At 41.7% G+C, this 71,922-nt stretch overlaps 2 protein-coding genes across 24 annotated transcripts; one reads left to right on the forward strand and one right to left on the reverse strand.

Moving 5' to 3' along the window:
- The first annotated feature begins 17,649 nt into the window (after nt 1–17,649).
- Nucleotides 17,650–46,782, forward strand: LOC307099223 (F-box/LRR-repeat protein 21). 23 transcript variants are annotated; one of them, XM_079770465.1, is made up of 10 exons: nt 17,650–17,749; nt 18,152–18,207; nt 20,267–20,372; nt 21,671–21,766; nt 24,826–24,870; nt 26,147–26,513; nt 26,962–27,084; nt 31,686–31,857; nt 33,100–33,233; nt 45,396–46,782. In XM_079770465.1, exons 4-10 carry the CDS (start codon nt 21,684–21,686, stop codon nt 45,420–45,422), a joined length of 951 nt encoding a protein of 316 aa, XP_079626591.1. In that variant the 5' UTR covers nt 17,650–17,749; nt 18,152–18,207; nt 20,267–20,372; nt 21,671–21,683; the 3' UTR covers nt 45,423–46,782. The 23 variants fall into 23 exon arrangements, with proteins under 23 accessions (XP_079626591.1, XP_079626580.1, XP_079626577.1 ...); XM_079770454.1 differs by lacking the exon at nt 45,396–46,782 and adding an exon at nt 25,588–25,638 and having other exon boundaries at nt 33,100–34,209; XM_079770451.1 differs by lacking the exon at nt 45,396–46,782 and having other exon boundaries at nt 33,100–34,209.
- Nucleotides 42,209–51,677, reverse strand: LECT2 (leukocyte cell derived chemotaxin 2). The gene is made up of 4 exons (XM_079770478.1): nt 51,439–51,677; nt 49,805–49,901; nt 47,797–47,942; nt 42,209–42,660 (listed from the first exon to the last, which is right to left on the reverse strand). The coding sequence occupies exons 1-4, from the start codon at nt 51,482–51,484 to the stop codon at nt 42,494–42,496; spliced, it is 456 nt and encodes a 151-aa protein (XP_079626604.1). The 5' UTR covers nt 51,485–51,677; the 3' UTR covers nt 42,209–42,493.
- Between the last annotated feature and the right edge of the window lie 20,245 nt (nt 51,678–71,922).

Below are 71,922 nucleotides of genomic sequence, written 5' to 3' on the forward strand. Positions count from 1 at the left end.
AGTCAGAAACATCGATGAGAGAGAAACATCGATCAGCTGCCTACTGCACGCCCCCTACTGGGGATGTGCCCGCAACCAAGGTACATGCCCTTGACCGGGAATCGAACCCGGGACCCTTGAGTCCGCAGGCCGACGCTCTATCCACTGAGCCACACCGGTTAGGGCAATGTTTCTGTTTTTTGATACTGCATTACTTTCTGGCATTACAAGATGCTCCAGGCTCATCTTGTCTATTTCCTGTGCTGGTCCTTTCATTGGAGAATGGCATTAGAAGGAAAGATTAAACCTACCATGCTTATTGCTACTGGGGTTCTAGTCTTTTCAGTTGTGCAATTATATTTTTTATCTTCAAGAATTATTAAATATTGCTTCCTTTCCATAACAGCCTGCTCTTATTTCCTCAATGCAATGTAAAATTAAAGCTATAAGTATAGATACACACAGGAAACAAGTGAGGGAGAAGCTCTTTTATTAAGTGCTTTTTCACTCAGGGTTATTTGCCCTGAATGTTCCACTTAAACTGCTGAGTATTTTTATATATCTGCTAATTTTTTGCTCTGCTGATGCATATGAATAGCTGTTCAGAAAGATAATCAGGGCTGGTAGCAGAGATGGGTCCCAACAGAGTCTGTATAAGCCAATATAATTTCTTTTCATTCTTAACAAAAATAAAGGACAAATTAAGATGTATACTTTTTTTTTATCAGCTTAGAGATCCAATAGTTTGTTAAGCACGGGGATGCTGAGAGCTACTTAGGTGGAACTTCACCTTAGCTCAAATAAAGTCTGTCTCAAAGGGGGACAGGGTTGTATGTATCAGCAATTTAGGATTGTAGTAGAATCCACTTCTATGCACCCTTTCAGATCTGTTAACATGATTTTGTCAGCCCCAAATGCAAACTATTGGCCTCTGTCTCAGTGTCCACCTTTCTACCCTGTTCCCTTGGATGGAATGTATCAAAATGACTCTCCTTGGTTCCTGGCTCAGTCTTCTCACAATCATGACAAACCCCACTCTTCCTCAATGGCTAGTGACAGGTCCTAGAAACCAGCCCAACTTAGAGGACAGATTTCTCACTACCTGCTCTCCAGCCTACCAGGTTACTTAGACTTCCAAGGTCACTCAGTTAGTGAGAGGCAGAACCAGGATTCAACCGATTTTCTTTGTATCATCACATTCTGCCTCCCAGGCTGACCATTAAATAATGATCTTAACCATACTATTCACAGACTATTATTTCCATAGTCTAGGTAGGTTCAATTTTATTAAATAGGTAAAATGGAATAGAGAAAATGAATACTGTGAATAGTGGGAAGGCAGAACAGGGCTGGTAGGCACCTGGAGCTCAGAGCAATGGTGGGAAGAGGCAGCAGGACACCGGCACCATACATGTCCCAAGGATTTGTTTCACTGTTCCTTTTGGTGGAAAAGACCCGCCCCCTTCTGGTTACATTTCTACCACCTCCAGAACAGCTGGGATGCCAAGCATCGGTTCCCAGCAGAGGCCTCACCCACAAAACCATGTGCTTTAGTGTCTGCCTGAAAGAATGAAAGACTGATGTGTTTCCCAAGTTGATTTCAGAAAAAGATAAGCAAAGAAAAGAAAGAAACAGTCACGATGCTTCATAAGAGCAGACTGGAGGGTCCTGTGGAGAACCTCTAAAAGTTCTCAGTAACAGCGGGGGATCCCCAGTGGCCAATGCTCATTGCTTCAGTCATCCCGGTGGGGTTTCAGTTTGGCTCAAAGAGCACAGCATTCACTGAATAGAGGCATCACCTTAATTAAGAACGGTGACATGATTTTATGAAGTTTTGTTACCAACGGTCCTTTTAGATAAGGAATTGTTTTATTCATTTCAACTTGTCCTCATTATCCTTCTAAGGAATAATTGAGGATCTGGGTCAGGATCAGGGTCAGGTGGGTCAGGATCACAGGCTTGACCTCTTGGGAACGTTTGATCCCATCGAGTGCTCCCTTCCTCTGGTAACTGGCTCCTCTCATGGCCCTAGAGACACCACATTTGCTCTTAACTGTGTTCCTCTTCCATGCACTACCTCTCAGTGACCCTCGCTGGCTCCTTCCCCCATCCAGCCTCTCCTGACTGGATTGTCCCAGTACTATCTTCCAGGCTCTCAGATTGCTCTATCATAAATTTGATGTTCTTGTTCAGTCCTTTTCCCCATCCATGTGCTGATGACTCTCAAATTGAATCTTGAGCAGTGACAGCTTCATTGAGCTACAAACTCACGTTACAAGTATAATATGTTTAACCATGTCCAGATTTTGTTTCTCTTATGAATAATTATATCAACATTCCCCACACCCCCTCAGCCATCAAGGTATAGCAGTGAGATTGAAAAGAAGTTTTATATCTTTCAATGCACTAAGATTCAATATGTACAGAGAAGATCACCCTCCTGACTTGGCTGGCTGTGCTGTGATGGTTGCTGCCCCAGGCCAGGAGAAGACTGGACCAGGAGGAATGAAAGTAGGAAGCGCATCTTTTCTGGTACCAAGGAGTTGTGGGGAAAAGAAGGTGGGACAGAGGGAGACATGTGATTCTGATCTTCCTTCTCTGAACTTCTTCCCAGCAGGGTTAGTGTATTACAGCTCTTAAGTGCAATACCATGAGTTTTTGCCAATTTACTTTGAAGCCTTTGACAAGAGAGCATCTCCTAGCTTGCCCTTCTGCCAACCTGGGCAGCAGGGAGTAGACAGTGCACCTATCAGAGTAACAGCAGTGGTACAACATGGTCAGGTAGACACAGGGCTGGATGGTAGTTCTCTAAAGCTATCGCCAGTTCCCATGTGGTAAGGATGGGACTTAGAAACTCCCACATGCTCCCAAAGTGTCCACGGACCAAAGTTGGGTATAGAGCAGATAAACATCCACAGGGCCAAGATGGGTCTTTGGGCAAGGAGCTGGGTGGAGAATATGGCAGACACTCGCAGGGTACAGGGCCAGCTGACATGAGGCTGAGTCAGCCAGGGAGTCCCAGAGCCTTCACCGAACTTCCACCAAGCCTTACTGGCTGCCAGCGTTAGCAGTGGACACCAGCAGGGCAAGAAGTGACCAGAGACAGGTGAATAAGATGCATTACTGTAGAGTGCAGAGGAGGTATCAGAGACCAAAAGGTATAAGGATGCCTCCTGGCACTGCTGGGAGGGCACCTGGGCGCCTACCTTGTTGGGGGAGAGATGAGGCATGGGGTGGAAATCTAAAAGAATGTGAACATGTCTGAATTCTTCCTTCAGATTAAGAATAACAGACTGGACTAATTTTAGTTCCTTTCTCTGCCTGCCCCTTATCCCCAACCCTGGTGGATCAGGAATCATGAGGAAAACCTAAGAGAGGTTATAATTGCTTTGCACTTCTGAGCTATACTAATAGCATCATAAGTTTCCCCAACACATAAATCTGAGTATTGGATCTTTAACATATATCTTAGAATAAACCTAGCCAAAGTAAATTCTTGACCCCTCTCTTAAAAAAATCTATAACAATAAAAGAGTAATATGCTAATTAGACCGGACAGCCAAATGACCTTCCGGACATCATTCCAGACGTCCTTCCAGATGAAGCCGTGGCAGTGGGGGTCAAGGAAGAGGCAGTTAGGGGTGATCAGGCAGGCAGGCAAGTGGTTAGGGGTGATCAGGCAGGCAGGCAAGTGGTTAGGGGAGATCAGGCAGACAAGCAAAGGTGGTTAGGGGAGATCAGGCAGGCAGGTGAGCAGTTAGGGGCATCAGGCAGGCAGAGTGGTTAGGGGTGATCAGGCAGGCAGGCAGGCAGAGGGGTTAAGGGTGATCAGGAAGGCAGGCAAGTAGTTAGAGGCAATGAGGCAAGCAGGCAGAGTGGTTAGGAGCAATCAGGCAGGCAGGCAGGTAAGCGGTTAGGAGCCAGTGGTCCCGGATTGCAAGAGGGATGTCTGATTGCCAGTTTAGGCCCAATCCCACGATTGGGCCTAAACTGGCAGTTGGACATCCCTGAGGGGTCCCAGATTGTAAGAGAGTTCAGGCCAGGCTGAGGGACCCCCCAACCCCCACCCTATGCACGAATTTTGTGTACCGGGCCTCTAGTAAATAAATAAACCTAGTCCACTCCCAACTTTCCCTACCTCAGTCAGTGACAGCACCATATCCAATAGGTTTAAGGCTCATGGTTGATTTCTCCTTTTCCCTCACCTCTCACTCACATCTAATAGATCAGCACACCCTGTTCGCTCTACCTCTAGACATATCCAAACTCACTTCTCTTCTTCTCCATCATGACTATTATCCTTGCTAAGATTATTGTGATATCCTCCCTCTTGTTCTCACTCCTGAGGATGCTTCCTGCCCCTATGGCACATGTGTTTGATGAAAAATACCCCTTTCTACCGGTGAATGCAGATCCGTGCTTGACACAGGGTTTGGTGAATAGCACAAAGGCTGGATTTCAACCCCCACGCATCTGTTCTGCCTGGTACCCTGAGTGGCACCCAACCTACAAAAACACAGCCAGCAGCCCTCCTCACTCTGTGCTTGTCCCTCTGATCCGTTATCCACCAGATACCAGAGTGGCCTTTTAAAAAACATGAATCATATGCCACTGCTCTGCTTGAAGACCCTTGGTGTCTTGCCTAAACCCTTAGAACAAAGTTTCAGCCTCCCCATGGCCCACGGTGCTCTGCATGCTGGGACCCTGCTTCCATCTCCAGCCTCACTCACCACGCTCCCTCCCAGTCAGCTTCTCTCTTCACCTCCTACATGATGTCAGTCTGCTCTTTGTGCTCTTGCTGTTCTCTTGCACTGGGAAATGCACGTTGGCTCCTTCTTGTCATTTGGGTTTGGGGTCAGGTGTCACCTCCTCAGTAAGGATTGTCCTAAATGTCCCTATTTATATTGCCCTCCTCCCATACACCCTGTCATATTACCTGTTTTGTTTTCTTGATAACATTTATCAACCTCTAAAATAATATTCTTCATTTATTCATTTGCTTGTCTCCTTTGTCTCACACAAAAATAACAATTTCAAAAACAGGGACCATTTCTGTCTGGCCCACCTCTGTTTTCAGAGTCTTAAACAGTGAATGGCACATATTTGTAGAATGAACACTTGTATTAAAGAATCAATGGTGAAAATTGCATATGGTGCTATTGTGTTTCATAAAAAGACTGCAGATTGCTGTCCAGAAAAGCCAAGACTTGGGTATTTCTCCTAGAGACAGTGACGTGAGCTCAAAGACATACACATGGAAGAATAAGCACAATAAGCCAATGAACAATATAAAGTTTTTTTTAATGTTTCAGAAGTTCAAAAATAGTTGCTATAAAGTATTCTGCTTGAAATATAAAACTATTGATGGGAACCATCTATAATTGAGGCTATTTGTCTAGATCAGCGGTTGCCAACTGGTGGTCTGTGAGGTCCGAAAGGTTGGTGACCGCTGGTGTAGATTACCATATGAATTAGTCTAAAGATTTCTTACCTACAGAAAACCTTATTTAATAAGTAACTCACATAGTATACTACATGTTTCTAATTCATGAGGATGATAGTGAAATATCTCCCCCTTTCCTTTTTATAATGTATAAATTTTAACTAAATATCACATGGTAAACCATGCCCTTCATTTGTGTGATTATGATACTAAGAAATCTTTTGGGGTGTCTTTCATGACTGAATTTAAAACTAGAAAAGAGCAAGTTTTAAAGAAGTGAGTACTTTTAGAAACCAATGCAAAACAAATTATCTTGATACCCATCTTATTTTCTGACTCTGAAACTTTTTTATTCACCATTTGTCTACATCCTGTTTGTGGTTCAAAAATTCTGATCACAAAGAATGATATAACATATACTAAACAATAATTCAAACAGAATAATCTTAACATCTATTCATCATCAAGTGTTCAGGTTTTCGAAAACATCATTATTCACTGCATTACTAAGTCCAGGAACTGCCGACTTTCACACAATTTACTCTAATAGTCAGCCATTATAAAGGAATATTACTGATCATGACTGAGCCCTGTTGTAAACAGTTCATGGAACTACAACAATTAAGACATTTATCAAGTGTCATCATCTTCTGTTACCTCATTTGCTCCTAATATCCAGTCCTATGAAGACAGGCTTGTGGTCTGAGGCTCTGACTTGAAGTTTCTTTTCTTATAGTTTCTTCTGTTCAATTTAGGAAAAACAGTAGTTTCATAGTAGACTAGATTTCATGGACATATTTTCAGATCACTACTAGTATAAGATACTAGTTATTAATATAAACTCTATTGAACAGTAAAAAAAGAATTAATTTTTACTTGAAGCCCACTCTACTTTTCTTCTTAATAGTCTTTCCTCCCTCCCTCCCTCCCTCCCTCCCTCCCTCCCTCCCTCCCTCCCACCCTCCCTCCCTCCCTCCTTTCCTCCCTCTCCTTCTTCATCTACACCTACTGATTTTCAACTATGCATGAAGCCCAGTGTGAGGCAACTTCATATGATCACGTTTATGAAAGACCCTATTGCTGTGCCTAGAACACATTAAACACCATCTTCTGCTTAAATGAATGGATTTTTCCCTGATGTAACATGGTAGGGGAAAAGACCTGTATTATCATTCAGAAAATATTGAATAATTTATAAGATATAGTATATAAAGCTCAGTGTGGAAGCAAATTCATTGGAATGAAAATCAGTAGCTCTGATTTCAAGTCCAAATTTTGTCCCCAATGTGCTGTGTGACCTTGAGTCAGTCACACTCCCTCCGTTGAGCCTCACTTTCCTCATTTGAAAAATTAGAGGATGATTATCAGGGTTCTTTTAATCAAAAATGGAAAGTCTAGCTAAAGCTAGTTAAGAAAGAAAGAAAGAGAGAGAGAGAGAGAGAGAGAGAGAGAGAGAGAGAGAGAGAACGAAAGAAGGAAGGAAGGAAGGAAGGAAGGAAGGAAGGAAGGAAGGAAGGAAGGAAAGAAAGAAAGAAAGAAAGAAAGAAAGAAAGAAAGAAAGAAAGAAAGAAAGAAAGAAAGAAAGAAAGAAGGAAGGAAAGAAAAGAAAAGAAAAAAGAAAAGAAAAGAAAAGAAAAGAAAAGAGAAAGAGAGAGGGGGGAGAGGGAGGGAGGGAGGAAGGAAGGGAGGGAGGGAGGGAGGGAGGGAGGAAGGAAGGAAAGAAAAGGAAGAGTCTCAACTCAAATATTTTCAGGCATGGCTGGATCCAGGAATCAGACAGCGTCACCAGAACATGTCTTTCTCTCAGCTCTGATGATCTCTGTGTTGGCCTCTATTGGCCCAAGGGAAGTAGCCTCTGTAACTTCACGCTTGCATCATCTCAGCTTATTCACTTTACCGAGAAGGACCTCTATTTCCCAAGATCTGTAAACCAACCTGAAGGAAGAACTTGGATTGGGTCTGCGTTGGTCACATGCCTATCCTTTGGACCTATTTATGTTGCTTGGGAGTAGGTACTATCATTGGCCAAGTATGGGTCACATGTCTTCCCCTGAAATTGGTTTGGAGGAGCGATCTTCTAGGTTCCTGCCCTGGTGTCCATTGTTCTGGCTACAGAAGGAAGCTAGAAAGATTTGGGATAACACATGTGTGCTCTCAGCCTTTCCAGACAATCTGTTTCTCTAAGCCTTTGACAGATGAGGAGACACTGAACCCAAGAGGCATTTTACCTTAAAGCAATTCTATTGTCCATTTGCTTTGTTCATCTAGCTGCTCTGTCCTGCACATGATAGTAAGCTTGGTTACTTACTAGGAGGGTTTCTATGGCTAGATTGTGATGAAGGCTGGGCTAAAACTCACACCTACCCTCTCCCAACCAGTGTCCTCTCCACACCACCTTGATTTTTTCTTTGGTCAAGCAGGTAACACTGATTTGCCATTTGGTGCATATGGTCATGGCATTACTTCAGTTTAAAAGCAGGTCTAGGAACAAGTTAGTTTCTTCCTGGGCCCAACTCAAAAATCTCCTTAATAGTTAAAAACATTATTTCGCAAATGTTTCATCCTCAGGAGCAGCAAATGTTTCATCCTCGGCATGCGGCCGCCTTAGCGGCCGTGTGCCATCAGAAATGGCTATGCGTGTCAGTGCTGACACGCGTGTCATAGGTTCGCCATCACTGGACTAGGAGGATATGCAGAAGGACTATGCTGAATTACAAGACCTTTTGCAAGAAATGCACTCAGTCATTTCCAAGCACACACAAAAGCAATGTACACTACGGAGATCACAGGACAGCAGTTAACTTTTTGGAACCTTGATTTCCTCACCTATAAAATGAGAGAGTTAGACTAAATGACTTCTGAGATCCTCCAGAAGATAGTACATATACGACTTAAGACCTGTTGGCATTTCTTTCAGACGTTAAGACTCGTGGAGCACTTAGGTGCTGGATATACTTGTAGTCCGGGATTGTGTCTGTCCTACTCAACTTTATCTCCAAGGCATGGACAGTCAGAGCCCTGCTCCCTAAAACACAGAGGCTGGACCTGGCTTCCTGATGCCTGAAACTTCACCACTGACACCTCACTTGTTTTGCTTCTGGCTTTGTTCTCTCCAAAAGGCATATAACCACCTTAGAAGAGGCAACTTTTTAAAGCTGTAACAGAGCTTTCCTGCGTGCTAATTTTGAAAGGATGAAGGGTCCTGGGCATTTGAAGAGGGGTTTTAGGATGCGAGGAGGCATGCCATTAGGAGACCAGGGCACCAAAGCCACACTAAACATTTGGCAACTTTGTGGGAGCTCAGTCTCAGAAAGAACACTTATCTTTACCTTCTAAGTGTGGTCAACACAGAGCACATGTGTCACTCACACTCTGACCTCAGGAAAACACTTGGTTAACCGCCAAGAGTGAGCCCCACTTCCTTTTCAGAGCCTTCCTGAGTAATATGCTCAACCCTGATATGCTGAGTAGACAGGAAGAACCCAGCTAACTAAGGTAATGGCCCAAGGACACCATGACACTCTGTTGACATGGGCATTTTTAGAGCATTCTGGCTGATGAATCATTTCACTTTTTTCTTATGCGAATAAGTCAGGCAATGATAGACTTTCTAAGGTTTAAACGGCATGTTGTAAATGTCAAACTGCTACTTGGGTTTCCCTTGCATGTTCTCATCCAATACGAAGGTATCAAAAGCCAGTGAGATCTTAAATCCATGAAGCCTCTTGCTGCTAGCTGATGTATAATAGTGAAGGATAACTACATGTAATTATGGTATTCTTTTTACAAATACATTTTAAGATGTTCAAATGAAAGATACTATTTAATACTTAATTTCTGAGAAACGTGAAATGCATAAACATGATTATATGCTGTCCTCAGCTTAAAATGGGAAAATTCTATTTGTAATTCTATATCGGAACTTGTGCTGCTTTCCCTGGAGTAGGGGTGGGAGAGGTAGTGACAAGTTATACCAACCTATCTATAGGCTTGTTCTATCCATTATCTATCTATCTATCTATCTATCTATCTATCTATCTATCTATCTATCATCTATCTACTATCTATCTATCTATCTATCTATCTATCTATCTATCTATCTATCTATCATCAATCTCTATCAATCCATCCATCTTCTGGCTACTGGACCAATTTTGTGAGATGACAAGACATTCATTTACTCATTCCCTCTAAAATTATGCACTGAGTACCTACTATGTGCCACGCACTATTCTAAGTAATGAGGGTAGAGCAGTGAACATAACAGACCAACACCTCTGCCTGTCTGGAGCCTACATTCTAGTGGGAGAGAAGCAAACCATATTGCAGTATATAGTGGTTATACTAAGGAGACAAAAAGCAGGTGGCATGTGAGTAAAGCCCTTAGGAGAATAGAGAGTAAGCCTTGTAGATACCTGTGGAAAGAGCATTCTAGGTAGAGGGAAAGGTAAGTACGAAGGCCCCAGGGCAGAGTATCCGGAGGATTTGAGGAACAGGGAGGAGGAGCCCCTTATCATTCGAGTGAGGAAAGGAAGGAGGAGGCAGCAGAAGATGAAGCCAAAGAAATGGAGTGGGGGATAAAAAGATTGAGAGAACGTTTCTTAGGTCCTTAAAAAGCATGGCTTTTACTCTGAGTGAGGACACAATTGGAGGGCTTTTAGCAGAGGAGTGACATGAGCTGACATTCTAACAGGACTAATCTGGCTACTAAATGGTAGGCACGGCCATAGATGCTTAATAGACTTATCGTGGTGACCACATCGTAAGGCATACAAATGTAGACTTGCTGTATTATACACCTGAAATGAATACAATATTGTATGCCAACTATACTTTTTTTAACAAATTTATTAAATTGTTTGGGGTGACATTGGTCAACACGGACATATAGGTTTGTGAAAAGGACCTTTTGCTCAGATCCATTACCTTTTATGGGTGGATAATGTTCAAACTCCATACTGAGAATAGTTAGGAAAAGGGTTAGGGATGCTATGAATGTTGTATAAGAAACACTGTGATTTGTTAATTAATGTTTTAACACAATTTTCCAGGTAGTTAACTCAAGGAAATGCAACTAAATTGTATTTAGAAGTCAGTGAAGCAGTTGACTGCTTGTAAATGGCAACCTACGTATGTAATTCTATAAGTTTCATATTTGTGAATTTTTCTGGATTGAAAATGAAAACTCTGTTACACAGGGAAATATGTCAGCATAACGAGTTTGACTGGGTTCTCTTTTGAAGCACCTGTGCAATTATTCTGCTAAAAGTAACCACTCACTTTCAGGATATGACTCAACAGCAATTTGCTTTTAATGAAACACACTTCATTCAATAGTGGATGGTGTCGTGATTTCCTTTCAGAGATTTGAAAAGTTTCCTAAAGGTAAGAAGGTTTGATTGATGTTGAGAAAGAAAAATGAGTAACAAAGTGTTCTCTGAAAAGTAAAACTCTTTAAAATATATATATATATATATATATATATATATATATATATATATATATATATATATATATATATAAAGGCAAAAATGGTCAACAAGGATTTAGGTGTAAGGCGTGGCTATCGGGTCAAGCCTCGGACTGACCTGTGGCAGGGCCACAAACAAGTCCCAGCTTGGAAGGCAGAGTGCTCCTAGCATAATTAAGCTTGACCTTATAGTCCTCCCTTGTTCCTAGCTAGCTAATGGGCTGTGGGAGGTGCAGCAAGTGCTGCCAAAACAAGGTGAAACTCACAAGAACATTGTAAACATGTTGACCACTCCCCTTGTTTTGCTTTGTGTGCTCTGACTAGAAAATAAAGCTTCGGCTTACACGCTGTGTCACTGTGTCCTCATCCAGGCACAAGGGAACCCACCTGTATTCTCTTGTCTGTCTTCTTTAATCCTTCACCTCCCCTCTTCAGGTTCACCCCTGGCTATGCTGGACACGGTTCATTTGGGGATCTAAAATATATTCTTTTACTAGGACACAACCCAAACTGAATACATAGGCTACAAATCACGAAAGAAAATAGCTCCAACTCTCACACACATGATCTGCTCCCTTCTTCTGTAAGAAAATCACTCCTCCTAAATCTGGAGCTTTCTGTATTCTCAAAAGTCTGGACTTTTCCTCAAAGCCCATCTTAGAGCCCACATTACTCCAAGTGCTGGATATGCATGTGGTCAGGAAAGTGGTTTTATTAGACTTTTATTTGTACACTAGAGGCCCGGTATACAAAATTCCTGCATGGTAGGGTCTGTAGGCCTGGCCAACGATCAGGACCAATCTGTGGGGTGATGGGGGGGCCCCCCGCTGGCACCTGCCTTGGCCGGCCTGGCGCTGCCCGCTCGCCGGCCCTGCCACTGTGGGGTGACCAGCAGGGTGATGGGGGTGGGGGTTCCCCCTGCTGGCACCCGCCTTGGCTGGCCTGGGGCCTGCAGGCTGGGGGCAGCTCCTGTGTTGAACATCTGCCCCCTGGTGGTCAGTGTGTGTCATAGTGACGGGTCTTTCCACCGGTTGTTCCACTGTTTGGTCAACTTGCATATTAGGCTTTTATTATATAGGATGTTTTGCATACCTCACCCCATTTTTTTCATAAGGCTCAAATAAGACTCACAGGAAAGATTTGAAGATGGAACTCTTCAAATGTTGAGCTTTATAATTTTACTCAATACATGGAGTCCATACAGGAAATGTAAAAACCAGACCTGCTGTGCTCTGTGTTAATTTTTGCTGTTGTAATAACTGTAATTAACACTACCATCCAGGAACCTCGCTGCAGGTGTGTGTATGTTCAGCGGTGATGTGAGCTGTAGTGAACATTATTGACCCGAGTACCTAGCTGTGTTGCACAGATGTTTGTATTTTTGCACTGTTCTTTGTCCTGGATTGGTTATCATTGTCATAGACTGACAAGCCTTGCTCATGTCTTTGAGCTTGTTTTTTTAATGTCTCCTTAATAATTTGTAACAAAGAGATGCCCTACTTCTGTTTGGATACTTGACTGGTGTGTTTGCTGGCAGACCACTGCTATGATGTGGCATTTTAAATATTACTTCCATTAAATATTATAGTATTTTTTTCTACTCCCTCTGACAATTGTTCTACTTTATGATCTCAGTGTAATTGACTGGCAATACAGCATATTCCTTAAGTTGATGAATAATAATTATAAAAAAAACTCCCTTTGGATTTCTAAGTCCAGTAAGTTAAACTACTGCTTTCCTAATTTTCAATCTCAAGATATGTAATTTTTCAAAGATTTGGAATTAACATAGGGAAACTTTCCATAAACAAGGAAATCAAAATTTAGTAACTTGAAAGAGTTTATTGCTCTTTATAAAGAAACGATTTTAGTGTTATGTTTTTCTTTTTTGTTCAAAAGACTAAGAAATTTTCATATTTGCTAATGACTACTTTTTGAAATGCCCTTAAAAATGGTGGATCATCAGGACAGCTTTGACCTACTAACCTACTTTTATTACATGATTTCAAATGACTGATCCTGTTTTTCTCAATGATCCCAGACTTGTCCTGACAATCAACACAGGGTCTTGCCTTTCATAAATAAAACAACTGTAGAAAATTATCTCTAGATTAACAACATATGTCTATGAAATGTTTAAAAATGGCAATAAATTAATTCCTTTCTTTTAAAACAAAGTGTATTTACAGAATTGAGTTACAGCTTTTAAAAACTAGGTAATCTACGAAGTTAGAAAACACAATTCAATGTTATATTTTATTTTAATGGCATTGCACTATAAAGCTTTGACTAGAAAAGCGTAAGTCAAAAGCAACAGATTAAAAATAATTTTTCTTCTCTGTTTTAAGAAATAATATAAGTTCAGAACCACAGGGCCCCTGATCCTTGCTACAAGGCTATCTTACATCAGATAGAACAGTGTTAACAAAATCTCTACGCAATCCCCTTGACTTTATTCACTCTTCTAAATAGGGTAATGGCTTTGAATCAATGTTGTCAGTGATGACTAACCCTGACCCATTTAGAAATGCTTATTTTATAATCCCCCGTTTATGGGGGACTTCATACTGTGTTTGAATATGGTGCCAACAGCAGTAAGTTTTTCCACATTTAGAAACACACTAGTTGGCATTTGTGATTTTAAAATGCGTAGCTTTAATTTTTTAGTAAAGTCAAATAGTTCCTTTTTATTTACTTATTTTAGGTGGGTACAGTGAACTTGTCTTGATGGTACAAAACAAAGTAAGGCTTCCTAAGCCCCTCCTCTTCTTCAGGGGGCCTGGGATGAAAACTGTGGAGGTCAGGAGATCCTCAGTGTGTTTGGGGATTGACTTGGGGGGCAGGATTCCCCAGTATCTGAGGGCCTCTTTTCCTCTCGCTGGGGCTGGTGGTCCAGGGGCTCTCACTCCTTGGAGGTTATGTGGACCATAAAGTCCACCACCCTGTTACTATAGCCAAGTTCATTGTCTTACCAGGAAATGAGCTGGACAAAGTGGTTATTGAGGGCAATGCCAGCCCCAGCATCGCAGATGAAGGAGTGCGTGTCACTGTTAAAGTCGCAGGAGACAACCTAGTCCTCAGTACAGCCTACGATGCCCTTGAAGGGGCCCTCGATCCCTGCTACTTCCTTGATGTCATCATATTTGGCAACTTTCTTCAGGCGGCAGGTTAGATCCACAACCAACACATTGGGGGCGGGGATACGTAAGGCCATGCTAGTGAGCTTCGCATTCAACTCAGGGAAGACCTTGCTGACAGCCTTGGCAGCTCCAGTAGAGGCAGGGATGATTTTCTGGGCTGTCCCTTGGACATCATGCCACAGATTCCCAGAGGGACCATCTGTGGTCTTCTGGGTGTCAGTGATGGCATGGACTGTGGTCATGATGCCAAAATTGTCATGAATGACCTTGGCCAGGAGGTCCAAGCAGTTGGTGGCATTGCTGATAATCTTGAAGGGGTTGCCATACATGTCATGGTTCATACCCATCATAAACATCGGGGTGTCTGCAGAAGGGGCAGAGATAATGACCCTTTTGGCTCCACCCTCCAAGTGAGCCCCAGCCTTCTCTAAGGCAGTGAAGACACCAGCGGACTCCACAACATATTCAGCACTAGTTTCACCCCATTTGATGTTGGTGTGATATTGCTCCTGGAATGTGGAAATAGACTTCTAGTTCTCAGCCTGGACTGTGCCTTTGAACTTGCCATTAGTAGAATTACACTGGAACATGTAGGCCATGTAATTGATGTCAATGAATGGATTATTGATGGTGACAACATCCACTTTGCTGGAGTTAAAAGCAGCCCTAGTGTCCAAGCGCCCAATGTAGCCAAATCCGTTCACTCCAAACTTCACCATTGTATCTCAGGGTTGCAGCTGGAACTGCACAGGAAGACACAGTCTGTTGAGCAAAGAGCAAATAGTTCTCTTACTAATTTCATTAGGGGAAAGCTTAATCTAAAAAAAAAAAAATATGAAGTGAAGGCTGAATCTCAAAAATGTCTTGAGTAGGAAAAATAAATAAATAAATAAATAAATAAATCTTAACCTATTTAGAAAATAGATCATATACATTTTTAAATACTAAATACTGAAATTTTTAAAGGAAAGCAGGATAGATCTTCAATTAAATTCATTGCAGGGTTCTCATGGAACAGATGATAGCAAAGCAAATCTTTGAGTGTCTTTTTATGTAGGTAATGTGTTTGGTAGCATGCAAAGTATAAAAGGGGAAATGTACCAGTACCTAAATTTTTCTTTGGAAAGCAGACAGTTTATATATTAAAGCAAATATGGCATTGATTTTTCCCATCACTTGCTACCTAGTAAAAAGCCAAAAATAAATGCTTTTTATTAGGAAGTAAATATTACTGAAATATATTTTTCTTTCAAATGGGATCCATAGACAATTTAATTATAGCATTCGGAAATGATGTTAAATCAAATATGATTTAACCCCTGTGTAGTAAAGAACTAATCTTAACCAAAGAGAAGTCTGAGCTTTGCCTTCAACTCCTGCAGTGTGATGTCTAAGACATTGGACTCTTCTGCCTGATAAGACAGACTGTCTTTGTTTACTTGGGGCTTTGGGCCACACCAAACATTCTAGCAATATGACTTATGGTGGGGCTTTGGGCCACACAGTTATCAACTAGACCTGTGGAGGGACTGAAGACTAAAGGTCAATCACAAAGGCAGCCAGCCATGTCTATGTGACCCAGCCCCAGTAAAAACTCGGCACCAAGGCTCAAGTGAGCATCCCCAGTTGGTAATACTCCATGCATATTGTCATGCATTATTGCTGGGAGAATTTAGTGCTGTCCATGACTCCACGGGCAGCTGACAACTGGTAGCTCCCATGTGGACGTTTCCTGGACTCTGTCCCATGCTTCTCTTCCCGTGGCTGCCTTTAACCTGTATTCTTTCACTATAATAAAGCATAATCATCAATATAACAGCTTCCAGTGAGTTCTGTGAGTCCTTCCAGAGAGTTAGCCAACAATCTGAGGGTGGCCTTGGAGACCTCCACACATAATTGTTATTAGAAGCAGCGTAGTCTTGAGGATCCCTAATATCTGCAGTTGGTGTCAGAAGTGACTGCAGTTTTGAGGACTTCCCTCTTCGAACTTTATAAAAGTGAGTCCTTTTATATGCTTAAAAATATTTTTCTTAAAAAAACAGAAGTATAAAATAATAATTTTTGTGAAAATTTGATTGCCCAATTTTACTAATGTGACAGTCATTATGACTGTTTCCAAACATTCCAGGTTTCTCCTTCCAGGTGAGTGGTAAGATTGGATTGTTTCACCCACTTAAAGTTAGGTGTGGCCATTTTGACTAGCTTTGACCAATGAAATGAGGACAGAATTGATATATGGTTAGAAGCATAAGATGAAATGTATGTGTCCCACTGTCTCTTTCCCTCTGTCACAGACAACTTTTTATATAGTAACCATACCTATATAATAACTGAAAGAAGACAACAGGGACCAGAGCACCTAGTTGAATTGTGACAGAAATGTAGTATGACTGAGAAATAAACCTTGGTGTGTAAAATCACTGGAATTTGCAGAATGGTATTGCAGCACAACCTAGACTATCCTGATTCTAACAACCAGAATCTCTATTTGCTCAAAGCATGAAAATGACACTCCCTGTAAAAGAACTATACAGAGATGCTTTAAAAATTATTATTGGCATAATTGCATGCTCCTGAGTTTGAAATCAAATATATAGGGTGTCCCTCAAAAAACATATATCAAGCAAACAGAATAGAGAATTTAAAAATAGACCCACACATACAAGGACAACTGATTTTTCACAAAGGTGCAAAGGCAGTTCAGTGGAGAAAAAATAATAGTCTCTTCAAAAGCTGGTGATAGAATAGTTGGATATACATTTACCAAAAAAGTGACGTTTGCCCTAGCTGGTTTGGCTCAGTGGATAGAGCATCAGGCCTGCTGACCAAAGGGTGGGTGGGTGGGGGGGCGGTGTCAAGGGCTGGTACCTCCTACCTCGGTTGCAGGCTCCTCCCCCAACCCAGTCGGGGTGTGTGCAGAAGGCAACCAATCAATGTGTTTCTCTTACATCGATATTTCACTCTCTTTCCCTCTCTCTTCCACTCTCTCTAAAAATCAATGGAAAAAATATCCTCGAGTGAGGATTAAAAAAAAAAAAAAGTGAACTTTGATTCATTCCTTGAACCATACACAAAAGTTAAATGAATCTACACCTACATATAATATCTAAAATTATAAACAACATTGGAGAAAATCATTGTGAACATGTCTTAGGCAAAGATGTATTAGATTTGGCATTACAATCCATAAAAGAACAAATTGATAAACTGAATTTTGTCATGAAGAAAACGTGCTCTTCAAAAGGAGAGTGTAAAGACAAGCAACACATGAGGCACAGGAGCAGGGAAGTGATATATACATATTTAATGCTGAGCTGTTATCATCTTTGATATTTTTTAAAGTTTCTTTAAAGTATTTATTAATAAAGGGGTGCATTTTCTGGGGAGGTTAAGTTCTAGAAACCAGAACTGTTGATTCATGAACGTTAGGAGAAGTTGGCCATCTGTTTTACTTGGCAGGTTGTGGAAATTAGTTGAAGACCAACAGGCAGAAATCCTTCCACTCACCACTAGGGGCCGCCCAGGGGACTCCTGAGCGGGTAGGAGCCTGGCGCCCCATCCCTCGCGACAGATGGAGCTGTGCGCATGCGTGGCGGCATGTGGGCGGGGCGGGGAGGGGCGGGGGCCACGCCACGGAGCGGTGCCCGCCGCTTGGCAGCCGCAGCCCGGCCTTCTAACGTCGGGCAGGAGCAGAAACACGTGACTACATGTATTAAGGTAGCATTTCCTTCTGGGGTCGCGGTGGACTTGGAGGTATGCGCCCCGGCTGACCAAGGAAGCTGCGGGCCGGAACCGAGTCCTGCCTCCGGCGGCCGCTAGTGACTTGGAGACGCGGAGGTGCCCGCGGTCACCGCGCGTTTTCTGGGGGAACTAGGAGGCGTGACCTGGGATCCTTAGCTGCCCGAGGCGTGAGGTGGGGAGGAGACCCCCGAGGAGCGGACCGCCCCCCCGCCGCAGGCTGGAGACCAAGACCGCCTTGCAAACTCCCCACCCTCGTTCCCCCACCCCCTGCATTGGATTTGCCCTGAGGTCCGGTGGTCGGTGGCGCTTTATAGCCTCAGTTCTGTTCTTGTTCTGTTCTTGTTTCCTCAGGGCTGTTTTTTTTTTTTTTTTCTGCAGGGCGAGCACGGGACCCCGCGGTCCCTGGATTCAGTCATTTTGCTCATCTTTGGAGGGTAAGCTCGGAAAAGATTGTCTGCACCCTAACCCCTCTCTCAGACGTGCATTGGTTGATGTTGGGAGCCTGGGAAGTTGCTGGATGAGGGATAACGGAGACTCGCGGTGGCTTTAGCTCGACCCCTCCAAGTGCTCTGGTTTGCAGGACGATCGATGGTGTAAGAGAGTTTATACTCGCCACAGAGAAATGCATGTGTCCCTCTGTCTCTTTGCCTCTGTCACTGACTCACAGCTATACAGGAACTACACCTATACAGGAACTTGCCTGTGAGTCGGAAGAGTCTATACCCTTTAAGATGTACTGGTTTTGTCTTTGACACGTGTGTCCTTCAGAAATGTTCTCCAAAATATGAAGTAGACTAAATTAGGATTGTTTTCTTTCAGAAAAACGTTGCCAAATGCTTTCCTGAATCGTTTGTGCTAATTGTTAGTCCCTTCGTCTACCCTTCTCTAAGTGGGGACTCCCCATTTAGAAGGCTCCCTGGTCCAGAGCCTGGGCACTCACTCCCCTTTCTCTTCCAGAGTCCGCAGACGGGGCAAACAGCTGCCATTCAGGGATGTTAACACGTTGCCCAATTCACTTTCTGCATAACTCTTCTTTGCATCTCACAAGGTGTTTTGAATCAACACATATTTTCAAAACTTCAGTTTTTCATATGAAAGCAAACATACCTGTTCTAAGATTAAAGGTTTTAAAAAATAAAAATACCTTTATATTGCAGAGACTTTTGAGAGTATAGAAAATTGCTAAATCACTGATAAAAAGTGAGAACACCAAATAGCTGGCAATCACTGCTTTAGGAAAGATTTATTTGACATAAATACTTATTTTTTGTCTTGTTGAAACCTTGATGATATCATTTGACTGGGACTTTTTTCATGTAGATTTTAGATTTAGAAGGGAACTTAGAGGTGATGTGGGCTGCCAAGAAAGTAAAAATTTTGACAACATTCCTAAAAAATTGAGTTTTGCTCTCTGCTTGGGTTCTATTTGGTGGGAGGAGGTGCATTAGAAAGCTATGTATTTCAGAGCTGTATTTTGGAACAAATTTTCAGCTTTCCTGTCCAGGACGCATCTCCCTTGTCACTGTACCAATAACTGGGATTTCAGACTCCATTGCAGAGACCATCAGCCCGTGGTGACAGCAATCTGACTTCACAGTGTGCCACTTTAGAAAGTAACTTAAAGGACATTTGCTAACTCCTCTTCATTTTCATCTTGCTGCTTCTAACAGATTTGTCTAGCCTTTTAGATAATTTTGAATCTTGATTATCTGTAGTATTTATACAGCATTTCTAGTGTTGTGATAATTGAAAACTTGGAACCTAAAAGTCCTTTCTGTGTATGCATTTAACCAGTTTGGAAGAACCTGGGGAGGTGCAGAAGATAGTTGCTTCCATTGCTGCCACTAGCTTGGCTTTGGGTGTTTTTAGTCTTTCTTCTAACGTCTTTGACTATCTTTCCCTCAAGAATACTCTGGGAGTCCAGCCAACGTGGCTCAGTGGTTGAGCGTCGACCTATGAACCAGGAGGTCACGGTTCGATTCCCCATCAGGGCACATTCCTGGGTTGCAGGCTTGATCCCCAGTAAGGGTGTGCAGGAGGCAAGCAATCAGTGATTCTCTCTCATCATTGATGTTTCTCTCTCTCTCCCTCTCTCTCTCTCTCCCCCTCTCTCTCCCACCCCCTCTCTCCCTCTCCCCCTCTCCTTCCTCTTCTCCTCTCTCCTCTCTGATATCTATATATCTACATTTACATCTATATCTATCTACATACATACACATATACTGTGGGAGACTTCTTACTTTTAGAGGATCCGAGTTACGTGGCCACCTGATCCACCAAATTAGTAAACATATCAAAAAAGAAAATTGGGTTAGGGTGGTTACTGAAGCCTCTTAAGTGGCCTTTGAGTAATCATTACACTCTCCCCAATGCTAATAAACCTGTTTTGTACTCCAGAATTGTGCTAAAGACCAAGCTTGCTCCTCTCTCCCTTTTTGGAAGTATGGCTTATCACTTGATGGGACCCTGTATTCTGGTTTTGTCTTCCACCAGCCTCCCAGGTCCCAGTAGTGACTCTGAAGCAGCAGTCGAGTTCCTTCAGCAACCAGGTACATAGCTCATCTGATCCTGAAAACTCCAGTGAACTGATTTGAAATAGGTACTTGCATACCGTCTTCTTATGGGTCTTAGGTAGTGATTTCCTATTTATATACCGTTACCAGATTACTTTATTATTTTCTAGCATAAAGAATGGCCTGGAATCGCAAAAGTAGCCAGCTTGATAACTCAATAGAAAAGTTTCTGCAGTAAATAAAATTGTGTCATCTGCTTAGGGGAATACAATCGGTTTGTCTTTCTCTTACTTGTGGTGTTCCTTTACATGTGAGCCTGATAGCTCCCTTCTGCCTGTTTCTGGATTGGAATGTAAAGGAGAGAGAGCCTACCTTCCTGTTGTCTGGAAAATAATGATTTAGATAATAGTAGAACAGATGGTAGTGGGTGGGGGAAATCAAATTGTGGATACTGGTGTCTAATACGTTCTCCCTACCTGTCCTCCAAAGCTCTATTTTAGGAATGGGGTTCAGAGAGAGGCTGAGAGCTGGCAGGTAGTAGACAACAGAGATTGAAGAGAAGTTTTTAGTTGCATAATAGGTTGTTTCCTCCATCTCCTCTGTGTAGTTTAATTTGGCTCATAAAAGTAATAGGATGCATTTACTTTTTTACTTTATGACATTTATTCATGATGCCAAGGCAGTGAGTTTTATCATGATGTAGAACAGTCATTATTTTCTTCCATGTCCATAAACCGCTCCTAACTCTAACAAGTCACTGTGCCTGAAATTGGCCAAACCTCAAAGAGAATATGAATGAATTAATTAAAAATGAATCAATTATATCTATCAATATAAGTGAAAAATTTTAAAATCACAGAAGCATATGTTCTGTTAATAGCAAACTAGTCAAACTATATTTATATGGGAACAGTAAGTAATAAAAGTTATGTCTGCTTAATTATTACATTTTTAGTGGTATTATTACTGCTAAAACCAAAACTGAACAATTTATGCAGGCTATTAACAAATAAATGTAATTATGGACTACTTAAATTTTTTGTAGTATCTCTCCATACATATTTATTAAAATGTGAATTTCAAAGCCATTTTACTGTTTGATCTACTACCTTCTATTTTAGTAGAGCTTCAAGTGTAATTCCTGGCAAGTGTTGCAATATTTCCACTAACCAGGCTAGTGGCTTTTGTTTTTTGTTTTTGATTATTTTAATAGACAGGCTTCCTTCTGAGTAGAAAAAGAAAATAGTTTGTAATCAATAATTTTCTAACAAAAACTTGCAATATATACAATGATATATAGTATAAATATCCTAAGCATCAAAATTATTGGATTTCTACTTATACATTCTGATGAATGTGTTTTTGTGGTATTTTGCCAACTTAGGAAGTGAAATCAAATGGATGTTGGTGAGTACCCCATGGCAACAGTTACTTCATTTCATTCATCCCAAGTGAACTGTAATCTGCAAGCCTTCTTTAGGTAAGAAAATTGATCATTTGAAAAATAAATGATCGATTTCTAAAAATGGTCATACATGTGTAGGCTGCAATTTATATATCATTTTCAAGCTAAGAAAGATAATTTGTTTTGCATTCTAAAATGTAGTTTACTGATACTCATTGTTATAAATTATTTTATATGACTTTTATAGTTTGTGGATGAGTACACACGAAAAAAATTTAAATGTTATTTTAATAGAATTATCCTATGTAATAAAAGAGTGGTATGCAAATTGACCATCATTCCAACACACAAGATGGCCGCCCCCATGTGGACACAAGATGGCTGCCACAAGATGGCCAGCAGAGGAGGGCATTTGGAGGAGACCAGATCTGCAAGGGAGGACAGTTGTGGGGGACCCAGGCCTGCAGGGGAGGGCAGTTGTGGGGGACCCAGGCCTACAGGGGAGGGCAGTTGTGGGGGACCAGGCCTGCAGGGGAGGGCAGTTGTGGGGGACCCAGGCCTACAGGGGAGGGCAGTTGTGGGGGACCAGGCCTACAGGGGAGGGCAGTTGGGGGTTTCCAGGCCAGCAGGGGAGGGCAGTTAAGGGTGACCAGGCCTGCAGGGGAGGACAGTTAGGGGTGACCAGGCCAGCAGGGAAGGGCAGTTCGAGGCAACCAGTCTGGCAAGGGAGGGCAGTTAGGGGTTACCGGGCAAGCAGGGGAGGACAGTTGGGGGCAACCAGGCCAGCAGGGGAGGGTAGTTCGGGGCGACCAGGCTGGCAAGGGAGGGCAGTTAGGGGTTATCAGGCCAGCAGGGGAGGGTAGTTGGGAGCGACCAGGCCTGCAGGGGAGGACAGTTAGGGGTGACCAGGCTGGCAGGGGAGGGCAGTTAGGGTGACCAAGCTGGCAGGGGAGGGCAGTTAAGGACAATCGGGCTGGCAGGGGAGCAGTTAGGCGTCGATCAGGCTGTCAGGGGAGTGGTTAGGGGGTGATCAGGCTGGCAGGCAGAAGCGGTTAGGGGCAATCAGGCGGGCAGGCAGGTGAGCGGTTGGGAGCCAGCAGTCCTGGATTGTGAGAGGGATGTCCTGCTGCCCATTGGATCGGGCCTAAATGGGTAGTCGGACATCTCTCAAGGGGTCCCAGATTGGAGAGGGTTCAGGCTGGGCTGAGGGACACCTACCCCCACCCCCCGTGCACGAATTTTGTGCACTGGGCCTCTAGTTGGCATATAATATCCTTTAGTTATGGTGATTCTATCAGTGAATTGGCTATTTAATGATTTTACTAAATAAGCAATTTTAACAATCAATTCATATTATACACGGTCAGATTTAATATATAGCACTATTGCTTTTTCTAGAATTGCAAGGCAATTTTTTTAACCTGGCATTTTAAAAAAGTCTTTGTTTTATTTTTGGCTTCATTGCTTTGCTAGTGAGGAAATGTATTAAAGATGACTTTTTTGGTAATACCTTAGTGAAATTTTAACTATGTATTCTATAGGCTACAAAATAAAAGATTCACTAGCAAAATGCCAATAAATGTGCTCTACATTAGGGTTTACTAGGTGTACCAGTTAATAATGCGGATTTTTTTCAATAGATAGAGTTACACATATGTTGATATATATGCAATTTGATATGTATGCTATTTTGTTGTATTGACAGCAAGCTTCAAAACTTCATATGTCAAATTTGCTGAAGGTGTTAACATTATAGGTATTTTTACACTTAAAAATGTTGAATTTCATGCAAAAAAAGAAGAACATTTGCAGGAAGTTTTAATTCATTACTTTATTTTGAAGAAAAAGTTATCATATAATTCAGGAAGCTTATGGTGAACATGCTCCATCTCAAGATACTTGTGAACGCTGGTTTAAACGCTTTAAAAGGGATGATTTCGATGTGAAAGACAAACAACGTCCAGGTCAACCAAAAAAGTTTGAAGACCAACAATTACAAGCATTATTGGATGAAGATGTGTGTCAAACTCAAAAACAACTTGCAGAAAGATTAAACGTTGCTCAGCAAACAATTTCCGATCGTTTATAAGCAATGGGAAAGATTTTAAAGGAAGGAAAATGGGTGCCACATCAACTGAACGAAAGACAAATGGAAAACCAAAAAGTCATCAGTAACTGTTGCTTCAACGGCACGAAAGTCTTTTTTGCATCGAATTGTGACTGGCAATGCAAAGTGGATTTATTTTGAGAATCCCAAATGCACAAAATCATGGGTTAATCCAGGTCAACCATCAACATTGACTGCAAGGCCAAATCGCTTCAGAAAGAAGACAATGCTCTGTGTTGGGTGGGATCAGGAAGGTGTGGTGTATTATGAGCTGCTAAAACCAGTTGAAACCGTTAATACTGATCGATACCAACAACAAATAATCAATTTGAACCATGTTTTGATTGTGAAATGACCAGAATGTGCCAGAAGATATGGCAAAGTAATTTTGCTTCGTGATAATGCACCATCACACACTTCAAAACCAGTTCAAGACACGTTAAAAGATCTTGCCTGGGAAGTATTAACCCACCCACTGTATTCACCAGACCTTGCTCCTTCAGATTACCACTTTATTCAATCAATGGCACACAACTTTCTGAGCAGCACTTCAAAACGTACGAAGAAGTGGAAAATTGGGTCTCTGAATGGTTTGCCTCAAAACAAGAAAAGTTCTATTGGGACGTATCCACAAATTATCTGAAAGATGGGGGAAATGTGTAGCTAGTGATGGACATTACTTTGAATAAAGAACTTTTGATGATTCTCTTGAAATTAACGTATTTTCTTTGATTACAAAATCCACCATGATTAACCGGTACACCTAGTAGAATCCAGTGTCGGTTCCTTTACATTCCCTGGGCAATCATTTTATTTTAGGAAATTAGCATTAAAGAATAGCTCAGCCCTTTCAAATAGCATATGCTTTGAATTATTGATGTCAGCAGTTTCATATATTCTGCATTGTATTGTTGGACCAGTTCTCCATCATGCATGTGATTTTAGTCAGATTAAAATGTATGTGGTAGCACTTTTGCCTGATGCTTAAGACACATAGCTTTGCAACTATTTTTGCTTTCCATTTCAGTTTTCCAAACCCGAAAGATGACCTTTCATTTTGTCCAGTTACTAGGTCAGTCCTGCTTGTGGGATCCAACTCTATGTTGTGATTAAGAAATGTTTCATATCAGACAGAGTGACTCACAAGACAGAGATATTTACATATCAAATAACTATTTCATTAGATTTAAAGGTATGTTTTAATTATGACACTGAATCTTCCACATATACAATTATGGCAATCAAGGGTGAAAAGAGGATTGAATAGTCAACCAAAGTTAATGTTCAAAACTACTCTTACCATTATTTTGCCTCTCAAATAATTGTATACATAAAATACTTTGGATTTTTATGTAAGAATATGTACAAGATAACCCAATATACTTGGGTATATCTGGACCTGAAATTTGTTGCCACTTAGTTGTATTTCAAGCTGACTAATACCTGGAGGTTTATCATTTCTTTCTGTTGGAGAAGAATTCTCTTTCCTTTGCTATTTTTCATTGGCGGGAAACAGGTGTGTTGCTTACACAGACTTTGTCCCTGCCATGGCCAGTTTCTCTAGAGCTCTTGTGTCCTGGGTATCATCTGAAAATTGTAACAGATCATTTGACTTTTTATTAGAATTGTGCTTCAACTTAATGAAATTGGTTCAGAAGAATGCATTGGACAATTTAAAATAACAACAACTGCAACATTTATTGAGCACTTACTATGTGTTGGCACTTAATATGCTTTAATTCTCACAACAACCTTACAAGTTGGTACTGTTGTTCTCCCTGCTTTTCAGATGAGGAGACTGAGGCTGAAATTAATTTTCTCAGACAAGGTCACATGATTAGTAAGTGGCAGAGCTGGGACTCATTGAGACCTATGCTTTTAATTGTGTTTTACTATTCCCTAGTTCCCCCAGGAGTTCTTAGCACAATTGCGATGTGATGCATCCTTCTGTGTAGGAGATAATAAGAACACAATAACTGACCAGGAATAAACCTGGGACTTACACAGTTTTCTTGAACATTTCCTCTTTGAAGCCTCTCCAGCGACCCCCTCCCACATACAAACTCAACTATGTATCCTTGCCTTGCTACTTGCTCCAGTTTCAGTGATGACATTTGTCACAGCATTTTGCCATTTGGCCACAGCTCTCTGAGAACAGGTTCTCTCTTATTGATCTCTGTACCCCCAGCATATAGCAGTACTTATCAATGCATGAAAATGTAAGATTACTTTTAAAATAGTCTTAAACTGTTTTTCACTGTTTTAAACTGTTATTCTATACGATTAGAGCACAAACATATAATCGAAATGTGGAAAAATGACCACGTAATACTTTTTAATGTTTACAGAATGAAGAGGAACAATTTATCTGTTGTGAATAAAATTGTCCAGTCGTCACCAGCAATGAAACAGTCAAAACTTGGATTCTCCTCTTCTCTCAACCAGGCTCATATGTACACTGCTCTTTCAGACTGGGGGAGTTTGCCTCATCATGTAGTATTACACATTTTTCAGTATCTTCCTTTAATAGATCGGGCCCGGGCATCTTCTGTCTGTAGGAGATGGAATGAAGTTTTTCATATTCCTGACCTTTGGAGAAAGTTTGAATTTGAACTGACTCAGCCAGCTACTTCATATTTTAAGTCCACTCATCCTGATCTCATTCAGCAGATTATTAAAAAGCATGCTACCCATCTCCAGTATGTCAGCTTTAAGGTAAGAAAAATAAGCATTACATCGAAACCATGACATATTTTACCAATATTTTTAATACCTAGATTCTTATGTTAAGCAGTGAGTGAATTTTGCAGAATTTTATCTCAAACGTCTTCCTGTTTTTCTATAGTTATTTGCATAGATTGAGATGTAGAACTTGAGCTATAATTGAATAACTTAAACTTCAGTTTCCTTCACCTGGGTATTATTATTAAAATTCAGGTGATTGTAAAAGATTTGAAAGTATGAAGTGCTTAGAAAGTTAATTTTCCATAATCTCTATTTCTTTTTTATATGAGACATTTTGTATTAAGAAAAAATACTAATTTACTTTATAGCTTGAAGGCTAAATACAATTTTGCAAATGAGTCCTATTAAATAACTATCTGTCTGTAACTTTCTAATAAGTTTGACCTTCATGAGATTAAGATTACAGTTGTCTTTGTAGGTTGACAGTAGTACTGAATCAGCAGAAGCTGCCTGTGATATTCTGTCTCAGCTGGTAAATTGTTCTATCCAGACCTTGGGCTTGATTTCAACAGCCAAGCCAAGTTTTATGAATATGTCAAAGGTAAAGATGCTATGCTTTTTTTGTAGGATCTACTAAAATACTTGTCAAACTGGCAGAAAGGATTCTTTTCCTAAAAACAGATAATATTCTACTTGTATTCAAAGAATTATTTAAAGCCATTTCCTGTTGACTAGCACTTATTTTTTTGCTGAAATAGCTTATTCATAGTTTCATTCTTTAGGTATATTTTAGTCATTGTTTCCCCAGTAAATATTATTAATACGAAATTAATGAAACGATTTTTCCAGTGCTTGTTTACTTAGTTCTTTGAATATAGGGCATATAGGTCCAGTAAGTGGGTGTCTTCCCTGTCACTCTAGAGTCTCTCTTTGGAGGTGGAACAGTATAATATCTGACTAAATAAACTATATTTGTTAGGATGATTTTTGAGTCTGTATAGTAGACATTCCAGAACAACCGTGGCTTAAAACACATGGCTGAAGTTTATTTCTCTTACGTTAGAGAATTCCCTAGGTGAGACAGTCCATAGCTGGCATGAAGTTGTTCGGAACCCAGGCTTCCTCCAGGCACTCCTCCTCTCCAAGGCATTTCTTCATTTTCAGTGTCGAAGACGGCTTTCTGAGCCCCAGCCATCACGTCCTTATTCTAGACAGCTGATGGGGGCAAGGGGGGAAGAAGGGTATGCCCTCTCCTTTCCAGGGAGACCAGCCATAGTATCACATGATGCTTCTGCTTGTCTCCTAGGCCAGGATTTAGCCTAATGGCCGGCCACACCAGATTTCTGGGAGGCTGGGAGAGTCTTTTAGCTTGGTGGCAATGTGTCCAGCTAGATATTGGGACTAGATTACCAAAGAAGAAAGGATGAATGGTTGTTAGAAGCAATCAGCAGTCTCTGCCACAAAAACCACTGATTGTCTTCTCTTCATCCAGGCTTCAGCCTGAATGCCATCTCCTCAGAGAGGCCTTCTTCGAGACCGCTTGCTAAAACAAACCCACTCCTCCAGCTACTCTCTACTCTATTACAACATTTTAGTGTTTTTGTATCATTTGTCAGTACTTGAAAATAATCGGACTTATTTAATATATTTATTCTCTTCTCCCCAGACTAAAATCATAAACTATTGAAGGCAGAGATTCTAATTTGTTTGTTTACCATTTTAAACCCAGACTTTCAGGATAGTGCCTGATACATAATGAGCACTAAATTATGGTTGTCAGTAAAACTGGCTAATGGAAACTTCCCTATAGAAGAGGATAGAGGAATAGTAACATCTTCTCCCTCATAAACTAGGTCATGGCTCTCTTAGCAGGCATTTCTGCTAGCTTGTTTATCTTTTTAAGAGATGTGCTGGGGGAAAAAATGGGTCATTTGGGGATTAGAGTAATATAATTAATCAGATGAAAATGTACTACTTCTGAATAGTTATTTCTTGTTTATAAACTGTGGATCAGATGAGCCTAAAATCCTTAAATTCTAAGCTGTCTCTCATGTTACACATCAGCTTCAAGAGCCCGCTTCTAGGTAAGCTGATGCCGACACCGGAGAGAGGCCACGGCCATGAACAGGCTTCATGTCCAGCTCTGCCTCTACAGTAAAATGAGCTCTGTGGCTTCTAGGGGGGTTGTGGATCTCTCTAAGCCTCAGTTTTTTCATTTGTAAACTAAGGGAAAATAAAAGTACAGAATTTTGCTAGGCATAGAAGTGCTAAAAGAATATATTGTTACTATAGTAAAATTTGTACAGGTTTCCCTTGCTATCCAAAAGCAGAGCATGCTTATAAAATCTTTTTAAGCTGAAATGGCATAAAGTGAAGAAGCTATTACCTTAGGTCGCATCTTACTAACAGATGTGCAAAACACATTAAAATGACGCAGGTCAAAGCTGTGGCAGCTTGATGCTGAGATGCTGTGTGGCTCCTGGAGAAGGAGCTTGGCAGGTGCACGCTGACTCTACAACTCGCTGCCCAACAGATGCTGAGCATTACCTTTGCTTGTTGCCTTTTTCACCTAAGTGAAATACTCTGGATTTCTTTTGGTTCATGAAAACAGTACTAATGTAGGTCTTTTGTAAAAGTGAAGTGGTGTAAAGCAAACTTTTGAAAAACAGGGGAAACCTGTACTCTAATGCTTAACTGTGTCCTTCAGGACTTTAAGAGTCCACTGAGAGTTGATGAAAGGCGGGGGTGGGGGAGACCTTATGTTTCTTAACAAAAAGGAGTGATGTACTTATGTTTCTCTAACAATTTTTGGCATCATCAAATTTCACAAAGAGGTCTAGTCATCCACTGTTTAAAAATTTGTAAATCACTTAACAATTAGTGTAAGTCAATAAGTTTTCTTATAAATAAATTATGATTTGCAACCAATTTGATCATTCTAAAAGGGACAATAGAACCTTTAGTAAATCCAAATAGATTTTGCAAAAGGAAAAATGATCATGCCTGAATATGGTTTCCAGACTTTCTATCCATGTCCAAAAATACTAGATCTGAAAACTTGTGAAACTCCATGCATTTTGAGTTCAAACAGTAAATAAGCTTAAGTTTGTCAATATTCAAAACAGGAAGTTTCAAAACATACTTTTAATTTGCCAGCAAAAAGCATGTCCCTAAAGAATGGCATCATTTATTGATTTATTCATCAACAAATATTTGTTGACCGTCTACTATATGCCAGATACTACTTTAGGTGCCGGATATATAGGAGTGAATAAACCAGATAAGAATTATATTTCTTCTAAGGCAAGGGTTGAACAGGTACAGATAGTAAATATCTTAGGTTCACACAGTTTTGCTACAACTCTGCTGCAGTGCTATCAACTCTAGCACAGTGTGAAAGTCAATGTACACCATACATACTTAAAATAAGCATAGCTGTGTTACAGCAGCTAGATATGGACACTGAAAGAGTTTCATATAATTTTCACATGTCATGAAATAGCCATCAGAACATTTTTTTGCAATTATTTAAAAATGTAAAAACAATTATTAACTCATGAGCTATCCAATAATAGACTGTGGACTAGATTTGGCTGGCAGGCTATAATATACATAATTATATCCTTTTAATATTGAAAACTAAATCCTTAAGATTGAAATAATTGAAAGACATATTTATGAAATCTTTGAAACTTTTTCCTTTCTCACCATTCCATTTATATACACTAATAAAAGAGAAACATGCAAATTGACCATCACTCTGCTACACCCACCAGCCAATCACAGCGAGTATACAAATTAACACAACTAAGATGGCGGCCACCATGGAACTGGAGTGAGCAGGAGGCCTGGGTTGCCCCCGGTAATGGAGGAAGCCAAGCTTCCTGGCCAGCCCTGACCTCCACTCAAGGCTACAAAGTTTCAATTATAGAAGATAAGTAAATCCCAACAAAGATGGTGGCGGCCACGGAGCTGGAGCCAACCAGAGGCTTGAGTTGCCCCTGGCAATGGAGGAAGCTAAGCTTCCCGCCTGCCCTGGCCTGCCCTGGCCTCTGCTCAAGGCTACAAAGTTTCAATTATAGAAGATAAATAAATCCCAGATACCTGCTTTCAGCCGGCCCTGGCCTATGCTTGGGTCACTGGAGGGCATGGCCGGCCTGCAAACAACCACAGGCCCCTCGCCCAGGCTGCCCCATGCCCCAAGGGAACCCCCACCCTGATTCGGGACATCCTTCAGGTAAACCAGCTGGCCCCAACCCGTGCACCAGGCCTCTATCCTGACTAATAAAAGTAACATGAAAATTGACTGTCACTCCAACACACAAGATGGCTTCCCCCAGGTGGTCAAAGATGGCTGCCACAAGATGGCCAGCAGGGGAGGGCAGTTGGGAGGGACCAGGCCTGCAAGGGAGGGCAGTTGGGGGCACTCAAGCCTGCAGGCGCGGGCAGTTAGGGATGACCAGGCCAGCAGAGGAGGGGAGTTGGGGGCAACTGGGCCTGCATGGAAGGGCAGTTGCGGGGGGACCCAGGCCTACAAGAAAGGGAAGTTGGGGCTGACCAGGCCTGCAAGGGAGGGAAGTTGGGGGCAACCAGGCCTGCCGGGAAGGGCAGTTTGGGGGGACCAGGCCTGCAGGGGAGGGCAGTTAGGGGCGATGAGGCTGTCAGGGGAGGGCAGTTAGGGGTGATCGGGTCAGCAGGGGAGGGCAGTTAGGGGCAATTGGTCTGGCAGGGGAGTGGTTAGGGGGTGATCAGGCTGGCAGGCAGAAGCGGTTAGCAGCAATCAGGAAGGCAGGCAGACAAGCAGTTGGGAGCCAGCAGTCCTGGATTGTGAGAGGGATGTCCGACTGCCCGTTTAGGCCCAGTAGGATTGGGCCTAAACGGGCAGTCGGACATCCCTCGAGGGGTCCCAGATTGGAGAGGGTGCAGGCTGGGCTGAGGGACACACCCCACCCCCCAGACTCCATCCATGCACGAATTTCGTGCACCAGGCCTCTAGTGAATTATAAAAGTATTTTAAAAACTACGCTTTGTTATAAAAATGTCTTTTATTGGCTAATGGTGTTATGAAAAACAGTAATATGTTGATGGCCTTTACTATGCTATTATTAGCATATGTTGATGTAGTAGTTTTAATGAATTATTTTATTGAAGCTGTAGATCTTAAAGTAATGTTCTCATAATTTTTTCTTATTGCTGTGCAAGTCTCATTTTGTGTCAGCACTTACAGTTGTTTTTGTCAACTCAAAATCATTGTCATCAATCAAAATCGAAGGCACACCAGTGGATGACCCCTCACTGAAGATTCTCGTGGCCAATAATAGTGATACTCTAAGACTCCTAAAAATGAGTAGCTGTCCTCATGTTTCATCTGATGGTGGGTTACATTTTTTTAAGCTTGCATGATGTTTTTTTTTTATTATAGTAATAGTAACAATGCAACTTGTTATTGAAGACCACATGCTTCTGAAACATAATTTATTAAACTTTTTTCAAAAGAAATCTTAATCTGTAAGCTAGAGATAGCTTCAATTGCTTCTCCTAAGAGTTATAGTTATATACACTGAGTGGCCAGATGATTATGATCTCTGAAAGCATAATAATCTGGCCACTCAGTGTGTGTGTATGTGTGTGTGTGTGTGTGTGTGTGTGTGTGTGTGTGTGTATGTATTAGAGGCCCGGTGCATGAATTCGTGCATGGGTGGGATCCAGCCAGCCTTGGCCAGGGGGAGGGGACATGGGCGGTTGGCCGGCCGGCCTGCCTGCTGGTCGAACTCCTGGTCGAGGGGACAATTTGCATATTAGCCTTTTATTATATAGGACAGTGATGGCGAACCTGTGACACGCGTGTCAGCACTGACACGTGTAGCCATTTCTGATGACACGTGGCCACATGCCGAGGATGAAACATTTGCTGCTCCTGAGGATGAAACATTTGCGACTAGAGTCTTGGAGTTATTTTTTTCCTCAAAGTGACACACTACCCGAGTTATGCTCAGTTTTTTGGCGAAGTTTGACACACCAAGCTCAAAAGGTTGCCCATCACTGATATAGGATATACACTGATTGGCCAGATTATTATGCGTTCGGAGATCATAATAATCTGGCCACTCAGTGTATATTGCATATATATAATTAAGTATATCTTGGCTATTTTAGTAAGTAATCCTATATAATAAAAGGCTAATATGCAAATCGACTGAACGACTGAATGACCAGTCGCTATGATGTACACTGACCACCAGGGGGCAGATGCTCCATGCAGAACCTGCCCCTGGTGGTCAATGCACGCCCAAAGGGGAGTGCGGCTCAGCCAGAAGCCCTGAACTGGGCTTATGGCTGGCGAGTGCAACGGCGGTGGTAGGAGCCTGTCCCGCCTCTGTAGCTGCACTAAGAATGTCTGACTGCCAGCTTAGACATCCCCCGAGGGCTCCCAGACTGTTAGAAGGTGCAGGCCAGGCTGAGGGACCCCGTCCCCACTCCGAGTGCATGAATTTCGTGCACCGGGCCTCTAGTGACTAATAATAAACGTAAATTGACAAAAATGTTAGTATGATCTTTGTTCCTTTTTTTTTCTTTTTTTATCTTCGTTCTTAAGATTTTTCCCCATTTCCCACAGGAATCCTTTGTGTAGCTGATCATTGTCAAGGCCTTAAAGAACTGGCATTGAATTATTACATGCTAAGTGATGAACTTCTCCTGGCACTTTCAAGTGAGACTCATGTTAACCTTGAACATCTTCGCATTGATGTTGTGAGTGAAAATTCTGGACAGATTGAATTTTATTCTATTAAAAAACAAAGTTGGGATGCACTTATTAAACACTCCCCTGGAGTTAATATTGTTATGTACTTCTTTTTATATGAAGATGAATTTGAGACATTCTTCAAAGAAGAAACCCCTGTTACTCACCTTTATTTTGGTCATTCAGTAAGCAAAGCAGTTCTAGGACGGGTCGGTCTTAACTGTCCACGACTAATTGAGTTAGTGGTATGTGCCAATGGTCTTCAGACTCTTGATGATGAACTTATTTGTATTGCTAAACACTGTAAAAACTTAACAGCCTTGGGTCTCAGTGAATGTGAAGTTAGCTGCAGTGCATTCATTGAGTTTGTAAGACAGTGTGGGAGAAGGCTAACCCAGCTATCCATAATGGAGGAGGTTTTGATCCCTGATGGCAATTATAGCCTTGATGAAATTCACACTGAAGTCTCCAAACACCTGGGGAGAACATGGTTCCCTGAGGTCATGCCCATCTGGTAATTAACAACCAAAGATTCTTAACTACTTTTTAATCAGTAAGATGAGCTTCTTTCAGTCTATGCAAATGTAAACTTTAAGATGCGTTGCTGAAATATTTTAGGTAAAATATTTCATTGTTTGTAAATTATCTTAATAGGTTGCAGCAGAAACATTGGAAAAAATACAAGAAAATTGAGAAGCCAGAATTTGTAGTAAAAGGACAGAGACAGTGTTGTGGTTAGATAGTTGATATGCTAAAAACTACAGTTTCTAGATAAGCTTCTTAGCCTTCCTTGAAGGAATATTTTACCTTGCTAAGTAAATTTATAATACTGAGCTTAGGATCCCTTAAATTATGCCATTTACAACTTTGTATTATTTTATTTCTTTCATTTTAATTTTAATATATTTTATAAAATATTTAGTATTAAAAACTAAGTAAAATCAAAATATAGATATAGAGGCTGACTTAATTATACTTCATTTTTAGTACTATGTAAGATCATATTATGATTTAATAAATAACTTTTCATTTCCAATACACTTGGAATTCTACTTTATTACATTAACTTGGGAGAAAATTGATAATAAACTAAAGTGAAATAATATTAATTCATTTTATGAAGATACTGTGTTAATTGATTAAATACACTACTGAGTTAAAAGGTAAATTTTGCAGAGTGTCTGGGAGGGAATCAATGTTTACTGATCTATTACTATGTATCTGAAACGATGCCAAATCCTTTGCACATTGATCTTATAATCTAATCAGTAAACAGCAAAACTCCTTAATGGCTATGTATTAACTTTAGGATAAAGATATACCTTTAAAATGACCCACAAGATATTACAAGACCTGGCTTCTCCATACTTTGCTCTCATTTTCTTCCCACCAAACTGCCCCTTGCCCTTTTGCTCCCATTCCCTTTCAGGTCCTTAAGACTGCCTTGCAGCCTCTAGTCAGAAAGCATTAGTACATATAATTCTTTCTACTTTGACCACTCTCTTTGCTCCCTCAGATCTTTCCTTTAGATTTCTTTTCCTCAGGGAAGTCTTCATGACTCTCAGCACTCTGTGGCTTTCCATGTGGTGTGATCACTATTGCAATTTGCCATTTACTTGTATGATTATCTGCTTATTCTACTTCACAGTGTAAGATCACTATTGGGTTTTATTCACTGTTGTGTTCCCAACATAATAGGCACTCAGTACATTTTACTTAAGTACTTTCTTTTTCAAACTTGTTCCCCCCCAAATCTAAAATTTAATTCTAAGAAATAAAATTAAAAAGGAAATTAGAAATATGCTTATTATTTTCCAGTTTTGAATATTTTTAAATATTTAGGAAAACATATTGTTAACATTATTATAGACTAGAGGCCCAGTGCATGATTTAATCATGCACATGTAGGGTCCCCTACATGCTTTCGCTTTTCGTGGTGGAGCTGGGTGCCTGTCTGCTCCCACGCTTTTGATGGTCCGCAGCAGCTGAGGGGGGCTACCCTGCCGTTGAGAGGTGCAGGGGGCGGGACTCCCGCCCCCTGCGCCTCTCAACGGCAGGGTAGCCCCCCTCAGTGGCAGCGGATCCTTGCCTCTCAATGGCCGGATAGGCCACCCCGAGTCCGGCCCCCCAGCCTCCCGCCACCCAATCGTGGGCGTAGTGGAGTGATGGTAATTTACATGTTACTCTATTATTAGATAGGATGTCCCCCATTCACTCCCCCCCACCTAAGCCCCCGACCCAGCCCCTGCCCCACCCCAGGTCTTCACCGCATTATTGTCTGTGTCCATGGGTTATGCATATATGGGTATATGTTCTTTGGTTAATCTCTTCCAGTCCCCCTACCCCTCTCCCCTCTAAGACCTGTCAGTCTGTTCCATGTGTCCATGCCTCTGGTCCCATTTTGTTTGTCAGTTTATTTTGATCATTAGATTTGCTGCTCTGATTGACTTTTTCCCCCCTTATCTTCTAATTTGCTGATTAAAGCCTCTGCTTATTCCTTCCAGTGTATTCTTTATTTCAGATATGTTATTTTTCATTTCTGGTTGGGTTGTTGTTGTTGTTTTTTCATGATTTCTATGTCCTGTTTCATGCTGTTGAGGATTCTTAAAACCATTACTTTGTAGTCTGTTTCTGATAAATTGTTTTGCCTTCATTTTATTTAGCTCCTTTTCTGAAGAGTTCTCCTGTTCTTTTATTTGGGGCCTGTTTGTTTCCCCATTTTTGCTATTTCTTTGTGTTCATTTCTGTGTATTGGATAGAACTGCTATGACTCCCAGTCCTGGTGGGGTGGCCTTCTGTAATGTCTTGTGGGACCTAGTGGTATAGTCTTCTTGATCTTCTGAGCTGGGTGCTCTAGGAATGTCTCTTGTGTGGGTAATGTGGGCCCTCCTGTTGTAATTAGGTCTTGATTGCTGTTTGTGGGTGGGCTTAGCCCTTGGGTTAGCTGACTGTGAGGCTCAACCCCGACCATGTCACCATGTCGTGCCAACTGTTATACAGATGTGGGTTCACCCTTTGTATCTGCTGATTGTGGAGCTTGCTGGATTTTGCTCTGACGTTGTCTGAAGCTGGCCCCACACCTTGATGTGCTGGCCCCACACCACCTGGGAGTTTCTCTGGTGCAAGCCAAGTCACTGTCCCTGCCTGCCTCTCAGCAATTTGTCTGAAGCTCTGCAGGGCAGAGCCCCAAGTAGTCCAGCGGGCGGGGCCTCCAGAGACTGGGTCTTCCTTGGGTCTTGCACCTTGAATGTCCCTGCCCTGAGCTGCTCTCCCTTCCCCCATGGAACTGTACTCTGGGAATATCGAGGACTTGCACAATGGGCTCACTCTCTCTGCATCTCCTTCTGTCTTTCCTCTGTGTTCTCTGCTCTCAATATTTTAGATCAGCAACTCTTCAACTGATTTTTGAACTGATTTCTCTGCAGTTTAGCTGCAATATGCTCTGGGGTTGGGAGCAAGTGGATGGAGCTTTCAGCTACTCTGAAACAATCTTCTGTTATCAAAAAAACATTTAAAAATGTTCTCACCTATTAGGAAATCGGAATACAATGTGATAAGAAATAGCACATTTTACATTCCTTTATTTAGAGACTGCTTATGCATGCATTCTAACCACTGTACCACATTCATTGTCACTGAGTTCTGTAAGAACAGGCACCTCATTTTCTTTTGAGTTTAAATTTCTCAAAACAGTGTATTGTATATTAGTGCACACTAAATAAATGCTATTCGAGCTGATATTACTGGTTGAAAAATAAAACCAGTTTCTTAAAGATAGTTATTATTATTGCAGAATTATATTAGCCATAGCTTAAGATTTCTGCACTCTCTTAGAGTGCAGAAGCAGCAATAATAGGGAAATTTAAGTCTGATTAGAATAGCAGGACAAACAAACATAAAGGAAATGGCCTGAGAGGGAGGGGTCAAACTGGTTGGAGATCATTGTAATGGTGGACATACTGAAGACTTAAATCTGGAATTAAAAAATATATACCATGGCCTGGCCAGTGTGGCTTAGCAGTTGAGTGTCGACCCAGAAACCAAGAGATTGCTGTTTTGATTCCCAGTCAGGGCACATGCTCAGGTTGTGGACTCGATCCCCAGTAGAGGGCATGCAGAAGGCAGCCGATTGATGATGTTCCTCTCATCGATGTTTCTCTCTCTCTCTCTCTCTCCTTCTTCTCTCTCTGGTAATCAATAAAAGAATATATAAAGTATATATTCCTGAATGGTAAGGTAAGGTGATAGAGTGCCAGTGGTGTTTGGTAGAGTAGTGGTTCTCAACCTTTCTAATGCCACGACCCTTTAATACAGTTCCTCATGTTGTGGTGACCTCCAACCATAAAATTATTTTCGTTGCTACTTCATAACTAATTTTGCTACTGTTATGAATCGTAATGTAAATATCTGTGTTTTCCGATGGTCTTAGGCTCTACAGCAGCGGTTCTCAACCTGTGTGTTGCGACCCACAGGTTGAGAACCGCTATCAGGGTCGCCTAAGACAGTGATGGCGAACTTATGACACGCGTGTCAGCACTGACACGTGTAGCCATTTCTGATGACACGCGGCCGCTGAGGCGGCCGCATGCTGAGGATGAAACATTTATGTTATTTAAACTATAAATATCGCGAAATAATGTTTTTCCTCAAAGTGACACACTACCCGAGTTATGCTCAGTTTTTTGGCAAAGTTTGACACACCAGGCTCAAAAGGTTGCCCATCACTGGCCTAAGACCATCGGGAAACACAGATATTTACATTATGATTCATAACAGTAGCAAAATTAGTTATGAAATAGCAACGAAAATAATTTTATGGTTGGAGGTCACCACAACATGAGGAACTGTATTAAAGGGTCGTGGCATTAGAAAGGTTGAGAACCACTGCACTAGAGGATAATGAAGCAAACAGAGAAGGACTAGAGGAAAGGGGGGGGGGGGTTGAGAGGAAGTTTATCCCCATAGCTCACCATCATAGAGAGATAATGAGTACAAATGCCCTCTTTTATATCGAGTGAAAAGTTGCTGCTCTAAATATGAGCTTCAGTGGCCTAGTAGCTGAATCTAGAGAACTGAGTACTCTAACGACTCTTAGAGCAAAACTCAGAGTAAAACTCATCCGCTCAATTAAATTACCCTGCTTGGTCTTATTGGGTTGATAAGTTGAAGAGCAGAAACAAGGACAACCAAAAACAAGATGAGGAAATATGGAGTATTCTTGATGCTTCATTTAATGAAAATGTCTCCATTTACGGTGGAAGTCCATGAAAAGTACTGTTTGCCTAAGAGTAGAGGATTCTAGATAAATGAAAGAGTTTGATATTAGATGGATTTTGAGCTTTAGGCTTTTAAAAGTATCTTAGTTCTGTAAGCAACTTGTTCATGTTAAATTCGTGTTTTTGAGTTTGCTAAAGGGTTCTGGAAAAGTTAGGATAATTTTGTAGGCAAAGTGTAAATGGAGAGAATGGGAGAAAAGATTCTATCATAGGTTGCACTGAAGAGACACAAATAATAAGATTCTCAAAGTTTTGTTTATCCTTCCTTATGAACCTTCATGGGCTCATTTGTATTTTGCTAAATACTAGGGATTTGGGAAGATTTTAAAATTATATGTATTGCTCTTGATATGCTACTAAATGTAACAAGTGTCACAGGATATAAGAATTCTTCCCTCTATAGGTCTGGCCCTTTAAATTGACCACTTATCTTACATTTCCATTAAATTACCTTTCTGCAAAAAACTTAAAAACATTTTCAAAATAAAAGTTGATTTTGTTCACATTATTATAGTCAATGAACTTAATACCCAACACCACAATTTTTAAATATTATAATCACTTTCACTAAGGAAAAATAAGTTATTTAGTACCATTACTTCTCGGTCATATGAACCTTTGTAATACTTTACACTGAACATTTTGACACTCCAACCTGAAAGAAACAGAAATTACTAGTAAAAAAGAAAACAAACCTCTGATATAATACACCAGAGGGCGCTGTATCCTAGTTCTTCAGAAGAAAGAAGCCGTTAGTCTAAAGTCTGCATTTCCATTCAACAGATATGAGCGTGCTTGTGGAATGCTAGGCAGAAGGCACAGTTCTTGCTCTATCTTGGGGAAGCTCTCCATCCAGGTAACGAGTCTGGTTTTTAAAAGAATCATTTCAGAAGGTTGAGTATTTAGAAGGCTATATATTTCATTATTTAAACATTTTAGAGCTCTTTAAAAATTGCCTTTAAAGTCTGTGCTATGTTCTTGTTTTATGTTCTCAATAGAAGCATAGCTTTTGTCCTTTGGGGGAAAAAATGTAATTTTTAGAGACGATCTAAAGTTATTTGGCACTATGGAGATAAATAAGGTAGGTTATCAGGCAGTGATGGTTATAGTTTTCGGTTTTTTTAAAAATTAAATTCTTAATTTGCTAGCCTTGTATAACACAGTAGAGAATAGTATCTAACTGGGTATGCCTTGTGTAGACTCTAAACTATCTGAGAACCATCATTAACACTTTTTCTTGGCCACACCTCTGCAAGTCCTATTATATCTATAACATATAATTCATAATAATAAATACTCATGAAATCACCTCCCAGCTGTAGAACTACAGCATTGATAGTAACTTAAATTTGCCAGAGTTTTTCTGTACTATCAAGTCCTTAGGTAAATTGTGTTCATTATTTGTTTGATTTCTTTTATATATATATTTATCACATAATTATGTGTTCCTAAAAATTATGTTGTAGTTTTAATTGTTGTGACTTTATAAAAAGAGTATTCATGCTATATTTGATCTTTTGGACTTTTTTTTTATACTCGGTATTACAGTAAACCCTCGATTTTGCGGACCTCAGTTTAACAAACTTCGGATTTAATAAACAAAATCTCTGGCCCGTATGTCATAAGTGAAAATTAACACCCTGTTAATCTTAAAATGCTTTTAACCAAGATTTGCTTACAATTAATTTAACAGGTTGGTTTTTGTTATTAAGTCACTTATTTTTAACAAATTTTAACAAATAGGCCATATCTTGGAAAAAAACACTAGTAATTTTGCCAACATAAATAAATATTACATATCTCCAATGATAGTCTATATATTTAAATCCAACAGTCACTGCTCAAAAACAATGTTCAGTGAATGATTAGCATGTAATCTTCATGGGTGGTAATTAGTTCTGTTGTGGCATGGCGTAACTTTACACAGCAGTTTTAACGTGTGCCAGCTGATGTTCCGACATGTGCTAAGCCACGCCCCAGCCGTGTGCATTTGTTTACTCGTGCTGACTGGTGAATGCATGCATTTACTAAACCTACTCAGCATAAATTTAAAATTACTGTACTACATATAGAAAACTTTTCTGTGAAATTAAACTTTTCATGCATACTTAATTTTAATTACACAAATGTGTCTCCATAAGAAAGACGGGTAAACTAACTAATTTGTCACTTTTTTGACATATGCATTCAGCAAACCTACTTGATTATATAATGGACAGCCCCTCGCCCGAAATGGCCCGTTATAATTGAGATTTTCCTGAATATTGCTGTGATTCATCCATTTTGTCGTTAGTTGAGGATTATTATGAGTGCTATGTAATATTCCATTCTATAACCACAATTTATTTGTCCATCTCACTGTTGATGGGCACTTGAGTTGTTCTAGGTTTTGCTCTGACAAATAGTGATGTCATGAACATTCTTATACCTATGTCCTAGTATACAACTGCAGCCACTTCTCACCAGTAGTAAAGTAAGTTCAATTAATTTCATTTTCCTCTAACATATCTACACTAAGAATGGAGTCATTCTGCTGGAGTTTTCTACACTCCAAAAGGATTTAAGCAAAAATTCATGAAGGATATTTCCAGAATGATGAATTCAACTTATTCACTTCTTACTGACTAACTAAAATCTAGGGAGCCATAATTATTTCTGGTCCTTTGAACATTTGTATGGTTATTTCATGTTGGCACCTGTTGCCAATATAACCAGGAAATAATAATATAGGTATACAATGATGTGTAGAAATAAGTAGCTATCAGACGTATATGGCTAGGTGAGGCTGACTGGCTTGGTTCCCTGAGATACTTTAGGTTAGGATAGACCTCTTTCTCTTTCTAGTATGCCTTGTAATGCAATCATACTGAAATCTAGAATGAATATATATATATATATATATATATATATATATATATATATATATGCGTAAGTGACAGTCACAACTGAAGAGACGACCTAACAGGCTGCATGGGGCAACCAGGCCAGCAGGGGGGTTAGTGAGGGGCTACCAAACGACTGAACAGCAGGCTATGTGGGGTGACCAGGACAGCAGGGGTGCAGTAAGGGGTGGCCATACCAACAGCAGTGGCAGGGGCAACCAGGACGGCAGGAGGGGCAGTTGGGGGCAACCAGGCCAGCGGGGGGGGGGGGCAGTTGGGGGCAACCAGGCCAGAGGAGGGGGGCAGTTGGGGGCAACCAGGTCAGCAGGGGGGGCAGTTGGGGGTGACCAGGCCAGCGGGGCGAGGGGCAGTTAGGGGCATTCAGCCAGGCAGGCAAGTGAGCAGTTAGGAGCCAGTGGTCCTGGATTGGAGAGTGTGCAGGTTGGGCTGAGGGGATTCCCCCCCCCACACCCTGTGCACGAATTTCGTGCACCAGGACTCTAATATTACATATTTTCTTAGACTGCCATTATTCATTACTTAGAAGATCTACCACTTATATAGAATGTGGAAATATAAAGACCAATAAATTCTGTCCTATTCATGCAAGCAGCTCACGCTCCAACCAATTTGATAAACCTAAGGATACTGCTGAAATTCTCCACAACCTTAACTCAAAAGAAGCCTCCAATTTATTCAGTTAATACCCATTCAGCATTGTACAAACCTCTATTCTCTTACCATAAATACAGGTTAAAGCTTTTTTTTTTTTTTCCTAAGCAAAGTCTAGTTTTAGAATCATTAAAAATGCAGTCTGGACTAACTTGAATTTACATGTTTATTTATTCTACATATTTAGGACTAAGAAATATTAAGAAAGAAAAAGCCAGCACCCCAGATATAGGTTACCAAAAGTTTAGAGAGCCATGAGAAATTAGTTGACATAAAAAAAACATGAAAGTTGGCAGTGAGTTGAAATCAAAATACTGTTTTCTTCCTTGCACTTATCATGTTTCTATTTGAACATAAATTTCTTGGAAAGCAGGATATGCATTCAGGTTTTTAGGAAGATGGCTTTCTATCTTGATGATCTAGTCATCTGTCTTCCATTTATAGGTACTCGGTGGGGTCACTCAGGTCACACTTTTGAATGTGTACGTGGGATTGTATGCCAGGATAAACTTTCTGCATGGGCAACAGAATGCCCAGTTTTTCTCCCTTCTTGATAGAACCTTTATATTTAATTGGCTTAATGTAGAACATTTTAACACATAAACCTAAAAGAAAAAAGAAATAAAATTATTCATTATCTGGGTTTTAATAGCCTAGAATCAGAAATTTTAAAAAATAAGAACAGAAATAACACACACACACACACACACACACACACACACACACACACACACAAAACCACAAAAAGAAAAGAGTTGATTGAACTCAATGGGAGAGTAGAAGGGAATGACAAAATCATATCAGAAATAAAGACAAAAATTGCAGGATCCCCAAGGAAGAATAAATTTAAATGACAATTTAATAAAAGCATTAAACAATAGCAGAAAAACACTTGATAGCTGAGAATATTGACCTGGAATAATGCCAACTCTAAGGCGTATTCTAATTAAACTATTACACTTTAAAGACAAGGAAAAATGGAAAGAACTGGCACAAGAATACAAATCTTTCTAAATACCAAAGAAAAAAATTTTAAAGACCCACCAAATAGAGAAATTGAGTTAATATAATACCGTAATTATAATGTTGTACGACAATGTTATATCTATAAATGTTAACTCATCTATTAAATAGAATTTTCTATTGACTTGGAAAGGAAAACCCTATTCTATGCTGTATAGAAAAACAATAATTATAAAGGGCTAAAAGTTAAGGAATGGACAGATATTTGCCAAGAAAATGGAAGCAAAAAAGAAAAGCAAGGGTTATGATCATGTTATGAGAGAGTGGAATTGAGGCCAAAAGCATTGAAACAAGACAAAGGAGGACAATTTATAATGCTAAGTCCATTGATGATGCAATAGTGATAACTGTCCATGTGCTAAATAACACAGAAACCATCTGTATAAAACAGACTTCAGGAGATGCAAGGAGAAATAAATGGGAACCCACTAGTAATAAAAGACTTCAACACATTTATATCATTGAAAACAAGTCAAGTGAACAGAAAACATCAGTAAGGCTATAGAATTATGCCATACAACATGATAGCCACTAGCCACATGTGGCTAGTTAGCACTTGAAATGCAGCTAATCTGAATTAGATGTGCTCTAAGTACAAGGTATGTACTGGATTTTGATGATAGTACCCCCAAGAAGGTAAAATATTAATAATATTTATATTAATTGCATTTTGAAATAAAAATATTCTGGAGATACTGAGTTAAATAAAATATATTATTAATTTCACCTCTTAATTTTTACTTTATGTGACTCCTAGAAAATTTAAAATTACTTATGTGGTTTTTATTATATTCCTTTGGATAGTACTGCCATAGAAGATCTAGACAAAATCAATAAGTTGTGTCTTATGTATATATGAATATTAGAGGCCCCGTGCATGAAATTCATGCACTGGAGGGGGGGGGTCCCCCAGCCCAGCCTGCGCCCTCTTGCAGTCCGAGACCCCTTGCTCCTTACTACCTGCCTGCTCGCTGCTCCTTAGTGCTGCTGCAGAGGAGGGAGAGGCTACCGCCACCGCCGCTGCACTCGCCAGCCATGAACCCCGCTTCTGACTGAGCAGCACTCCTCCTGTGGTAGCGCACTGACCACCAGGGGGCAGCTCCTGCGTTGAGCGTCTGCCCCTTGGTGGTCAGTGCGCATCATAGCGACCCGTCGTTCTAGTTGTTCCACCGTAATGGTCTATATATTTTATTATATAGACTAGAGGCCCGGTGCACGAAATTCGTGCACGGAGGGGGGTTGTCCCTCAGCTCAGCCTATACCCTCTCCAATCTGGGACATCCCTCTCACAATCCAGGACTGCTGGCTCCCAATTGCTTGCCTGCCTGCCTTCCTGATTGCCCCTAACTGCTTCTACCTGCCAGCCTGATCACCCCCTAACCACTCCGCTGCCAGCCTGTTTGCCCCCAACTTCCCTCCTCTGTTGGCCTGGTCACCGCTAACTGCCCTCTCCTGCAGGGTTGATCACCTCCAACTGCCCTCCCTTGCAGGCTTGGTCCCTCTCAACTGCCCTCCCTTGCAGGCCTGGTCCTTCTCAGCTGCCCTCCCTTGCAGGCTGGGTGCCTCCCAACTGCCCTCTCCTGATGGCCATCTTGTGGCGGCCATCTTGTGTCCACATGGGAGCAGGATCTTTGACCACATGGGGCCAGCTATATTGTGTGTTGCAGTGATGATCAATCTGCATATTACTCTTTTATTAGATAGGATAGAGGCCTGGTACAGGGGTGGGGGCCAGCTGGTTTGCCCTGAAGGGTGTCCCTGATCAGGGTGGGGTTCCCTTGGGGCATGTGGCGGCCTGAGCGAGGGGCCTGTGGTGGTTTGCAGGCCGGCCACGCCCCCTGGAAACCCAAGCAGAGGCCCTGGTATCTGGAATTTATTTTCCTTCTACAATTGAAACTTTGTAGCCTGGAGCGGAGTCAAGCCTGGGGCTCCCTCTGCGGCTGGCAGCCATTTGTGTTGGGGTTATAATTGAAACTTTGTTGCCTTAAGCGGGTGGGCCCGGCCAGGGTGTGCGGAAAGCTTTGCTTCCCCTGTTGCCGGGGGCAACCCTAGCCTGCTCTCTCAAGCTCCATTCTGCCGTCATTTCTGTTTGAATTTGTTTACCTTCTGTAATTGAAACTTTGTAGCTTGAGTGGAGGCTTAGGCCTGGCAAGGGCAGACGGAAAGCTTGGCTTCCTCTGTTACCTAGGAAACCTTGCTCTCTGTGGCTGTAGCCATCTTGGTTGGGTTAATTTGCATACTCTCTCTGATTGGATGGTGGGCGTGGCTTGTGGGTGTGTCAGAGGTATGGTCAATTTGCATATTTGTCTATTATTAGGTAGGATGTGCAAGACCTCCACACTGAGAGCCAGAAAAACAACTGCTAATACCGCAATGCAAGAAGACCTAAAAACATGGAGGATATAACATTTTCATTGATTGGAGGATTCATTACTTTCAAGATAGAAGTTCTTCTCAATATAACCTATATAATCAGTGAAAATTCAATCAAAGGTCCAACAGGCTTTTAGTGGAAATTGACAAACTGATTTTACAACTTGGAAATGCAAATAACCAAGAATTGCCAAGACAACCTGAAAGAAGAACAAAGTTGGACGATTTATACTATTAGATATCACAATGTATTTTAAAGCTATAGCAGTTAATCCAGTGTATTATTTTGGGAAGATTGACAAATGACTGATGAAACACAATAGAAAGACCCACAGAAACTGACCCACATATATTCAGACCCTGATTTATGACAAAAGATCTTGAAGTGTAGTAGGGGGGAAAATGATCATATCAAGCCAATGGTACTGAGTTAATTAGACATCAACATGGAGAAAAATCTTGATCCCTATCTCATTTCTTTCACAAGCCTAGGTGGATTATAAACCTAAATATGAAAGATAAAGCTTATAGATGAAAACAGGGAGAATATCTTAATGACTTCAGGGTAGGAAAATTTAAATAGGTAAAAAAATGTTAACAATAAAGGAAAAGAATACTAAATTGGGCTGCATTAAAAACAAGAATATTTATTTATTGAAAGAAACAGTAAGAAAGTGAAAACCCATAAAGTGGGAGAGGACATTTGCAATACATATACCTGGCAAAGAACTTGTATCCAGAATATACAAAAAATTTCTACAGACCAATAAGGAAAAGATAAGAAAGACAGGGGAAAATACTTGAATAGGCACTTCACAAAAGGCAATATCCATGCTATGAATAAATATGAAAAATGCTCAATTTTAGCCATTAGGAAAATGGAAATTAAAGCTAAATGAGATATCACTACATACTCATTGGAATGGCTGAGATGAGAAAGGTAGGTAAATAACACCAAGTATTGTGTGTGAAGCCACTGGAACTTTCATATACCCTTGTTTGGAGTGTAAGTGGTACTACTTTGGGAAACTGAGCCTGTATCTACTAAGGCTGAAGATACACATATACCAAGTGATCCAGCACTTCCTCTCCCACAGCATCCTGCCAGTTGCTGAGTATAATAATTCTAATTATGTAACTGGGGAAATTACCCCAGGGTGGATTTGTGGATGCACTGGGCCCATTGTAAAATGGACCCTAGTGAAATGTACATTGATTATCTGACCTTACAAGCCCTGAGTCCCCGCCCCCCATTCCTCCCGCTGGTCCCAACAGCCGGCACTGCGGGAGGACCCATGGAGCCCGCGGAAGGCGCCGGTGGCGGAACTCAGGGTGGCCGATTGTGTGGCTGCCAACACCAGTTTTCCGCCAGCAGCAGTTTTCCTCTGGCCACCCGCCAATCGGAGCGCCTCCCGATCGGAGTTCCTCTCAGGGTGGCCGATCGCGCTGGCGGGAGGTGCTCCGATCGGCGGGTGGCCAGAGGAAAACTGCTGCTGGCGGAAAACTGGTGCCGGCAGCCAGGTGAAGGAAGGTCTATTGCATGAAACTTCGTGCAACGGGCTTCTAGTACTATATAAAACAATAAGAATGAACTAAAAGGATGTGCAAAATATGGATGAATCTCACAAACATGATGTGGATGGAAAGAAGCCCCAGAAAAGAGACTGCATGCTGTTTAATTATATTTATATCATCTTCAAAAACAGGCAAAACTAACATGTGGTGGGAAAGCGATTGCCCTTGCTGGGAATAATGAAAAACGTAGCACAAATGGTCTCTGGGATGCTGCTGCTGTTCTTTGTCTTGATCTGGGAGCCAGTTACATAGGTGCGTTCACTTTATGAAAATTCATGGAGCTGTACACTTAGGCTTTGTGCACATTTCTGTGTGTACGTTATACTCTCAATCCCAGGAATACCAGGAGACCCAGCTTTACCTAGAATATAGAGGGCTTTGTAAATACTTCACAGTCAACTCTTGTAGGAAGGCCAGCGTTTTCCAATTGTGGAATTTTGGTAAATGAAAGTATCTATTCATGATAGTTAGTATTGCTGAAAGTGGTTTTGTTTATAGATTGTTAAGCAAAACTACATGGGCCACAGGAAGAAAGCCCTCAGTTAGCTAGAGAAGTAGACGGAGGGTGTGCATAAAAGCAGATGACTCCAGGAAACCAGTGTAACATCTTTGGAAATGCATTTGCTGTTTTAGTTTGCTACACTAGGTCCTTTATGTCATAGGTTTTATCATCTTGAAGGAAGCATGAAATTTCAATTATGGAATATGCATTCAGTAAATAAATATCCAACATCTCTGTATGTGTCCCAGACATATCCACCACCTCTTACCTCCTCCAGATATCTTAACACCATCATTGATGGCATTTTTGTTTGTATAAGGTGTCGCCTGGCCCACAATCATTCCACTGAAAGGTGCATACACAGTAGATCCATCAGAGCACAAGACGTCCACACCCCGGTGAAGCCTATGATTTCTAGGATGCAGATAAGAATGAAGAGACTCAGGAACTGCCCTGGGAGCTTTATTGCCCAGGAGTGTGGTGTTAGCTCTCTGTTCCCAGACCAGGGTTTCAACAGTTGAAGCTGCTAGAGCATATTAGGATGCCCCAGTTTTCTTCATTCTGTTTTGCCCAATTTTAACCTCCTTCCCTGAAGGTAGTAATAACCATGTGATAAAGATTAAAGCATTTAAGATAGTATTCGGCACTTGGGAAGCCTTTAAAAATATTAGCTATTGTTATTACATGGCATTTGGGGGAAATGAAGCAAGCTATATGAGTACATTTTAATATAGACCACTTAGGAAAGAGTTGTCTTTTTATGGGAATCTGTCATAAAAGAATCTTATGTTACCCTAGTCGTGTTTTCCCCTCAGCGATCCAGAAGTTATTACAAACATAATTTACTGTACATGCTATTTTAATATAGTGAGTGCTGCTGCCTGTCTTTATTAAAGTATGTGTAGCACAAACACAGAGTGTTTCCAGATTGTGAGATTTCTTGAGGTTGTCACTAACAGTCCTCACTGTTGTCAGTATGCCTGCTCTTGCCAGCCTCTTCTCCTTTCTAATAGGCTCCTGCCTGAAAACTCAGATGCACCAGGATTGTTAGATGATGTAAAGCAACACTGAGCAGGTCCCAAGTGAAGAGCCCTTAAGTTATTATATAAGTCAAGTGCAAAAACTTTAGAGTAGGAACTAATTGAGTCTTAATTTTGGCAATTAAGAGGCCATTTTTCCATATTTCCCATCTCTTCGGTATATCTTCAGGTGCTTGAGGTTACTTTGTAAGTATCGTATATAATAAAACCCTAATATGCAAATCAACCGAATGGTGGAAGGACCGGTCACTATGATGTGCACTGACCACCAGGGATCAGACACTCAATGCAGGAACTGCCCCCTAGTGGTCAGTGTGCTCCCACAGGGGGAGCGCCGCTCAGCCAGAAGCAGGGCTCATGGCTGGTGAGTGGAGCGGTGGTGGCAGGAGCCTCTCCCGCCTCCACTGCAGGAAGGCAGGTGGTAAGGAATGAGGGGTCCCAGACTGCAAGAGCCCCAGACTGCAAGAGGGATGTCTGACTGCCAGCTTACAGGGGGAGTGGGCCTAAGCCAGCAGGCGGACATCCCCCAAGGGGTCCTGGACTGAGAGGGCACAGGCCAGGCTGAGGGATCGCCCCCCAAGTGAATGAATGTCATGCACTGGGCCTCTAGTTATCTGTATAAGTGAGAGTTCCACTATAATGGGAATGGAAGTCAATAATGCAATTGAACACCCAGCTATTTCATCAGAGAGTGGTACTCCCAAGGTGATACTGTACGTTACTGAAAATTCACAAGTCTGTTCCTCATTGTCTGAAATAAATTGCCTGCTTAGGGCCACCTCCGGTGTTCAGCTCCCAGAGGCTGGGTTAGTAACACTTTGGTTTGATGGAAAGAGGATCCTAAGGCCTGAATCCTAGTTCAGCTTTCACCACCTCCAACTGTGTTTGGCAGGTCCCTTAGCCCTTTGGTGCCTCGGTTCAAGTTCCTCATCTATAAAATGGGATAGTGATGCTTGATTTTCACCTTGGAAAAACCAGGTGAAATAAGTCACCGTGGGAAAACACTGTTTGCTCCCCTTCCTCTTTTCCTTATTCCACACTCTGTTCCCAATTCAGAGCCCATACTTGAAGCAGAGTTCTTGGAATTTTCTCCAAAGACAGTAATGTAACTGGTTTCATCTCTGAGTTTTCCTGTTGTCAGAGGAAATGATCATGAGCACTTGAGGAAACATAGGCAAGCACACTAAGCAAGGAGGTCAAGAGGTCAAGAGCCCAGAAAGCATATGGTAAACATACCTCCGAGCAGAGTAATGGCCACAGCCATGGATGTCACACGTCCTGATCTCATTGGAAGACTTGCCAGCACATAGAGTAGCCCACGGCTCCGCCAGCACTGGAAAGGAGAAACACGAGGGGCAGGTCTCCTGATCTCACGTTTTCCAACCTCCATTTGCCTTGTGAGTCTTTCAGTGGATTCTGAAAATCTTGTTCTTGCTATAATTTGTCCCTAACATTCTATAGTTTATGGTAAGGTCTTCCTTTAATTCCTGGTTCAGATGTAAAATTGGCTTTTTCTCTGGCCACAAAAGTCCTTTTTATGACATATGGAGTATTTGTAAGTGTGTCTGTTGATAGGCATTAACCTCCATCATTATAGTTTCAGATTATCCACTAATAAATGGCATAAAGTATGCTTTTCAAATTTTCTTTGTTCATTGTTTGGCATGGGGTTAAGGAAAATAATCAAACAGGTTGATTTATTTAAAGAAATAACTCCAGAGATTCTTAAGTAACTTTGAAATGTCTCCTTATTGTTAGTCCCAATAATCAAATCCAAGAAAATATTTGAATTAGCCGCGGTCGCCAACCTTTCAGAGCTCATGGACCACCAGTGGTCCTCGGACCACCGGTTGGCGACCGCTGAATTAGAGAAACAAGCTCTGAACTATCAAAGTTTATTTATGACTAAATAAATTTCTTTCACATTTGCAAACAGGGAAGAGGGAGACTCTTAAAAATATGAACATGTCAAATCAATTTAGCTTAGAGTGGAGTGAGAAAAGAAGATGGGGAAGAGAGTAGAAACAATTATATAAAAAATTATGAAGCAGTAAAACATGGAGGAGGGGGCTAGCTCTCTGTGTATTTTGTGCAAACTTTGTCAGTGTATCTTCGCTTTAATATAGTAAGCACTTGGTAAATGTTCAATTGAATTTTATTTCCAGGATTTTCAATGTTAACATTCATCGCAAGATGAAGTTAACAAACTCAATCTTTCACTTTAAAGCAAACTAACCAAAACAGAAGCAAAACCAAGAACCTGTTCATTTGGTCACTGATTTTATTTAACACTATTTTACTATTTATTAATAATACATGTGCTATGAAGAGAAGGTACAGAATATGGCCACTAGGCATATCCTTTAATATTCTTTCCGAAGTCTTATACCTTGGAGCCACCCTTCAAGTCAACACCTTGATCAAAATATAATGCCATCGCTGTGGCAACTAATCCTTATCCTTGGGAACTGAGGCAGAGACTAGACAATTTGTTAATTTTTTCATTTTCCTCTTAGGCTGTGACTATTAAGGGAGCGTTCCCCTTGTCCTAATGCCACCAGTCTCTGCGTCGGGAATTTTCTAAGTCATATTCTTACACAAACTTTTTATCTTCTAATTATGTTCCAATTAAGTTCTAGACCACAACTGAAAGACGTTTCTTCAAGTCCCCCCATTCCACTTTTGTTTCCCTCATTAAAGAACCAGAGCGTTCGGTGGACATCACTGAGAACCCCCCGTTCTTCCTATTACATTTTTAATATCCAGATACATAAGTTTCTGTTGTGATTGTGCTATTATTGACTTTTAAATCTATCCTTGCAATAAGTTTTCACAAATTAGCCGAGATTCTAAAATTGTGTCTGACTTACCAGTTGAATTCAAAGCAGCCAAAAGGAGGAATCCTAAAGAAAACATGTGGCTTTTATTTTCCTGTGATGTTTCTTCCTCCGATAATTCTAATGGCTCCACACTCTCTTTGAAGAATATTCAAGTCTGAGTAAATATTTTCTAGCTATTTAGCCTTAGAATTCTGCAAATACGAGAATGGAACAAGTCAAATTCTAATATTCCCTGGCTAGCTATTTGGTTCAGATGTAGGACCTATATAAACGCTTCTGCGCTGACGCAGCAGCTAATTTTATTGGAAATTCTGACTAAATATTAACTGAAAGTGATCAAACCAGGTGAAGCGTGACTGTCCTCAGGGCTGTGGCTTCATGAATAACAGCAGACACAGTAAAAATACAAAAATATGCACAGACTAACTTTAGGATAATAGTTACCTCAAAGCAGGGAGGGAAACAGAGTTGTGCAGGGATGCACAGTGCATAAACTCTAAAATAATCTATAGAAAACAAAAATATCAAAAGCAAATATAAAAATTACTAATTTGTTAATCATTGGAGGTGGATACCTGTTATAATGCTCTCTGTACTTTTCTATATATTTAAAATATATATTAGCATTTTCTTCTTTTTGTGGGAGACTGTGATTGGGGCCCCAAATCCCCACCTCTCCCTGCATCCACACCCCTTGCCATGACTCTTAGGACCAGAGGGGGTTTTCTCAACCTCTGATTTGTGGTTCGATTCTATGATGCACTTTGACCAACAGAGCGAGGCAGACATGACTGTAACAGTAGAGCCTGACCCCTAACCAGCCTTCTGTCGTTCCATTTCCCTTCTTGTGTCCTGCTGTCTTCATGAGGACATTCCCCTATTAACCTACAGGGAGAGAATGACAGTCACATGGAGCAGACTCATCCTAGCCAAGCCTCCCACCTGAAGCCAGCCTAGCACACCCCCTAATTTACATTTTAAATTCCCTGCTCTCAGGATTATTGAACAAAATTAACTCCATTGTGTTTAAGGAAATAGTACGGGAATTAAAGCAAATATAAGCTAACTAACTGAACAATTGTCCTGAACGAGGCTGGCCTAGGTCCGTTTTGGAGTGGTATTTCAGGGCCGGAAGACACTGTCCTTGTTCTTTGTGTATAACCAGTGAGCGTAAGGAATGTCCAGATGATTGCTACCTGTTAGAGATCTTTGATTAGAAACACTGATCTGTTAATAGGCATAGTTGGATAAGACCTTGATCCTCTCTGAGCTATATTTCCTCACAAATAAATATATGTGGAAGTACAATGACTTGTTGGGCTATGATTACTGAAGGGCATTTAACCTTTGCAAGATATACTCAACTATCAGCATTATAAATTGACCTCATTTCTCCCCCATGCCTCGTGCCTTGACCATTTTATTTTTCTTAGCACTTTCACCAAAGATAGAGAGGACCAGGAGGAGGCAGAGAAATTCAAATTGGCTATAATTCAAGTTTGATGGCTGTGGTGATAAAAACCTCTTTCACCTATGTGGAGACCAACTAACCTTTTCTTGCCTCTTTTAGCCCAACATTCTCATCTCTAGAAAAGCTTGAGTTAAATTATTGTAATAAAGTTCATCCAGTAAGTTCAGCCATTTCCTCCTGTCTTATCTCTGATTCTCTGTAACTGTCTTCTGCTCCCCATAAGGTAGGTAATGAGTTTGTACTGAAATATCAAAGTGAGAAGGCTGGTCATATTCCAGGAGTTTATGAACACATTGATTTTATATGTTAACTAGAGGCCCGGTGCATGAAAATTCATGCATTGGAGGGGTGTCCCTCAGCCCGGCCTGCCCCCTCTCACAGTCCAGGAGCCCTTGGGGATGGGAGGTGACCCCGCGATCAGGGGAAGGCGATGCCCCATCACACCTCTGCTGCTGCCACTGCCCGCAGCACAAGGCTTGGCCGGCCCTGGTTACCTGAGCCTCTCAGGCAGCCCTGGGCAGCTGGGCAGCCAACATCTGAGGCTTGCCTGCGCCTCGGGCATAGGCTGGGCAGCCGCCATCTGAGGCTTGCCTGTGCCTTGGCTGGCCCTGAGCAGCTGGGGGGCAGGTGCCTGGGGGTGGGCCCGGCCGTGCTATGCGCCTGCCACCCCGGCAGGGCTGAGGGGACTGGGCATCGCCATCTTGTGGCTGTGGGCGCCACCATCTTTGAGGGCGTGACAGTCAGCATATTCCCTCCTTATTGGCTGGGCACCGCCATCTTTGTGAGGGTGTGACAGTCAATTAGCATATTCCCTCTTTATTAGATAGGATATTTTGTGTTTGTCCTTAGTTCATTTGGGGTGCTATTACAAAATACCATCGACTGGTTTATAAACCAAAGACATATATTTCTTATAGTTCTGGAGGCTGGAAGTCTAAGATCAAGGTATCACCATGATCAGGTTCAGCCAGACTGCAGACTGCCAACTCCTCCCTATGTCCACACCTAGAGGAAGGGGGCAATGGAGCTCTGTGAGTCTCTCCTCTACGGGCACTGATCCTGTTCACGGGGGCTCCACTCTCATTCCCCCAGTACCTCCCAAAGGCCCCACCTCCTAATACCATCACACAGGCACTGGGATTTCAACAGGTGATTTTTGGGAGAGACACAAACATTCAGACCATAGCAATTAATATTAAATCATAAATAGAAAACAATGGAGAGAAAGTATTTGATAGAGAGGACAAAGTTATAAATTTGAAGGTGACCTCCCAGCGTAGAGTCTTATTCTCCCTCCCCCCCCCCAACCCCCAGATTAAAAATGCAAATTTAAAGGAAAAATTTATCAGAGATGTAATAAAATTTGAATGAATTAGCTAGAAGAATAAAAGGTTGGGGGAACCTTGCCAACATACATGGCTTTAGGGAATACAGTATATTGTTTGGGTCATTGAATTTGTGTAGCTAACCAGTCTTAACTTTTACCAAGTCTGGAAACAGGTTCAAAATTAGCTAAAGTATGCTACAAGTTTAAGTGCATGTCCTTAGTGTAAGGAATACAAGACAAAGAAAAATTGGTCTCCATACTGGGATGAGGAGAAGGCTTCTGCTGCCAAACCCTAACACAAAGCCTGGATACATGTTCACAGAATTGATTTGAACCAAACTATATCCCCATCAGTGAGGAAGTAGCCTCCTTGCTTTCTGCTTTAGTAGAGGTGGGCAGGCGCCAATAGCTTAGCGTGTGTTAGAACAAGGACTAGCAAATGCCCATAGGCTTTTGGTAGTGTTAGTTGCTCCAACCCATAAGCACAACATGGACAGCCCTTCCTGAAATTCAGTCATCGATGGTGTTTTCCAGCTGAAAGCAGAGCTAATGTTTGTTTTGTGTGACTGTTCCTTTCATGTGGTGAGGGCAGTGAACTCATGAGACTGGTGTCATAGGGTGACCGCTCTGTGGGTCACTTACCTCTTCCTGCCCTAGGACCCCAGGCAGAGCCTTGACCCCAGCCTAGCATCTCAGGATGGGGATGGCAGGGCCTAGTCCGCTGAGGGGCTGAACTAGAGCACATAAGGGAATCAGAGCAAGTTTATTCCTACTCATGGACTGGCATCTTCCTTGTCGTCTATTAGAACGTGGAATTGGATGTGAACCTTAGTCTGTTTCCAGTGTCCTGTGCCTGGAATAGGCAGCTGAAGCTCTGAGAGGATCTCATGAGAGATGGCCTTGTTTGTGGGAAAATTCTGGCAGCCCATGTAACATGCTTATATGTGGGATGTGTGCTTCCAAGGGATTCTGAGTCTGTGTTCTGATTCTGAGTCCCTTACTCTGTTGTAGATAAATGTTAAAGATGTTTACACCCCTGGTATGGGTAGGCAGACATCTTTCCTTGCCAATTTTCTCTCCTATTCTCTTACTTCTCTCTGATAAGCCATACGCCAAATAAAACACTTGATTTTCTTCTCTTAAGGCAGTGGTGGGCAAACTCATTAGTCAACAGAGCCAAATATCAACAGTACAATGATTGAAATTTCTTTTGAGAGCCAATTTTTTTAAACTTAAACTTCTTCTAACGCCACTTCTTCAAAATAGACTCGCCCAGGCCATGATATTTTGTGGAAGAGCCACTCTCAAGGGGCCAAAGAGCCGCATGTGGCTCGCGAGCCGTGGTTTGCCGACCGCTGTCTTAAGGCAATGGTGTACTTTTGTTGATAATTTCCTTATTTGTTTTTAAGTAGTTATATCCTTGTTCTGATTATAAAAGTAATACCTTCCTATTGCAAAAATTACCCCAAACTTTCAAAAAAGTATAAAACAAGTTTTCCACAAACATTTGGGGTGTATATGTTTCTCTTTTTATTTTTATCCAGTGTCTATTGTCAGGAAAACATCAGTGTTTTATTAAATAGGCACTATCTTAAACTGAGCATAGCACTAAAAGTTACATGAAAGACCAAGGATATTTTTTTAATTTTATTTATTGATGAGAGAGAGAGAGAGAGAGAGAGAGAGAGAGGCAGCAATATGTAGTTCCACTTTTGTATGCATTCATTGGCTGCTTCTTGTATGCGCCCTGGCCACAGATCAAACCTGCAGCAGCCTTGGCGTATCAGGAAGACACTCTAACCAACTGAGCTACCCACCAGAACAAGACCAAGCGTTTTGCTAGCACACTAAATAACAGAAGTGCTGGGTATGTCCAGCTGCTTCCATTTGGGTAAAATTTAAATGAAACCTTGTTGGATTTCCTTCGCTGTGAGAGGGCATGGAAATCATTTCTATAGTCTCTTTGATCTTTGGATTGGCAGTGCGGACGCCTTTGTGAAAGGGATGAGGCCAATGTGCTTTGCCAAGGGCTGTAGGCCTGGGTGACCTGACGGAACACACTGGGCTCCCTCCCTCTCTCTTCCTCAGTGTTTCGCTGGACGGAACCTACCTAGAAACTCCAGGCTATGTTAAACTGCTGATTTAGGAACCACATGTATTCAGAAACCAGAACAACCCCCAGAACCGCTCAATGAAAGTCGGCCTCATCGTACGGAGAGGGAAGAGTCTCCACTGGGTATGTTACATGACTTGAAAAGGCTAAGTAAACATTTAAGTCATGCATTCTACGTCCCTTAGCATACCCCCGGAACCTAAAGAAGCATTTTCTAATAAGCCACTTCCTTTTCCATGAATGGGATAATGAAGGGGGCAGATTGTGGTCCTTACAATGGAGTATTAAGTTTGATTTGTTTTAAATTAAGTTGTGAACTACTGGAGATGAAAAGTTGTCTTCACGAAATGAAGACACGTAATACAACTCTGTGTCGTGTCTAATGCACCACTTAAAGGGTAGAGGGATATGCCAGGGGGCTTTCTGGCTAGAGGTCCTTGAGGAAGTATATCTAAGTCAGGGTGGCAGATGTGCAGTGCCTGTCCCATCATTCCTGCCTGTGTCCAAGGGAGACATCACTCACCAGGTGTGCTCTTCTCTCCAACCACACTCAGCCATGACCTCTCAAAGGAAGGTCAGTGTAGCCTCTGAGATTTAAATTAGACATAAACTTTCCCAGTAAAGGTTTTCTTTATTCTAGTAGGCACAACCATACAATTAAGGAACACTATACATTATCTTTATTTAAAGTCATTGTTTTGAAATGAGAGTCTCTTGGTTTTAAAGTCCTGCCTGAGAATGTTGTGTGGGAATGACCATTTGATGCTAAGATTCCAGAATGTACTAAGCCCCAGTCAACAGACAACCCCCACTCTATCAAATACTTACAGACCCACAGTGGGCATATTTCCTCACCCAGTTTCACCATCTGCTAGTACTTTGACCAACACAAAGCAAACAGCCCCGGGGCCACCTCGGGCAATGCAGATGACCCCAAAGCATGGTAAACAGATGTGATTGGCCCATTGAGCTTTGAACCCTGAAATTGCACCACACACAGACACGGTCAGAGCATGAGCATTGCCAGAGGTTACAACACACACATTCTTGGCACCACTGTTCTGATTGACTCAGACCAGCTGAACATCTTAAACTGAGTGATAAATGAACTACGATCCTGGAAGAAATGATGCTCTCCTGCTCAGGGTCTCAAACGCCTCTCTAGCTGCTGATACCACCTGGAAAAGAAACTGTCAACATGAACGATTTTCAAAGCTACAACCATCTTCACTGTTCAGCGCCGCACGCCATCACACATTTGGTGGACAATGTGTGCAAGACACTTAACTAAGCACTGTGAGAATGTGAAGGGGAGGAGGGAGGCAAGCCAGCCAGGGCGTACTGAGGACCTGGGAAGGCCCAACCCTGGACTGAGAATGAGGGTGAGTGTGGGCTGAAGCGGGCGATACGGGTGGAGGGAGTGTGGTTGGCCTGTAGCTGGCTGAGCCTGGTGAAGCATTTCAGAGGGCCTTGCCAACCTAGCCTAACCCCACTGTTTGCTTGTTTCCAGCAATAAAGATGGAATTTTTGAATTTCATTAGACTCTAGGGAGAGCTGGAACTGCTCCAGGGGTATTTGTGTTGGATGCTCTGAGAGAGGATAGGGAAGTCATGATTAGATATTTAAATACATTTTGTGTTTTTATCTGTTTTCAAAGTCTACTTAAAAAATTTTTTTTTCTGTTATTGTTACATAGGACCTACCGAGAAAAAGGCATTCGGTTGGACTTGGTGGACATAGAAGACAGAAAGTGTGACCTTTAGAATAGACCACCTTACCCAGACAGTAGGGCAAACAGAAGCTTTTAGGGGAAATGTAATAGTCCTAGCCGGAAAGCATCTTCTGTGATTCCAAATTCAGATAACTTCTCTCTGCAGTTAACAAGAGTATCCATCTGTATCAGTCAGGGCTCTCCAGAGAAACAGAACCAATAGTGTGTGTGTGTGTGTGTGTGTGTGTGTGTGTGTGTGTGAGAGAGAGAGAGAGAGAGAGAGAGAGAGAGAGAGAGAGAGAGAGAGAGAGATGGGGGGCGGGGAGGAGAGAATATGAATCAGAATGAGAATGAATTACTTTAAGGAATTTGCTCCTGTAAATGTGGAGTCTCGCAAGTCCAAAATTTCCAGGGCAGGCGGTCCGCAGGAAGGAGAGCCAGGGAAGAGCTGATGTTGGAGCTTAGCATGAAGGTAGTCAGTCTGGAGGCAAATTTCCCTCTTCTTTGGGGGGGACCGCCACCTTTTTTCTCTTAAGACATTTAACTGATTGAAAGAGTCTCCTCCACATTATGGAGGGTAGCCTCCTTTATTCAGGCTACTGATGTACCTGTTAATCTAAAAGATGCCTTTACAGAGATGTTTCACGGATGTTTGACCAAACACCTGGGAACTGTGGCCAGCCGAGTTGGTACCTAAACAAGCCACCACACCATCTTAGCAGCTTTGCTTCAGGAGTCAGAGGTTAGCTCTGTCCACTGGCTTCAGGAGTTGGCCAAGCACAGAAAGAAAGTGTGGCATGCTGTGGAGCCTTCAAGAGATTTTGTCTTATTAGTTTACGGCATGGAAGCTTTATATACCTAACTACAATCTCATTGAGCACGTTCCTTATGGTCTGACCAATTTTAAAGTTTTAATGAGGAGTTAGAGGAGAAATAAGACCTATTGGACATGATTGAGCCAGGAAAACATGTCTAATTCCCACATGTCATTAGCATGTTTTGCATTTGGGGAGCACTCTGCACGTCTTTGTATTTCACCACCAAACATACAGACACGGAAGGGCCGTGAGAGAAGAGCAAAGAGTGGGTGGTGTGCTAGAGCCAACAGGGAATCCCACAGGTGCATTCAAGTGAGCCAGAGGCCCACGTTTCTCACAGCAAATAGCAGGCTGTTCCGACTTACTGTGTAAAAAAAGCAAGAGGGATTTCTGGCCCATGGTGTTGGAAACAAAAATCACCTACTAAATGACTTCATGTTTTTGTCGATCATTATGAAATATTTTGAAACATCTTTTCATTATCCAAAGTTACAGTTTGTCCATTTCTCCCCAAAACCATGTTAAAAAAACAACAACATTGAAAACATTGCTTTGGGGCAGGTGCAGGGTGAAGGGGGTCAATGGGGTAAAAACAACAACAAGGGGTATCTATAATACTTGCAACAAGGAAGATACTTGTTAAAAAAGAAAGACAATGTTGCTTTGCTAAAATTATAGCAGTGTTCTATATAAATCCTCCATGTAACAATTCAGGGGACTTTATTCCCTGGTGTTTCTTTTAAAGAGAACCAAGAGCCTTTTTGTATTTGCGTTTACTCCCTCATTTGTGTCTGCTCCTTGTTTGTGCCCAAACTGACGCTCAGACAAGTCCAGTGATGACTGTCCGACCCTGATTCCTGGGAAGCTCTCTTCTACACCCACTCAACTGTCTCCAAGGACGGTCTCTCTTGGATGGCGACTACTCCCCGGTCTCTTGGCCCGATGAGAGCTCCAGGTCTGATACTTTCCCTGGTGTGTCTCACATTCACCTAAAGCACAGAATGCCCGGAAGCAAAGGTAGTGCTCCCTCCTGTGAGAGACGGAAAATGTGAGAGTCCATGGGCCTGGTTATAGAGTCTTACCTGAGGGGAGGAGTTTGATCACAGATGGAGGATGCGTGACAATGAACATTTTTAATTGGGGACAGACTATATTGGGGAGCTCGTGTAGACTAGCTTAACTTCTGAGATGGGATAAGTAGAAAATACGAAGGTGGCGAGGGAACAGCTTGACATTAAGCATGGTTTGGAGTGGCCACTGCAGCTGAGAAATGGGAAGTGAAGACAAGTGTTGCCAAGCAGCTGGGCCCAGGAAGCCAGGCTCTGCGGCTCTCCGGCAGGGTCTGGCTGCCGGGGAGTGGGAGCAGAGGACGTGATAAGCAGGAGAGCTACAGCCCAGGGTTGACAATCTTGAAGGGAAGGGCTGCCTTGAGTTCTAAGCTAGACAGAGAGGCAAAAAAAGAAGCCAGCTGGGGACATGGGAGAAGTTGGAGCACCTGAACTTGTAATGACACGAGGTGTGGCAGTACCACTCTGAATGCCTTCTCTCCCCCGGGAGCTTCCTGCGTCAGCATCCTTGTGGGCGTGCCTTCCCTGAACACGCTTGTCTTCCTTTGCTTCCACCCAAATTCCCTCCCCATCCGTAGGTTCAGGTCCAGTCCTGCCTGCTTCATGAATTTCTCCTAGCTGCTTCTAGATTTGTCAGCACCCTTTCTTGAAACTCCTTCAGAACTTTTTTTTTCCCTAGGACACTTAAATTATTTCAGAATTATAGTCATACTGTATCCATTTTACAGGGGTGGGCAAAAGTAGGTTTACAGTTGTATTAAGAATACAGTAAATAATAAATAACAATGCAAGAATAAACTGTGTTTCATGTGCTCGCAACTGTAAACCTACTTTTGCCCATTCCTGTGTATATCTCATTTCCTTGTGAAGATGTGCAACATCTTCAGGGGTAAGAATGGAGTCATATGCTGCTTTTATTTCCCTAACCTGGTGAAACACTGTTTGAACACATGTATGTTTAATTTTAAAAGTATTGGTTGATTATCCTGCCATTGGCATAACTCCATACACTTATTTCAAAGCTATTTGGTGGATTTTGTCAGGTTTTTGATATTTGATCATTTGCAAGATGCTGTCCGGTCTCTCATGAGAAACTCCAAATATATGTATAATAACTCTTATTTCCAATATTATTTATTTATTTCTAGGAACCATTTTATTCCAATAAAATATTCATAGGAGAGGAGATCCCAGGCATTCATTTGCAATTATTAAATTATGAAAGAATCAAAGGAACTGACTCTCTCCTGACATGTTTCCTTGGAATAAATATGGAGCAAATTTGCACTTTTTAATATGGTGACAGCATCGAGCAACAAATAAGTATTAAATAATAGGTTATGATAAAGGAGAACAAGTAGTCTGTTGTACAGGATGTAACTTTTCTGCATGAAACAAAATAGCTGCCAACAGCTGAGTTCTGCCTCTAAGTGGGTGGTTGCCTTGGACAAGGCACTTCCTCTTTCTCCTTCATTTCCCCCGGTCCGTGAGGTGCATGAGTGGACATTGGGCTTCAGCAGGGTGGAGCAGTTTTGGAACCCCTGCACCAGGCAAGTCCACATGGCCACTCAGTGGCCTCCCACTAGTGGGCGCCATTGAGCAGACTTTAGGGCCTCTGCCCTCCAGAACAGACTGATGACGCATTTGGGTCTGAAATGGTATAGGATTATGAAAGTCGTTGGCATAATTCGAGTCCATCAGCTATTCTGAAGGTCTTGGCTGGCCCTCTGGCTTTGAGTCATGTCCACACGGTGAGCTTGCAGCTTTGCCGCCACAGCCAGTTCCCCCTTTGTGGAAAATGCTGATCCTTACAGTGCACTGCTCCTTCTTAATAGAGCAGCTAATCTCTTTCTACTTATTAAAGGCAAGTATCAACCTCCCGGGGCTCCGGGACTAATTTTCACTGGCAAAATCCTAGGAGACCACTTCGGTTGTAGAAGTTCAGGACAGTGAGAACGCTTAGAAGCCATTCTGGGCAAATCCCCTTGTTTCACAGAAGGAAGTCAAGTCCAGAGAGAAGTGATTGGTCCAAAGCCACCCACTCCCCCAGGGAATGAGGTAGGGCTGGAATCCAGGGATGATGGTGAGAGAGGTAGAACGAAAAAGGGCCCCTTAACCAACCACAGGGTCCCTTTATCCCACTGCTGTAACTGTCCTCTCTGACACCTGCAGTGACGTGGAAGGTATGTGAGTTGCCACATGCATTAGCCTATTTTGATGTAAACATCCTTAATTTTTCCTTTATTGGCAGGCAGCTCGTAATGTGCTAAGTACTGGGCTAAACTCCCACAACAGCCCTAACCGGTGTGGCTCAGTGGATAGAGCGTCGGCCTGCGGACTCAAGGGTCCCAAGTTCGATTCTGGTCAAGGGCATGTACCTTGGTTGCGGGCACATCCCCAGTGGGGAGTGTGCAGGAGACAGCTGATTGATGTTTCTCTCTCATCGATGTTTCTAACTCTCTATCCTTCTCCCTTCCTCTCTGTAAAAAATCAATAAAATATATATATTTTAAAAAACAACAACAACAAAAAAGTCCCACAACACATTGTATCTCATTTGATCCCAGGCCATGCAATCCAGGTTTACAAGGACGGGCTCGAGCCAGCGACTGGGGTATAAATCCCAGCTCCACTCCTCAAGAGCCACATGAGTGGGGGCAAGTGATATACCCTCCCTGCACCTCACTTTCCTCTGCTCAGTCTGGGGATCATAACAGAACCTTTTTTCTAGTCAGTGAGATAAAGCATACAAGCCACTTAGCAAGGGACCTGGCCCATAGGACACACCCCAGAAATGTTAGCTATTGTTTTAATCAGTCTTAGGCATTAGTTTTCTTCATATTGAGATTCAGCATAGGAACTGTCTAACTGTTCTATTTCACCTTTATAATGTGAATGAGCTATTTATTGAAAGTATGTATCACTAGCAATGTGTTGATAACTGTATTGCTTTTGCTTCATCATAGAAATAATGTTTTTTGTGTAATATGAATGCATAAAACCAAAATGAAAAAAAAAACACCAATGCTATTATAGTTTATTTTCTCATGATGCCTCTCTTTACCCTGACATTTAAAAAGATCAAACACGAACTAGAAAATACTGCAGATAAAAGGCATCATCACATTTCTTCCTCATAGTCCCCCTCTCTCTCTTTTTTCTTTTAAGGATTGGCACTTTGTTCATGGCTCTGGCCAAAAGTGAGAGTCGGAATTTGGGATTAAATACTTTTTAACCAGTAGGAGTTCATTAACTGCAGCTAACTTTTTGCTCCATAGAAGGGGACAGAGAAGACCTTGATTTTCCATCTGGCTCATGTGGAGGCGTTGTCCAAACTGTGCATTACAGCCTCAGAACACTACATCTGCATGTTTACGAGTTACGTAGTTCTTGCTTTCTTGGTAGCCTTCTAAGTTAACACACTGCAGCCCAAGGATTCTGCTTGAATTCTCTGGCAGGCTCAGCATTCAGAGCAATGGCTGCTTACAGTTTGGTGTGTTGCAGACCTGGAAGCCAGGGTTCCAGATATAAATAGTATGCACAGTTGGACAACGGCATTACCGTCAGGGTGAGGTCACTTCCAGGAAAACACTGACATGTAGCAATGGGAATAACATCTGGCCCTTCAGCAGTTGCATTTGATTTAGACTTGGACATCCTACGTGAAATAGAGGCTGTATTTATTAATAACATCAGTTTCCATGCAGTTCACTCATTTGAACTTGAAAAGCAAGACCTCCACAGCCTATTCATTATGTTTAGGGGATGGATGCTCACTTGACTTAATAATTGCTTGCTTGCTTGTTCCTCTCTGGCCCCTCCATTTCTACCTCATGCCACATGGGCAAAGAGGACCTGGGGGAACGAAGTTTGTCTTTTAGTTCGTGGTGGTGGTGAGAGGCCGGGGCTGGAGAAAAGACCCGTTAAATAAGATCAAAATGTGGATCTTTTTCTTTCTATTTCATTATCCGGATATCATTTTATTTTATTCCTGTGTAGCAGTAAAACCCTCAACATTTTTTTTTTTGACTAGGTACGTGGCCAACCCAAATAGAGACTTTATTCCCAGACTTATGTGGATGTGGAACTAGATATAAAAGTAAGTTATGGCCAGTGATATATATAAGCAGAAGTAGTATGTGCGAATTCTAGAGAGTGTTTTTAAAAGGAGGTTATAAAGATCCTGTCTTTCTCCTTCCTGTGTTTGGAATGTGGTTCCAATGGCAGGAATGTCAGCCGTCATTTTGGACCAGAGTTGGTCTTAAAGATGGAAGGTACATATAGTGAAACAATGAGGTAGAAACAGCCTCAGTCTCTGACACCATGGAAGATCTTAATAATCCTGGACAAAGAACCTCCAGATTATTGTGGAAAATATAGCAAAAATACAAAAAAAAACAACACCAGTCATGTGAATAAAATAAAAATATACAGCTCAACAATTTATCAAAAAGGAAAGCTTCATGTAATTACTACTTGGTCAGTTTTTGTAAATATTCTATGTCAAATGCATCTTTTGCAGCTTAAAGTGTAGGAAAATGTGTCCACACTGTCAATTTGCTAATCATATTGTTGACATTTTCTATATTGTGGCTGACTTTTTGCCTGCTTGGTCTTTCAATATTGATATAGGTCTGTAGCAGTCTCCCACTGTGACTGCACATTTCTATTTCTCTTAGTGTTTGAAACTTCATTCATGCATTACTATCTTGGTAGATAGTTGGGTTTGCAGTTTTTAATGAGGCCTCATAACCTTGGTCTTTTAATTAGAACAAGTAAACTGTTTTAGCCAGTGTGAAGAAGCAGGGAAGACCCTATCCAAAATTTGGTTTTGATGTTGAAACTGATGACCCAATACATGCACACCAAGAGGATCTGAAAAGGTTTATGATTTATACTAGAAGCCTGATGCACGAAGATTTGTGCAAGAATAGGCCTTTCTTCCCTGGCTGCTGGCACCTGGGACCCAGGCCTTCGCTCTGGCCGCCACCTTCCACCTTCTCTCCGGCCCAGAGCCACCTTCCGCCTTCGCATGCTGCCCAGAGGCCCAGAGTGGCCGGGACGGGGCAGAATGCCTGCGTTGTCGCCATGGCGATGATGCAAGCATCCGGGGCCAACCACTGCCATCTTTGTCACGTCAATTTGCATATTCCCTCCTTATTGGCTGTGGGCACCACCATCTTTGTCGTGAAGTGATGGTCAATTTGCATATTTAGTCTTTATCAGATAGGATACTTGAGGCTGGGTAAACAGTTAGGCTGCCCAGGCAGGCCTGAAATGGCTTGAAAGAGCAAGGAAAGGAGACTGTGGGCTAGGGTCTGGGTTGGGATGAGGAGTCCCTCATGCAGGAAGGAATTTGCATTGTATGAACCTCCCACTGGTGCCCAAAGCAGGAGCACCCAGGTTTTCTTATCAGCTTTCCCAGATGTGGGGCAGAGGGCAAGGTAGAAGGGGTGAGACTTAAGAACTGTCAGGAGTCAAACATCCAGAAATGGAATCAGACTATTACCTAGACCACATTGTTAAGGGTAAAAACATACATTTTCATTTAAATGTATCCTCTTACACATTACTTTCCATTTTTCTCACCTGTTCTTTTTATATATTCCCCTTTCTCTCCATTTTTGACATCCTTTTGACTAATTATTGGTATATTTACATTTATGCCTCTATTAACTTAAGAGATTTGTGTGATTTTTAATTATTCTTTTAATATTTATTTTAGAGATAATAGCATGCATTTTGACTTTTCAAAATCCAGTGTTAATTGGTGTTTCTTTCTGGACAAGGCAATGGTTTTATTTGATGCTTTAACTCTCTGCTATTGTTTGTATTTTAATTTTTCTAACTTTTAAACTCGCAGTAAATTATTGTTATATTATGCAGTTGAAAGTCATTTAGATTTACCCACATATTTTTCATTTTTATTGTTCTTTGTTTCTTGCTGCACCTCCAGAGTTCCCTCTGGAATCATTTTCCTTCTAACTGAAAGATACTTTTAAATATTTTTCTATTGCAAGCCTGTTGGAGAAGCCTGAATTTCATCATCTTACCATTTCTGAAGAATATTTTTGTGTGGGTATAAAATTATAGATTTACAGTTATCTATTTTCAACACTCTGGAGATATTCCAATATCTGTTTGTTCTCACAATCTCTGTTTAGAAGTCATCTGTAAGCCCAACAATAACTCCTTTAATGGGAACCTCTCTTTATTTGCTTTGGGCTGCTCTTATCATTGTTTTTGTTTGTGTTTTGTTTTGTCTTAGGTTTTGAACAGTTTTACCATGATGTACCTAGGTGTAGATTTCTTTTTATTTCTACTTAGGTTTCCTACAGTTTCCAGAATATCTTTTATTTGTTTTTGGAAAGCTCTCAGCTATTGTCTCTTAAAACATTGCTTCTGCTTCATTCTCTCTGTAAAATCCTGCAATTATACTTATGTAAAACCTGCATCTCATTGTCTTCACCCTGCCTCTTATATTCTTTTATATGTTTCATTATTTTTTCTCTCCATGCTTTATTCTGAAATTTTTCCTTTTTCTAACCAACACTTTTCAAATTTTAATGTCTTTACAGTCACCCGGAAATCTTATTAAAATGTAGATTCTACTTCATGAGGTCTGTAGTAGGACCTAATATCCTACTAATATCTCTAAAAAGCTCCCAAACATAAAGAGGACATTAAGTAAAAACTAAGGAAGTATGAATAAAGTATAGGCTCTAGTTAATAATGTATCAATACTGGTTCATTAATTGTGACAAATATACCATATTAATGTAAGATGTTAATAATAGATGAAATTGAGTGTGGGCTGAGTGCTCTCTGTGTTATTTTTGCAACTTTTCTATAAATCTTGAATTATTTTGAAAAAAAAATTATTAAAAAAAAAAAACGACTCCCAGATTATGTCAATGCATCTGGTCTACAAATCAGTTTAAGTACAATATTCTAACCTATTTTACCCATTTTCTACTTAGTTATATCTAATCTACTATTAAACCCATTCATTAAGTTCTTAATTTCAGTGATTGTATTTTTAATTTCCAAAATTTATATTTGATTATTTATGATAGTGCTAGTTCTCTGATAAAAATTCTCAAGTTTGCCCTAACCAGTTTGGCTCAGTGGATAGAGTGCCAGAATGGGGACTGAAAGGTCCCAGGTTCGAGTCCGTCAAGGGCACATCCCCAGTATGAGGTGTGCAGGAGGCAGCTGGTCGATGTTTCTCTCTCATCGATGTTTCTAGCTATCTATCCCTCTCCTTTCCTCTCTGTAAAAAATCAATAAAATATATATATTTTTTAAATTCTCAAGTTTGTCTTTTAGCTCTTTGAATATAAACAGCATAGTTACCGAGAGTAACTCTCACATATGGTAACTCTCACATTGCGAGAAGCCCTCCTGAGCCTCTTTCTTCTCTCCATTGATTCTCTTTTTTTTAAATTACTTTATTGATTAAGGTATCACATATTTGTCCTCACCCCCCCCCCCATTCCTATCCCAAAGCCCTCCCCACACATGCTCCCACCCCCCTGTTGTCTGTGACCACTGGTTAGGCTCATATGCGTGCACACAAGTCCTTTGGTTGATCTCTCTCCTTTATCCCCACCCTCCCCTACCTTCCCTCTGAGGTCCGACAGTCTGATTGATGCTGTTCTTGTTCATCAGTCTAAGTTGTTCATCATTTCCATTGATTTTCTTATTTTGCTTTCACGTTGTCTTGTCTCTGAGTAGCTCTGGTTACTTTTAATCTTGTGTTGGACATTGCATTGACAAGTTTTGTAGAAATAGAGGACTAAGATGAGGTTATAATTCTAGAGAGGAATGATGTTTGTTTTTGCCAGATCCCTAAGCATCCCAACAAGCCGGGCTGAGCTCAAAAAAACTTACAAGATTGAGATGAGCTATAGTCTCTGCAAAATATCTGTTTTGAGAAGCCGACCCCGGCTGCAGTGAGGAGATAGACTGGAGCGTGGCCGACAGGACTGAGAAGCGCAGTGCGGGGGACACGGCAGCATTGCCGCTGTGTCTCAGCCGGCCGTGGAGGTGGGGAGAAGCAGACTTCAGAGACTTTAGGAGGGAACATGGGCAGCAGTCACCCATGATTTGTTTTGCTCACTTGGAATCTCTGTCACAACCCAGCAGAGAGCATCTGAATGGAGATCCACAGTCCTGTCGTCCTCTCTTATGACCCCAGCACATAACTCAGAACGGCCAGCTCCCAGCAGGCCTTCTGTAGTGACAGCTTGGGAGTGTGAAGAGGCTGAGCGCTGAGCGCAGGCCCTCTGCATGTGCACCCTGGGGTGAAGCTCCTCCCCCTTCTCTGGGTGCCACCGCTGTCCTCTCTCTCTGCCTCCTGTTGTCAGCTATCTCAGCTAAACGTATTCACCTACTCCGACCCAAGGAAGTGACTTGGGTTAGCCTAAGCCTGGAGGCTCCCTGAGCTAGGAAAGCGTTAAGTCACCCAAGTGCGTTTTCTGAGTCAAGTTGCATGCCTGCACCCTCCCATTCACCTCCATTTTATGTTCCCTCTCTCTTCATATGTGTGTGCAGCTTTTCCCCTGGAGCTCCCATCCAGGCTAAGAACAAATGACACGCTAGTGTGTTCAACTGGTCTCATATGTGGTCGCTGTGAGAGAAAGTGCCAGAATGTGTATGGGAGGTTATGGGGCAGTGGAAAGTATCCATGGCAATGTTATCCTGTTTAGTAAACATGTGAAGAGAATTTATGCTGAGATAATCAAAGCATAGCTTAGAGGTGCACTCTGTCAGGTCCAAATTCAAAACTGGTATTTTCCACTGGTTGACTGCAAAGCAAAAACAGGATTCATACACGTTGTGCTTCGAACTTTATAGCAATAGTGGGGCATCTTTCTCGGACGATGGATAATTGCCACTGTCAGGTCACTCGAGGGCACATCCACGACTCACAACAACAGCAGATTTCATTGAGGACCAGTTCACACACGTTTTTCCCTGCAGTAAAATGACCTTTGGTCATCCCTAATCCACCGAATATTTCATTTTTAGTGTTGTCTTCCTTACAAATTCTGCAAATATGTTAAGCAGAAACATTTGCATGAAACCTCAAATGCCTGCTCAATGCAATCAGCATTCATAAGGCGTGGTCTCTGGCCACCACTCAGCACTGTGCCTCCCAGTGCTCCTCACTGAAGACCTCCGTCTCCGCAGGTGTCCCCGCTTCCCTCGGAGCATTCGGCATTGCCTAGAGTTTATGTCTCTTGTCCAAACTTGTCCAAAGAAAAGGGATGCAAAGCACTAGCGTGATGCAGTTTCCTGGTGGAAAATGGAAGGTCCGGTTACGTTGGCTTTTAAATAGATGTAAATTCCATTTTCTTAGACATAAAATTTGTCAAGACAAATAGGCATTGACGCATGGGTTCTTTGGGACTTGAACCAGACCTGTCCACCCAGGAACTATGTACTGCAAAGCTGCGAAGGTATCTGAGAGGACCGAAGAGTGGGGCTTCCTAAGCAGAAACCTAGCTCTCAAAGGCAAACGTGGTAAGTAACCAGGCGGTAAAGATTTGTGTAGCTATGGCAACAAATAACATGTTACCCTTGCTAATTGTAGATGATTCATTCTTGGGAGAACTTTTCCCTGGTGGCCTGTGTTAGACATATCCTGGGTAGTGGCATATGTATATTTTAAATACTCTATGAACATAAAAATTGCCCATTATCCAATTACCCAAAGAGCCATAACTAATCGTTTGATTATGTTCTATACTCGTTTTGTGATTCAAACTACTTTCTTTCATTCAATCTATTATGAATAACACATTGTGCTGGTGAAAACAACGTGGAACTTTGCTGGGTTGGGATGTCACATGATCACTGATTAGTATAGTCCTTAGTACAGAGTAAGCATTCAATAAACAGTTGAGGTAACAAAATGGCATGGGCAGCACGGTCTATCTAGCCTTGGACTAACTCGTAGTAGGCATGTACATGTCTCTCTAAACTGATTGCATGTATTCTGTTTTCAGTGATCCTTGCGATTACCTCAACCAAAAAAAGTGATCTTTGGATGTATGGGATTCTTGTCATTCTTCTTTGTCTGCCATTCACTTTGCCAGACTGAACCCAGGCTACTCTGAGGTGGCACAAGCCAGCTGCTGGGTCTGTGGCTGCCTTTCCAACCCCAGTGTTTTCCTGCAGAAAAACACAAACAGAGCCTTCTGTACCTGGGTGCTAAGTGCAGGAAAGAAGCAGGCTCAGCATCCCCCATTCTCAAGCCACAACATTGCAGGGGCGCTTGGTACAGTCCTCCTCCTGCTCAGCCACCCCGACCGCCCCTGAAATCACAGATAGTGCCCAGAAGAGGATGCTCACTCAGTCACTCAGAACACCTAACTGAGGTCAGCAGAATTAAACAACCTTATTCTGTCAGAAAATCTCATTGAGTCATTGTTTGGATTAAGTCATTTTCCAATCTGTTTATCCACCAGACCTCCCACATTGAACGTTGTAGCGTTACTTTTTCATTTTCCAAGTTACCAAAGAAGGAGGAAGAAGAAAAAGAAAATCTGGAGTCTGGCTTGTAATTCTCCGCTCAGTAACACGAGAGGGAGAAGGGGAGCCAGAGGCCACATGCAGCAGAATGTCGCCTTCTTTATCTCGAAAGCACAGGCGCTTGTCTTCAGGACAATCTGCCTCCCTAGAATCATATCTGAAAATTATTCCAAACAAGTTTCAAAACGAAGACTTCAAATGAAACACTCAAAGGAGCAAACACAGCGAAACAGAGGATTTAAAAAATCTTTGAAGTGTACACAGCCAAAGATTTGTTTTGTGTAATTGGTGGGGTTTCAGGTTTAGCTCACATTTACCAGTTTCCTCTGGGACACAAGTTTCTGAGGCTACAAGCCCACTGGAAGCTACTGTGAAGAGGCCCTGGGAGAGATCACCAGCCAGCAAGAGGACAGAGACCCCAAGGCCACATGGACAGAAAAGGTTCTGTTAGCCTTCCCCCTGGCAGCCCACCCCCTCCTGCCCGGAAATGCCTACACACTCCGCTGCCTGACTCATTGAGGACCAGACAATAAGCAAACATGTTTGCTGATTAAAAATCAGCCAATCTGGGATGTAAGGATTCCTTTCAAGTAGCTATATTACTCCATCTGCGAAGCACGTAGGAAGTCTGCTCTGTGTCGTTTTTTCCATTAACGTCCAGTCTTAACAGAATTCCAGCTACCCAACATCTGCTCCAAATTTGCACATGATTTATATGTATAAATATAGATAGACTTCAAGAGGGATCTTGTTCTAAATACAAGTAAAAGTGGAAAGATAGGCATTTAATTACTTTGTCAAATTTGTTTTAGGTCTTAGAACATCATATTGTCAACCAGATGTCCATAGATCCACATCTATCATTGCATGTCAGCAAAACATGAGAGTGCTTCAGATGTATGTGTCCCTTGTAATTTGGAATATTTTATATAAGTTATTTCCATAACAACTGAGGGGAAGAGAGGGAGAAGATTCTGGTAATTCTGCTCTATGGCTGGTGAAACTCAGTGGTCACACAAATCAACTAGCCCACACCTCATTTTCTTGATTCTCAGCTTGCTTTTTTGGTTGATAGTCTCATCAACCAAAGGTTTATTAGAAAGTGTTTTTTAATAAAATTAAAAGAAAGAAGAAAATATACTGTCATATTAGATTGAGGACAAAGGGGCGTGACAATGTCACGCAAATGCCACGAAGTTCCTATGTCAGAGTGTCCCTCTTCTTCGGCTGGGAATTTTGTGTTCGCTCACTCTGGCTGATGTGGGGAATGACGGGACTTTCGGGGTGCGAGGTCGGATGTGGGGTGGCTGTGCCACTATCCCAGGGAAGAGACTATAACCACGTGGACTTGGGTGCTTGGTGTTGACGGTGCGAGTGGGGAGCAGGAGGCTAGCTGGAGAGAGAAGGGGAAGGGAATCAAATGGACTTGCTGACGTGCTACTATGGGAGATGAGGGAGAAGATGATGG

This window comes from Cnephaeus nilssonii, assembly GCF_951640355.1.
Source record: "Cnephaeus nilssonii genome assembly, chromosome: 5".
Classification (NCBI taxonomy): domain Eukaryota; kingdom Metazoa; phylum Chordata; class Mammalia; order Chiroptera; family Vespertilionidae; genus Cnephaeus; species Cnephaeus nilssonii.

What these genes read in the sequence shown, in the direction of transcription:
- LECT2 (XM_079770478.1), bottom strand. Translation starts at nt 51,484, where the DNA reads ATGTTTTCTTTAGGATTCCTCCTTTTGGCTGCTTTGAATTCAACTG. An exon ending in GGCTGCTTTGAATTCAACTG is followed by an intron (nt 49,902 to 51,438) that starts GTAAGTCAGACA and finishes TCTCCTTTCCAG; the next exon opens with TGCTGGCGGAGCCGTGGGCT. An exon ending in TGTTAAGATATCTGGAGGAG is followed by an intron (nt 42,661 to 47,796) that starts GTAAGAGGTGGT and finishes TTTTTCTTTTAG; the next exon opens with GTTTATGTGTTAAAATGTTC.
- LOC307099223 (XM_079770451.1), top strand. Translation starts at nt 21,684, where the DNA reads ATGGATGTTGGTGAGTACCCCATGGCAACAGTTACTTCATTTCATTCA. An exon ending in AATCTGCAAGCCTTCTTTAG is followed by an intron (nt 21,767 to 24,825) that starts GTAAGAAAATTG and finishes TTTCCATTTCAG; the next exon opens with TTTTCCAAACCCGAAAGATG. An exon ending in TCCAGTATGTCAGCTTTAAG is followed by an intron (nt 26,514 to 26,961) that starts GTAAGAAAAATA and finishes TTGTCTTTGTAG; the next exon opens with GTTGACAGTAGTACTGAATC.